The 68,985-nt window shown below is 42.5% G+C and overlaps 10 protein-coding genes across 11 annotated transcripts in view; 1 reads left to right on the top strand and 9 right to left on the bottom strand.

Moving 5' to 3' along the window:
• Window positions 1–1,329, bottom strand: part of LOC101160577 (solute carrier organic anion transporter family member 2B1) — a 30,316-nt gene extending 28,987 nt beyond the window's left edge. The window contains exon 1 of one of the 2 annotated variants that reach the window (XM_011483840.3): window positions 975–1,329. The gene's annotated coding sequence lies outside the window, so the exon portion shown is untranslated. The remainder of the gene's footprint in view (window positions 1–974) is intronic. The other variant, XM_011483841.3, reaches the window with a different exon arrangement.
• On the bottom strand, window positions 151–4,801 carry LOC101160339 (olfactory receptor 52N2). The gene is made up of 2 exons (XM_011483883.3): window positions 3,907–4,801; window positions 151–600 (listed from the first exon to the last, which is right to left on the bottom strand). Exons 1-2 carry the CDS (start codon window positions 4,799–4,801, stop codon window positions 566–568), a joined length of 930 nt encoding a protein of 309 aa, XP_011482185.2. The 3' UTR covers window positions 151–565.
• Window positions 4,802–9,588: 4,787 nt separating this feature from the next.
• On the bottom strand, window positions 9,589–10,923 carry LOC101160093 (olfactory receptor 52N2). The gene has a single exon (XM_004076747.3). The coding sequence runs from the start codon at window positions 10,921–10,923 to the stop codon at window positions 9,976–9,978; it is 948 nt and encodes a 315-aa protein (XP_004076795.1). The 3' UTR covers window positions 9,589–9,975.
• A 4,899-nt stretch (window positions 10,924–15,822) lies between these two features.
• On the bottom strand, window positions 15,823–18,524 carry LOC101159845 (olfactory receptor 52D1-like). The gene has a single exon (XM_004076746.2). The coding sequence runs from the start codon at window positions 18,143–18,145 to the stop codon at window positions 17,198–17,200; it is 948 nt and encodes a 315-aa protein (XP_004076794.1). The 5' UTR covers window positions 18,146–18,524; the 3' UTR covers window positions 15,823–17,197.
• Window positions 18,525–20,814: 2,290 nt separating this feature from the next.
• Window positions 20,815–23,031, top strand: LOC101159606 (putative gustatory receptor clone PTE03). The gene is made up of 2 exons (XM_004076745.4): window positions 20,815–21,027; window positions 21,612–23,031. Exon 2 carries the CDS (start codon window positions 21,630–21,632, stop codon window positions 22,566–22,568), a length of 939 nt encoding a protein of 312 aa, XP_004076793.1. The 5' UTR covers window positions 20,815–21,027; window positions 21,612–21,629; the 3' UTR covers window positions 22,569–23,031.
• A 4,017-nt stretch (window positions 23,032–27,048) lies between these two features.
• On the bottom strand, window positions 27,049–33,152 carry LOC101159375 (olfactory receptor 1002-like). The gene is made up of 4 exons (XM_020709095.1): window positions 33,062–33,152; window positions 31,351–31,538; window positions 30,618–31,280; window positions 27,049–28,896 (listed from the first exon to the last, which is right to left on the bottom strand). Exons 2-4 carry the CDS (start codon window positions 31,465–31,467, stop codon window positions 28,738–28,740), a joined length of 939 nt encoding a protein of 312 aa, XP_020564754.1. The 5' UTR covers window positions 31,468–31,538; window positions 33,062–33,152; the 3' UTR covers window positions 27,049–28,737.
• Window positions 33,153–42,856: 9,704 nt separating this feature from the next.
• LOC105355679 (olfactory receptor 52E4-like) lies at window positions 42,857–44,331 on the bottom strand. Its single transcript, XM_011483881.3, has 3 exons — window positions 43,857–44,331; window positions 43,360–43,586; window positions 42,857–43,218 (listed from the first exon to the last, which is right to left on the bottom strand). Exons 1-3 carry the CDS (start codon window positions 44,231–44,233, stop codon window positions 42,857–42,859), a joined length of 966 nt encoding a protein of 321 aa, XP_011482183.3. The 5' UTR covers window positions 44,234–44,331.
• Window positions 44,332–46,715: 2,384 nt separating this feature from the next.
• On the bottom strand, window positions 46,716–49,878 carry LOC101159127 (olfactory receptor 2A12-like). The gene is made up of 3 exons (XM_020709199.2): window positions 49,332–49,878; window positions 47,175–47,401; window positions 46,716–47,086 (listed from the first exon to the last, which is right to left on the bottom strand). Exons 1-3 carry the CDS (start codon window positions 49,751–49,753, stop codon window positions 46,716–46,718), a joined length of 1,020 nt encoding a protein of 339 aa, XP_020564858.1. The 5' UTR covers window positions 49,754–49,878.
• Window positions 49,879–53,990: 4,112 nt separating this feature from the next.
• Window positions 53,991–57,568, bottom strand: LOC110016441 (olfactory receptor 2A12-like). The gene is made up of 3 exons (XM_023962795.1): window positions 57,186–57,568; window positions 54,714–54,966; window positions 53,991–54,682 (listed from the first exon to the last, which is right to left on the bottom strand). Exons 1-3 carry the CDS (start codon window positions 57,560–57,562, stop codon window positions 54,290–54,292), a joined length of 1,023 nt encoding a protein of 340 aa, XP_023818563.1. The 5' UTR covers window positions 57,563–57,568; the 3' UTR covers window positions 53,991–54,289.
• Window positions 57,569–62,098: 4,530 nt separating this feature from the next.
• On the bottom strand, window positions 62,099–63,183 carry LOC110016341 (olfactory receptor 52K1-like). Its single transcript, XM_020708615.2, has one exon. The coding sequence runs from the start codon at window positions 63,181–63,183 to the stop codon at window positions 62,233–62,235; it is 951 nt and encodes a 316-aa protein (XP_020564274.1). The 3' UTR covers window positions 62,099–62,232.
• Window positions 63,184–68,985: the final 5,802 nt, after the last annotated feature.

The raw sequence follows: 68,985 nt of genomic DNA, 5'->3' as shown, positions 1-68,985 counted from the left end.
TACAGAGCTGCAGACTGCCGCCCCCCCCAGCAAAGATCTGCTTCATGCACAGCAGCCTCTTTGAGCTGCTGCCTCCCCACACACTTTAGTGCTACACTGAAATGTCACTAGGAGCATAACCCCCCCCCCCCCCCCCCAAGTTGGTAAATTATGAACTACTTTTATTTGGAGGGGGGTATTTAAGTTATGTGAAGGAAGTCGAAGCGCAGAGCAGAACCAGTGCAGAAAAACAAAGAAGGACAGCAAGCAGGAAGGAGGAGTCAGCTGACAGGAGGCTGCTTATCAGCTCATCTTGATTCCTTTGTCCACTCCCTCTTTGATGAAGATAACACCTCAGCTGTGTGTGGGAAGTTTAGATTGATTTAAACCCTTCGGACCCCCCCCCCCCACCATGCACCCATTTTCATCCGACAGCTGGATCTTCATGATCCAGTGAAGATCTCATGTTAGTTTGTGTCCTGCAACATTTTTTTAATTTATAATTTCATGTGGATGTGGGCCTCATGGACGGGCATCAGACCTGGCTGAATCCAGACTCTTCTTCGAGCGGATCTGCTCTCTGGTTTCATTTCAGCTCAGAGCAGAAACGTGCAGAATCCTCTGATTTCTCTGTTTCGCCCCCATGTTCTACTTAGATGAGGCATCTTCTGTAATGAGTTAAATGACTGATGCAGAACTGAAGAACCCTCAAGGTTTCAGAAATGAAGATAACGTGACAGAGAAATGGCAGGAAATGACTGACCCCCCCTGGAATGCCATTTAAACTGCTATCATAACAGACATGTCACTACACATGATCATGTGTCCACACCTCGCTTTACTCTAAACAAACTCCTAAATTCTTTACATTTCTGGTGTTCAGGATTTCAGGTCTTCAAAAAGTGAATCTGAATCTCAAATCCAAGCTCCGCCCCCTCCTCTGTCTCTGATCTTGGAAACAAAAGCTTTAAAAAGTAGGTAAAGACAGACCTCACCTTTAGTGTTGCTGTGATCCCCGGGCCGTCCGTCAGTCTTTTTGCAGGGGGCGGGGGGGTCAGAGTGTTCCAGCGTTGATTTAGCTTTAGTGTGAAATCAGAGCCAGACTGAAGCCAAACTCACGCAGATAAGGCTGAGGTCTGCATGCATGCAGCTGCTTCATGTCCCGTGGAGTGTGGGGGCTGCAGCTCCCCCCAAAACAGAGCAGCTCTGAAGAGCAAATCACCGTGGCTGTGGGGTGGTCTCAGTCCTCAGGCTCCTCGACTCAGGACCTCGGTTTCTGTTCTGTTCTCCAGCCGCTGGCAGTCTAAGCTCAACGTGCTGACAACAACTTGCAGGGAGGAGCTCCTGGAATTTGACCCTGAACAGTTGGGAGGAGTGAAAAGCAATGGAAAAAAGTTCAGACAGGAGGATCAGGCTCATTTGCAAAGGCTCTAACTCAGAAAGAACAAGTTGATCCAGAGTAAAATATGACATGAAAGGCCAATCATCTCAGCTGTGTGACTCACAGTTGGTTTCTTGCGTGCAGTTTTTTTCTTCTCTGATTAAATCTTCTCGCTGTAATTTCAGTATGTGAACACTTTCCTCGCATCACTTCCTGCCCACAAACACTTTTATCCATATTTGTTTGTAAAAAAACAACAACTTCTTTACCTCTTAGTAAAATTTATTTTTGTACAAACGTCTTTAACAAATTATGTTTATTTCAATAACAACTCAAGAAGTAGAAGGTCCATAAAGCAGAAACCTGATAAAGAGTGATACTGAGCCGACCAGCAGGTGGAGCCAGAGGACACTTGAAGAAGCAGCATTAATGAGTTTTTATTTCAGGTCAGAAAATACATTTTCAGAGTTCACTAAAATGAACTGACACAAACTAAAACTTGTGTCAGTTGTACTAAACTGACCAATATTCATAGTCAATAATAGCAATGATTATTATAAAACAATTAATGGTTTTAAAAAAGATTTCTGTTTCAATATCAATAAAGTTCAATATCTACTGTACTATAAACCAGGGGCGTTAAGAAAACAAGACAAATGTTATTCCCTCATAATTACGACTTAATAAGTAGAAAAACTGCAGGAAATTTATGTTGGCCCCAATTTGTGCGGGCAAAATGCACATCGCTGCAGTGCCCACACATATTTTTTTAATTACATGCAAACTGTCCTCTTTGTCCTAGAGCCAGCTCTAGGAGTTGTTTCATTCATGACCATCACATCACTCTTGTTTGCTGTGGTGATGACAGACTGACAGGTGAGGTTAGACAGGGATCTCTGTTAATTATGGTGTTTGCAGATGACATTGTGATCTGCGGTGAGAGCAGAGAGAAGGTGCATGAACACCAAAGGAGGTGGAGGTTTGCTTTGTAAAAGAGAGGAATGAAGGTCGACTGAAAGACAGAGTATCTGTGTGTAAATGACAGTGTCAAGAACTGGTGGTGTAGTTTGAGTTGATTCCATGTAAGTTATTGTGTTTGCACGTTATTTTGTACATGAGAGCTGGACTGAGTGAGTGTGACATCACCCATAGAAAATGACTTACTTCAGTTGCCAACAAAATAAAGTCAGTTCAGTTGCTATTTTTTGGCCGCCACGTTGGAACAGGACGCCATTAGTAAGTTGAATCAACAGTTCCAGCACAACCAGTCTAACCAATCAGGAGTGAGCTTCTTGAGAGGCCAAACCGCTTGAAAGCGGGCAACACAAAATCAAATAAATGTTTTGAATGTTGGACGTGAGATCACCTACTTTTAATGAGGCATTTGATTGGTCAGTTTATAACAAAGAAGATTATCAGGAGAATGTAAAAAAAAAAAAAAGCAGAGCATGTATTGGGGGGTGCTTGTGGCTGGTGGTGGGGTTACAAGTGAACAGACTCACCTGAGCACAGGCTCTGCTTACACCACACAGACACACAATTGTAATTTTGCCGGTATGTTAAATGTGTGACTTGTGTCTTGTTGTGTTTTTTATATTTTTGGCACTGGGTTTGTTTTGGGGTCTCTGGCTTGAACATGACCTTCAGCTCTCTTTGGATTGGTGTGCAGCTGAGTGTAAACGGGATGAGAATCACCTATTCCAAGTTTCTGGTTTACACAGAAAAAACAGAAAGCCCCTTCCAGGATGCTAATAATTCCCTCCCCCAGATGCGAAGGTTAAAGGGTTTATTCTGTTCACAGCAATGAAGGATGGACTGTGAAATTGATGCATCTGCAGAAACATTTGAATTTGTTGTTTTAGAGAAGAAAGCTGAGGATGAAGAAACACCTCTCAGTTTACTGGTCCATCCGTCCCTGCCATGCAGATCACAGAAGCAGAAGTGGACTTCCCCCAAAAAGCACGGAGGCTTCTTTGGAGACAGGAGGAATCGCTTAGATTAGATCTGCTGCTCCTTTACACGAAAAATAGCAACTGAGGAGGTCCAGACCTTAAGGGAAAATACAAGCATTCCAGTTTCAAAGTATGATTTGGAGAAGGATCAGTAGAGAAAAGGGCAGAGGGGGAGTTCCTGACATCCTGCGCAAGAAACAGATACTGGAATAACAAATAATGAACTGAAAACTCAGAATTCTCTGGAAGTTTAATACATAAAAATGATAATAAAAAAGCATCAGACAGAGACAATAAAAGGATTTCAGTAAATTTATCGAATTTATTTTTTTTGAAAGTCTCTTTATGGTGCAAAGATTTTTGCAGCATTGCAAAAATATAAAAAAAAAAAAAAAAAAAAAGAGATTTCATAATATTGGTACAGCCTTTTACCCACTGATACATTGATTAATAGTTTAAGTTGATGGCAGCATGTTCACCCTTTAACAATGATATCACAATCACAACATGTTTATTTCTTAAAACGAGAAAAAAATAGCGAATGCATTGCTGCCACATCAAAATGAGGACAAAGCCCTTTAGAGCGAAAAAAGCGCTGGACCTCCTTTGACTGAAGTCCATAGATGATTGGGTTGAGGCTCCCTGGAATAATGTGGAACAAGATGACAATAAGCTTTCTCTGGTCCGAGTACTCAGGGAAACGATGTAGCACTATATTGAGAAGACCACAGGAAATCATGACCATATAAACGAAAAGGTGAGTGCTGCAGGTCTTCAGGGCTTTTCTGTTCAAAGACTTGTTCTTGCTGGTCAGACAGACCACGCTGATGCTGGTGTAGGTGAGGACCGTGCTTCCGATGGAAGACGAGAACAGGACCACGGTGAAGGTGAGGCCGTAGATGTTGTTGATGACCACGCTCTCACAGGACAGCTTGAACAGCGAGGCGTTGTCACAGAAGGGGTTCTCTATCAGAGTCCTGCATCGGCTCAGCCGGATTGTCAGACCAAGCAGAATGGCCACCAAAACAAAGGCCGACCCCCAAGCAAAAACAGTCAGCTTTAGCACCATCCTGTTGGTCATGATGTTGGTGTAGCGCAGAGGGTTACAGATGGCCACATACCTGTCGAAGGCCATAATCATGAGCACAGTGTTGGAGGTGGTACCAAACATGTGAGCGGTGAAAGCCTGAAGCACACACTCGTAGTAACTGATGAGGCGCTCAGAGGGGGGCTTCAGGATGACCGACAGCAGACGGGGAATCATTATAGAGTTTCCCATCACATCGTTGATTGGCAGGTTGCAGAACAGCAGGTACATGGGCTGATGGAGGTTTCTGTCTATGATTATCAACACTAAAATGCCCACATTGGTCACCATAATAAAAATGTAGGAGAAGAAAAAGATGAGAAAAATGTAATACTTCGAGGTCTCAGTGACCTTGAGGCCCTCCAGCTGGAGGTAAAAGCTGTTGAAGGTGATGTTTTCCATCGATGCAACCCAGGAAGTTCAATAAAGTTGCTGCTAAATCTTAAATGATTTAAGAACGTAAATATACCAGTCAGATAAATTATGAATATGTGTTTAGAGGAGAAAAGGAGGGAAACAGTCACCACAAGTCACAGCTGAGGTTCAGATTAGAAAATGTAACTAAGTAGCATCTTTAAAAAAGAACAGGACCAAAGGAAACACTCTGACGACCCACAAAGAACATGCTGAAGAGAAACTAGACGAGACAACGAGCCTCGTCTCTTTTTATGCACATGGGCAGTGGGTGGGGTCGGGGGGGGGGGGTTGCTACAGAGGGTGAAGCAAAGCAAATAATAAAAAACATTACGTTTTAAAAATCAAAACAAGATTCCAAAAACCAAAACATAAAAATAAGAAATTGACCATTCCCTCGTAATTTTCCAAATACAAGTGCTGAACTTTTTTTTCTTGCCCAAACCGACCCAGGGAGGGATTGAAGTTATGATTAGGGTTAATGTGCATCTTAGCTGCATGCGGCTGACATGAATTTCCATCACTTTTTGCGCTGGTCGCACACAAATACATATTAATAACATCCTTAAAATAAAGACATATTCTGAAAACCAAAGCAAATAACAGAAATTGGAATAAAATGTTAAAAAGTGAAATGAAATAAGAAATTAGAAAAGAAGGGTATTATTGGACATCACTGACTGGATAATGTTTGAGTTTTGAAAAAATAATAAAGCAGAAAGATGTTTTGACTAAACTGTAATGAATAGTTGACCCCCTCCCCCTCCCCCACATTCTTCCCCTCCCCACACACAGAAAATGTAACATATAAAAAATAAAAAAACTAATAAGGGGTTTATCCAAATTTACACTCTGGTTTTCGAAGATATATAACCTCTTTTTGTAATAGTAAAACCAGTCCAACACAAAAGGCCTTCAGCTCTCATCTGTTTGCTCAGTTGAGGGACACAAGTTAGAGAGAAATGAAGGCTTAAAGACCCACTGAAATGTTTTGTGTTTTTAACATCTTCATGTAGCATTTTTCTGATGAGAGGACATAAAGAGCATGTTCCAAATTATTATGCAAATTATATTTTTCTATGATTTTTTTTACGTCATTTAGATATTTTTCCTTTAATTGATCTCACCTTGTAAACTAACTATCACAGGTGTCTGAGACTGATGTCAGTTATCCAAAAGCCCAGAGACGCAATATCGTCGATGAGTTCAATTGAAAAACAAATAATTTAAACTTTTTAACACTTAAATACAAATTACATAATAATTTGGAACGCACCGCAAATATAATATTGACTTTACATTAAGAGAAAATATAGACTTTGCATAAAATAAAAGTTAATATTACCAATAACTGTCATGGCAAGCTAGGCGAGGCAGATCCAAACGCTGGAACCCGGAAGGAAAACACAGGTGAGTATAAGGTGAGTAATAAAGTTTATTTTTGATCCTGTGTGGCTTGGAGTTGTGGCGAAGCGGGATGCTGGATAACGGCTCATGGCGTGACTGGAGATTAGTCCGTGGCTCGTGGTGTGACTGGAGGTTCGACCAAGGCTCGTGGCGTGACTGGAGGTTCGACCAAGGCTCATGGCGTGACTGGAGTTCAGCAGAGACTTGAAGTCAGGAGGACGGAAGACTCAGGTGACCAATCGTGGTAATGATGTCCTTAGAACGAGATTAGGACAAAAGCAAGGATACATGGACTAAGTAAACTTAGCGACCAACTATGCACCATCAGGGGCAACGAACTGGCGATGAATATTGGAACTGGATCTCCTTTTGAAGGCTGGCAGGTGATGAGGTGATGCACTTTGAAAAAGATTTACAGCACGGAGGGGAAAGTTAGGTGTTGCACAACCCCATTTGAATCATTTTTTCCTAACTGTGTTGCTTTTTTTTTAAATTAGGAGGGGGGTAGTGAGCAACACCTCTGGGGGTCTCATTGGCCACCTCTTAAATAGAATTAAAGGATGCAGTGAAGCCTTTGGGAGTGATGGACTGAAATGTGTCTCTGGAGAGACGGCAGCTTGGCCTCTGCCTACCAACTTCATCAAGCTCCGCCCATTTAAAAAAAGAATTTCTGCACGTTTCGCCATTTACTATTTTGTTGTTTCTTTAATGAATAGAAAAAAAACATACATTTTTAATCGTTCTGATAATGGCATTCAAATAAAAAAAGAAAAAATCTGGCAAATCTTGCTCCAAGCTTTTTCTTTCATATCTCTGTTCTGATTTGTGTTATATAATTCTGCACAGACTACAATTAATAATTCCTCCTCTAAGATCAATTTTCAAATGGTTGTTGGTACTTCCATGAATTAAAATGGAAACTATTCATATGTCACTGAGTCCCTGATTGGTCAAAGTTCAACCTTGTTTAACTTTCAATTCTCATTCAATGGCTTGAAGGCGGTGTGAACACAGCTTAAAGCCACCGTTAGCTTAGCCAGTTTTTTTATGACTCATCTTTTTCACAATTCATTTCTGACTCAGCTTTAAAGTGTAAAAATCCAAAGAAAACCATGTAAACATGGAAAAATCCAAATGAGCAATCATCTCATATAACCAGCATCTTTGCATGTTGTCTGCTTAACAGAGCTTCATGCTGCTTTTCTGTATCTTTATTTCTCTTTTGATTTACTAAAAGAAAAGTAAAAGCTTCATCAAAAATCTTCATCAGTGTTTGAAGGCGACCGCTGGTCCATTGGATCCTTGGTTGCTCTGTGGTGCCTCCCAAAATGTTTCCTCCTTTTTTCCTTTAATAATCGCAGCATTAAATCTACACTGAGCAATCCAACATCAATGCTTTTGATTGGAAAAAACAGAGGAAACGCAGAATTTCTCCACAGAGTTGTTCTTCTTTGACCAGAAGATCTTTTCAAAAGCTTTGATGTTGTCTTATCCGACTTGGTTCCATTATATATTACTTGATGCAGTAAAAAGAAAAAGTTAAAGACATCGAGAATACTGCAGAATCAAGATGGTTTGCAAAGTGTGTTGTTGCCGAATTTGGAATTAGATTGGATAAGTGGAAGAAAATCACTGACGGATTTTGTTATAAATTCTTTTTTCAGCCTCATCTTTTTTTTCCAAAGTGAAGCTTAAGGTAATTCTGCACTAACACAAACTGCAGCTGCTCAAGTTATGGACTTTTAAAGTCCCTATACACTTCCAGCATATACAGGAAGTACACCTAAAAAAAACATTCTACATGGAGCAATAACCTGGTGGAACATGGGGGTTTTTTGAGATGTGATTTAAAAGTAAACAATGAGCAGACTAGACTGATATGAAACATTTGATGAGGACTCAGTAAAAAGTAAATAAAGACTTGCAACTGCAGACTTGATCAATGGAATTCTACCTGAACTTGTCAATCAATAGCCTATCGCTTTACCTCAAACTCAATTCTTTGAGTTTGTGATTGGTTTTAAAAATGAAGTTTTCTACCATTTGTACTCTGAAACTCAAACCCATCCATCCATTTTCTTAACCCGCTGTATCCCTTTTGGGGTCTCTAGGCTGCCAGAGCCTAACCTGGCTACTGTTGGGCAAAGGCAGGGAAAACCTTTGCAGATCGCCAACACACAGTCATACACCCATACACACTGACAGCAAAGGGACAATTTAGGGTAACCAACTAACCTATGAAGCATGTTTTTGGGCATGAAAACTGGGAGATCATGCAAACTCCAATCAGAAAGGTCCTAGCTGGAACTTGAACCGGAGTCTCCTCGCTGTGAGGAAAAAGCACTAATCACTGTTCCACTCAAAAAACAAACAGTTACTTTTACAGTTTCGTTTTACTGTGTATACTAGAACTGGTCAGTAATTTCAATTTAGCTTTATCAGCTTCATCTGGAAGGCCAAAGTTTCTTAATTCTGGTGCGGTGAAGGGGGACTCTGCCGTCCCAGGAGCTTTTATTAACCCTCCCTTTATCCCTGTTATCGTCTTCTCATGAACTCCACGAAGCGTCAGCTATTTACCCAAGGGACTAATTAAATTAGAAACTGTTGACAAGTGTCTAGTTGCTGGAAAACGATCTCATTAGGATCAGTTGTTTTCGGATAACAGTAACCAGTATTACTGGTCTCTGTAGTAACTTAAACAACAAAACTGTTGACCATAATGGGGGAACGTTAAATCCCCCAGGCTTCTGGTTTGTCTTTCAGTTATCTGTGTATTATTATTTTGGGGCCAGCCGTTTTTTGCAAAAAAACAAAAAAAAAAATTTTTTTTCATTGTATGTAGTTATTTTTACAGAGAGATCTGAAACAATTTGTTGGCTGAAAATGCAGAAGCTTTTTACTTAACCATTTGAGGCCAGAGCTGTGAGGAAAGGGCTCCAAACACTGCGCCGTGCAGCCCACCTTGTACTTGTGGATCTAAAATACTGGCTTATTTGTTCGATTGTTCAGTTAAGCTACAATAGATCTTTGGAGACTAGACCAGTCCAAACCTAGTCCTCAAGATCTGGTACTGAGGTGTCTCCTCGTTCTGACTGTTTGACACCTCATCCATAACCAGAAAACAAGAAAGCAGGCAGGGTGGTCATCGTGAAAACTGGCATCAAAAGTGGTTACAATCACACACACACACACACTCATGTGCACAAGAGAAATATTTGCTGCAGAAATTACTGTCCACACCACTTAATTCTACCCAGTAATGAATATACAACAAGTTGACAATAAAGTTAAAATGTGCCTCAAAATTGTTTTGGGGCTCTTGTTTTTGACCTTTATTGCAAGTGACTAATACTTGAATTCAACAACTACTAAAACAGGTTAATTTACACTTTAGTCTGCATTTTGTTACACTCTAATTTACAAGTTTATTGTAGAAACACATTTTTTGGTTTAATAAAACCAGACACCAAACGAACACACAAATAAATACAAAAAAGATGGAAAAACAGATTGATTGATTTTTTCCAGATTACAACAGTTTTAGATGAATAACAAAGCAGGATATGTTAGGAGCATATCTTATGCAAAACATGTCAAAGGAATCATTAGAGCCAAAACCGAACTCTACCCATCAAGTACACAAATTCACTTACAAGCAGTAACTGACTCAACCAAGATATGCAACATTTTTTAGCCATGCTTTTCACACATAGAAAAAGTTTTATAGATAACTCAATATTATATATACTTACACATTACCTGAAACGGGACACAACCTTTTTGGACATTAACAACTTTGACAAAAAATGTCGGATTTCTTTGGACTGTACCCCGTAAATGATGGGGTCGAGAGTGCCAGGGAGGATATGAAACATGAAAGCAGTGATGCTCCTGTAATAACTGTACTCAGGGAAGCGATGCAACAAAATGTTGATCATTCCACAGGCAAACATAAGGAAATACGCCACTAAGTGAGTGCTGCAGGTCTTCAGGGCTTTGCTGTTCAAAGACTTGTTCTTGCTGGTCAGACAGACCACGCTGATGCTGGTGTAGGTGAGGACCATGCATCCGATGGAAGAGGTAAGGAGGACCACGGTGAAGGTGAGGCCGTAGATGTTGTTGATGACCACACTCTCACAGGACAGTTTAAACAGTGAGGCGTTGTCACAGTATGAGTTTGAGATCAGAGTCCTGCATCGGTTCAACCGGATTGTCAGACCGAGCAGAATGCTCACCAAAACAAAGGCCACCCCCCAGGCAAAAACAGTCAGCTTCAGCACCATCCTGTTGGTCATGATGTTGGCATATCGCAGAGGGTAACAGATGGCCACATACCTGTCAAAGGCCATAATCATGAGCACAGTGTGGGAGGTGGTACCAAACATGTGAGAGGTGAAAGCCTGAAGCACACACTCGTAGTAACTGATGAGGCGCTCAGAAGGGGGCTTCAGGATGTCTGACAGCAGACGGGGAATCATGTATGTGTTACCAATCACATCGCTGACCGACAGGTTGCAAAACAGCAGGTACATGGGCTGATGGAGGTTTCTGTCTATGATTATCAACACTAAAATGCCAACATTGGTAAGCATGATGAGCAGGTATATAAATAGAAAAAGGAAAAAGACTGGATACTTGGATGCCTCTGAGACATTCAGGCTCTCGAGCTGCAGGTAATAGCTGTTCAATGTGTAGTTTTCCATTGACCTATAGGACAGAGAGATTTTTGGTTCGTGAAACATTAAACATATTAGAGACCGATATCATATAAAAAACTTAGAGGATAAATATTTGTTGATGACATCCTTTTCTGTCTGTTATTTTTACCTAGTTTGTCTTTTCCTCGCCTTCATTCCAAACAGCGAAAAGTCTGTCAGCAGACCCAACCTCTTCTGCGTATTTATGAAGACATGGATCAATCTCAAAGGACAAATAATGTAACTTGTAGCCATAGAAACAGTCAACAAACCTTTGGACTAAAATAGTCAAGTTTCCTCATGAAAAACTACAAAGAAAGTTTAGAGTTCACAATCATTCAAAATAAAAATAGGGATAATGCTAGTATGAGCATCCAAGATGTTTGTGTAGTGTAATCATGTGATGATCACTAATGACAACCGGATTAATGGAACATCCATGCACCCCGTTCCTAAAACTGCTGGTGAGATAAAACCTGTCCAGTCTAGCGAGGCTTAAATTCCCACCCACAATTCTGGCCCATGTGTACTGTCTGGTTTGGGGATTATTTAGCCCCCAAACATCAACCAAAGGATAGTCAGAAACAATCTTTTATAAAAACGAAGAAGACTGGAAGAAGACCTGTTCTATCTAAAGTAAAAATCCAATGTCCAAAACAAATCTGTACAGCTACTCATGATTCACTCAGATTTTTCTGTTGAAGGACATCAAGGAGATCAGTGGGAGAGTTTCCTGCTAAATCCTCCATGGAGTACATTACAGTCAGCTCTGTTTTTAACTGAGAAAGATCAAAAAGTGCTCTGCGGCTCTGTGTCAAACTGGAAAAGGCTGCAGGTGACTTCCTGAAACTTCTGTCCAATCAGAAGGTCTGAATACTGTGACGCTTTCTAAGCCTGCTAGAAGGCTTAGAAGGCCCTGCTGACACCAACTCAAAATTTGATTGGATGAAGGAAATAAATGCCCGACATTGATTTCGCATTAGGAGGCTTTCCTCCTTTCCTGGGGAACTCCTGGGTGGTTATGAGGTGCTGTTTGGGGCTTTGGGCACTCTTTTGGGGTGGGGGTGGGGCGCTGGCTGCTCTCCTGGTTGGGCTGGAGGTTGCACTCTCTGTCACCCCCCATGCCTCCCTGCTCTCTGGCTTTGGGGGCCCCCGTGGTGGTCCTGCGGGCCCTGGCCTGGGTGGTGGATGTGATCACCCTGAGGGCGGTTGTTCTCTATCTGCTGCCGTGCGGGTGTTGGGGGGTTCTGGCTGCTGAAGGGGGCGGGGGTCTTGGTGTGGGGATGGCTGGGCACTCTCCCTCCTTCTTTTTACATTCCATCATCCATTTTAGAAGAACATAAACACTCACTTGAGCACAGGTGTTAGCTCACCTTTGCACAAATAGTTTGCGTGATTGAATGAAATGTTTCCCACTAGTTGGTTTGAATGCATAGGTATGCGTGTGTGAACATTATTTGTATTGTGTACATGTTGACATGTGAATGTCTTTGGAGCCAACAGGTATGTTTGTGGCATTTGGGTGTGTGTGTGGACAGGCCCCGCCTTTATAGACTTGTAGTACACCTGAACCTCACTTTAATGAGTATAACCATCCAGCAACTTGTTACTTTATGCTGCTTCATGGTGTTACACCCCCCCCCCTTCTATAATCACCCTCCTATCCTCCCCTCTCTAACATCACTCTCTCTTCTTTCCTCCTTTCCTTTCCGTCCTGTCCAACACAAAATATTTTCAAATATGATTAAAATGAATAAAGTTTGTCCTAAAAAAAAAGTACCATTAGGAAACCAAAACACACGTGTTGGGGATATCCCAAGAAAGTTTTGAAATCATTATGGGACGGCCACACGACCTATGGCTTTGCGGCCGTTTTGTGGCGAACTCTGAGAATTGACGAATTTTGTGTTTTGCCGCAATATGGGAAAACGTGCTTTTCACGAAATTGCACACACTTGCTGCCAGCTCCAGTCTACGAACACCACGGCAGTTTCCTTGACCTTTAACCTTTGGAAAAGGCCGCCAATCCTGCACTTTGAAAAAAGCCCTTTTAGCACCAGATTCGATTGAATATTCATCCTGGTTTTTTTAAGAGATCGTCTTGTAACTTCTTAGGCATCCATAGCAAAGTACTGTGGACAAAATGTTGGAATTAGAAGTTGTAGACTTTAAACGGCGTGTCCGTGGCTAATTCCCAACCGTTAGGATCTTAGCTAGCTCACAAATGTTTATTGGAATGTCTTGAAAGTGAAATACGTGATTTCCTGGCCCACTCTGAACAAAACAATGTAACCTACAACAAGATCGATAAAGGAAGATGGGCGTTGTAAACAAAAAAACGTTGCCAAAAGAGGTGCTGACTCAGCAAAAATCAAAAAGTTTGGAATTTTCTTTTTTGAGAATTAACTAACGAAACCTATATATCCTTGTCGGTGATATCCAGGGGAAATTTGAGATCATCACAGGATGGCGACACGACCTACGGTTTGGTGGCCATTTTGTGCCAAAATCTGCGATTAAGCCATTTTCACGTTTTTCTACAACAAAGGAAAGAAATTTTTTTTCAAGCAATTTTCACAAATATTACAAACGTGGTGTGCTGCAAGCTGAAGTCTACCACCAAAAAATATCCGTTGCTAAGGACATCCAAAAGTTTACTTCTTCCGTTTCGTCTGAAACTGATGTCGATCTGTTTGTTATCCCCAGGTGGCCAAAATCTAAAATGGTTGCTATGGAGAAAAAATCAACAGAAAAGCCACCATTTTGAAAAAGTGTATTTTCTAACTTATTACATGTAGCTCTTGCCAATGGAGCAATGTGTTTTTCTGAGTCAGTTCATCATGCTGATCGCAATGCTAGCACTTTTAGCCACATTAGCATAACTAGCATAGTTAGCATAATTAGCATCTTAAGCAATGTGTTTTTCTGAGTCAATTGTTGATGCTGATCGCAATGCTAGCACTTTTAGCCTCATTAGCATAAACAGCAAAGTTAGCATAATAGCATCTTACACAATGTTGTTTTCTGAGTCAGTTGATGATGCTGATTATGATGCTGGCACTTTTAGCAAAATAAGCACAACCAGAATATTTACCATATGTAGCTTTGCCTAGCCTTGATCAAAGGTGGGCGCTGAGGGCGGCAGTGCTGCATAGAGGTGGGCAGCGAGGGCGGAGGCGGTGCTCAGAGGCGGGCAGCGGGTACGGCAAGCGCCTGCAGGCCATACAACGCCACATGCGGCTTTAATTTTTTTTTCCTACTGTTTAATAGTTCACATCCGCCTACAGTAGGAGGAGGCTTGGTGTGAAATGTCAAAGCGGCGTAAATCTGGTGAATCTTGCTCCAGGCTTTTCTTTTATGGCTCTATTCTGATATCTGAAGGACTCTGTGTCATAGAATTCCAGCCAGGCTCAAACCGGAATTATTAATTTCTCTTTCATGATCAATTGTCAAACTGTTGGTACCTCTGTGAGTTAAAAGAGACGCCGTCAATTCATCACAAGTAAATCTGAGTCCCTGATTGGTCAAAGTTTAAACCGGTCTAACTTTGAATGCTCATTCAATGGCCGCAAGTTTTATAGGAAGAGCTCAAAACTGGTCATTAAACTTGACCACAAGTACAGATGTCCTGATCCTGAAGGCCCTGAATGTAACTCTAAGGAGTTTGATCACAGTATTTCTTATTCAGCAGATCTGATCCAAACCCTCTCAGGATAACCATACCACCAAGATTCCAGTCACTCTCGAGTTTTCTTTTGTATTTTTTATGAGAAATCAAGAAGAACTCTTCAATGTCCTCCTCTTCCTCAAGTAATCCTACAGGCATCTTATAAGCACTTGCGTATTATGTGAACACCCAATGCATGTAGTATTGCGCTTTGGAGTGTGGAGCCAGTGGGCACAAATCACCAATGACTGGAGTGCTGCCTAAAGGGCATGTTCAGGTTGATTTACTACAGCCACCTTAATGAATTTCATCATCCTCAGTGTATAAAAAAAGGTGTTTATGTTCTACATTGTCAGGTCATCTGTTGTGTTGAAGTTTATTTATTAAAGGTTTAAGTATCTGCCACCAAGCCTGGTCCTCTGCATTTTGGGTCCTATATGATCAGCACGTAAGCCCATAAAAATAGTTTGTGAAGACACAATGTTGACTGATTTGCACCATGTTTTTAACAGTTTGCTAACTACCTTGATCAGTGGTTTAATTACATGACATACTGTAGACTGAAAATAAGAAATCATATTTTTGTGAGACTTAACAGTGTCACAAGTGTTTAGTTACAGGTAACACAGTTTTTGTCTTTAGAGAAAAGCACAAGGATTGTTCCTGTTAAACTGTTGCTTTGATGTACTTTTTAGTCAACTAATAAATTAAGCAACAGTCATGGTAAGTGTAGGGAGACGTTACAAATGTTTATCCATTAGGGTTCCGGGAAAACAAAGATGAAAACTTTAAAGCCAGCTGTGAAGAGGAGGTCTGAAGGTTTTAAGCACTTTCTTCAATTAAAATTTAAGCCCATCGAGACGACTGGTGATGTGAATTTGGGCTATACAAATAAAATTGAAGTGAATTGTAAATCTTCAACAGTTCAACACCAGGTCTGGAATTGGTGGAAGATCCCCTAATGCCAAGAAAGCTAATCTGATAATGGGGGGGGGGGGGGGGGGGGGGGCAGTTATGCTGCAGGGTGCAATAGAAGTGCGTGTTTAGTCTTGATGAATATGCGGTATGAGTGTTTCTGGCCAAAAACACAAACAGCCCGGAGGAGAAAATGCAGAATAACAAAGCTGACAGAACATGATTTACATGACTGCAGCATGTGTTGTGTGTCCACGTTCAGAGCATGTGGAGGGCAGCAGCACACTGACACAACTTTATGCACAAATGTCTTCAGCCAGTGATAGAAGAGATAGATAAGAGTTTATTGCCATTTGTACTTTTCAGAACAAGTACATTGAAATTTTTTCCTGGAAGCGCTCAAGTCTAAAGGAATTACAGAAAACAACAAAACAAAATTTGAACAAGGATCATAATTAAAACAAGAAAAAAGAATTTAGAAGAAGTGAAAAAAGGAATGAATTGCAGTAAGAGGCATTATGAAATCATAACCACACATTGTTGCATTATTGTCCCAACTTTTTATAATCGCACAATGTATTATTGTTATGTCACGTTTTGTGACATATTGTAATTTTTCATTGTTCTCATTGCACTCAGTGTCCCGGCAGATCAACAACAGTTTTGGTTTGTGCGGATGAACAGTTTACATAAACTCTATAAACAAATTGTGTGGCAGGGAGAATTATTTCCTTCACTGTGTTGTGTGGTCCAGTCTTCCTTTTCTTCCCTCCCATGAAAGACATAGCATCTTCCCATGGACACCCTTTACCATGCATGGAGTCTGTACCAGCTCCACCTAGTTTAAAGTGTTCTGAATCCAAAAGTGAGGTAGTGCTGCCACCACATGAATGATTATGCTGGTTGGAAGCAAACTGAGCTGAGGCAGGTAACATGGTGGCAGGTGTGTTCTCCATGTTACTGATGAATGCACAAAAGTGTTAAGCAGCTTTGTTGGGAAAAAGCTGACATTCTCTGAGGAGGAACACACCGCCATCTACCACTGAAAACAAACAGCAAATAGCCTACAGGGTTTCCCTACTGTTTGTACAGCCAAGTCTGCAACAGACAACACACTGGCCCACAAGCCACATATAATGACAAAGTCTAGTGTGTCCTCTGCTGTGTGATATGCTAACTGTTACTCTGTGCTAGTGAGCACTTCAGAGACCTCTCCAGTAAAACTGTAAGCATGTGTAGATTAAATAACAGGATACAATAATCATGTTATTTGTTCTGTAAAATAAAGGTCTGGATCATTAGAATTTTGGAGCTGGAGGAACATACCACCTCGCTTCCCTACAGCCAGATTCCAAAACCCTCGATTAAACATTTTTAACGACAATTTTTTTATTTCCTCTGTTTGAAATCTCTATTTTTTTTTACCTTGGAGACAACCACCAACCTCAGTGATGCTGTTTTTTTTACTGTGCTGAACAAACACTTGATTTAATATGAACTACAGTTTGGCCTCCATGTTTCATTCTTCTCTGAAGCACAGTTTCTGAAGAAAGCACAAATTTCCTAGCCTGAATGATAAAATCCTGCATAGATTCTGAGTGCTGTATCCATACAAAGGCTTTTTGTCAAACTTCAAACAGCAGGTTGTTCAGAGTTCGTTCTTCCTTCTGAGGTTTTATCCCTCCTGTCCTACTTCTGTCATTTCACATCAATTGCAAAAACCTTCTTGTTGAAGGCGGCAAAAACCTTCTGCCGGATCTCTTTGATCTGCAGCCCATAGATGACGATGTTCAGAGCGGGCAGCGCCACGTGGCCCAGCACCGACGCAACCTTCCTGTGCTGAGAAAGCTGCGGAAAGCGATGCATGATGACGATGATGAAGCCAGACACCAGCAGCATCAGGTACACCGCCAGATGGGTGGAGCAGGTCTGCAGAGCTTTGCTGTTCAGCGCCTTGTTTCTGCTGCTCAGACACACTGCGATGATCTTCAGGTAGGTGAGGGCGACGCTGACCATTGAGGAGCCCAGCAGCAGCACGGTGTACACCAGGCCGTACACGTTGTTGATGAGGACACTCTCGCAGGAGAGGCTGAACAATGACGCGTTGTCACAGACTAAATTGAACACAATCTGCCTGCAGCGGGACAGGCGCACGCTCAGACCCACCAGAATCCCCACCAACACGCAGGCCGACCCCCAAGCAGCCCAGGACAGGCTCGCCACCATCTGGTGCGTCATGACAGCAGCATACCGCAGTGGGTTGCAAATGGCCATGTAGCGATCAATGGCCATGATCACAAGCACAGTGTGGGAGACGCTGGCGTGGAGGTGGACGCAGAAGGCCTGAGCGGCACACGCCCAGTAATGGATATACCGCTCTGAGCTGGACAGGAGCAGGTCTTTGAGAAGGTGTGGCAATATGATGGTGGCTCCAAAAGCATCGTTCACAGTCATGTTACAGAGGAGCAGATACATGGGCTGATGGAGGCTGCTGTTGCAGAGGATCAACACCACCATGCCTATATTGGAGACCATTATAAAGATGTAGAAAAGGAAGAGGAGGATGAAGACAGGGAGTGAAGACAGAGGAGTCACATTCAGGGCCTCCAGGATCAGGACTTCTGTACTTGTGGTCCAGTTCTCCATCTTTCTTCTGTTGGCTCAAAGAGTTTGCTGGTCTGACAGCAGGTGAGTCACAGCTTTGAAAAGATTCTTTTCCATGTTTACTCTTAGTCGCAATTTAAGTCCTTCTGCATCTTCTGCAGTCTCTCATCAGACAGACGATCACATTTCACTCATCAGAGGGACAGAAACTGACATGAGAACCTTCAAATATTAAAGAAACGTCAGCCTCTTCACCAGACGTCGGCCTGGAAAAAAATGAAGAAAAGAAAGTAAAAACATAATCAGGTCTCTAGAAACGGGATGATATACAGATCCACTTTATTGGATTTGTTCCAAATGTGAAACAAAACCAAACATCTCCTGCAGATTGTCAGTGAAGCTTCTCATTCCTCCTGCAGAAGGCAGCAGCTGTGCCTCTGTCAGTTCAGGCTCATGCAGCAGCCCCTTTTATCTTCAGGAGCACTGACTGAAAAACCACCTCACTTCCTCAACCGTTGCCAGGCAACCAGTTCTCCTCTTGTTTCTTCAATATTTAGCAGATTTTTCAAAAAAATATCCTAAAACTTTAAGAACGGACTCTGGCTTTCTGCACTTTCTCTGTTTTTTTTTTGCTTTATATAAATTACATTTTAAAGATTTTGAACGTTTGCTGTTTTTAGGAACCCAAAACAATGGCATTATTTTTTCAAAGGTTTCTTATGACAGACGAGTCAACACAGTCTGCAGGCTGATCCGGTAAAAATCTCCTGATCAAAAAAGTGCAGTGTCATTTAAACAAAGGTAAGCGAATGATTCCTGTAGAAAGTGTTTGTGTACACACTACAAGGCTATGCTACAGCCGCTATGCTAAAAAGATAACCGATCACAAGGACCAGGGGGGCGGGGCATTACTTAAAAAATGATTTCAGTGTGTGATGCCAAATTCCTGTACTTACCCCACACCAAGTCAACTACTGTAGCTCTATTAAATTCTTAAATGTCTATGAAGCTTTGTGACATTTAAGTATTTTGCTGATTATTTTTTCAGTGAAACAAAATATTTCTTTCTGTAAATTTGTATATATCTCTAGAATATATTGTTGTTCACAGAGCTTTATTGTGGCTGGACTTTGTCTTACATAAACTAAGTTCACAAAATGTTTAAAAAAAACAGTTTTTTCAAGCACTGGCGAGGAACGACAAAGCGAAAATTCAAGAAAAAATATGTTAAAATCATCATTTTAATAGATTATTCCCTAACAATAACAGTATGTTGACTAAATGTTAGACACATAGAGTTACATGAAAGGTCACTTGACCTGCTCAGAGAGGCTTTTCCTGCTTAAATTCTAGTGACATCTGGAAGGCTGTGATTGGAAGGAATGGCTTTCCTGATCTGAGTGTTCCATTATTGGACTTGTGTGCTCGTCAGGGTTAATGGAGGACACACACCATGCTCAAACTCAAGGCTGTCCATCGGTGCACTGCAGTTGTTTCAGGTAACATTCAACACAAGCGAGGGCGACCTGAACACTGAGCGTTTGCTGGGAACGTCTTCATGACTCCCCGCTGTCAGAGATCTTCTGCTTCCACACCGGATGAAGCTGTTTGTTCTAATCACACAAACACTCTTCTTAATGTTGACTTTAAAAACGACATGACCGTGATGATTTTTGAACGTCATCTTGTTGTTCAACATCTACAGAGCCAGTAGAACAGTGTGACCATTCAATATCCAAAAACAAATCTTAGAAAGCGAAGGAGACTTCAGGAGGAAGTTTAAAATTAAATTTATTAGAACTACAAAGAAAGGTTTCTGTGTCGGTGTGTGGCACTAAACTTTGGAACAGCCAAAGGCAGGAGCTCAAACAATGTTCAAATATTCATATATTCAAGACAATGTACAGAGACACTTTGGTTTCCCACTATGGAGATGAAAAACTTAAGGGGTTTGTGGGATTTTAATGAATTGGAACCCCAATTTATAGAAAAATAAACAAATAAATACTTGAAAATAATTAAATGGTGGGCCCTGGATCTATATACTATAAAAGTTTTGCTAATGGAATAATGGAAATATACACTTTTGTCATGATACTCTAATCTTTTTCAAAAGTTTTTGTAACTGCTCAAAACTCCAAGAGCTGTTCAGAGTCTCATGACCACGGGACTGCCATAGGTCACATGACCTGGTTCACTGTCATACAAAAGCAGGAAAATAAAATGGATTTTTTAAAACCTGTTTTTTACTTATCATTTTCACTCCAGAATCTACTCTCACATTTGCATCAGCTTTACTGGAGCTAGAATTTCTTTAGCTGTATAATAATATGTAAAATCTGCATTACTGAAAATCACAAACTTATTTTTGTCTGTTACTCTAAAAATATGCTATGTTGAATCTGACTGCTCTAAGGTGCCAAAACCAAACATATTTGTGTTTAATGCATGAAATGTATCCTATATTAATGATCACTGATCAGATACAGTTTTAATAGTTAAAGTGTGGATGACAAAGAGCCTTTGTCATGCACACACTCTCTCATACATGTACACACAAACTGACAGAGAGTTGTGCAGGAGTTGTAGAAAAACATAACAGTGATGTCATTTCAAACAGAGCAAAGACGCACCCCTCCTTCATGAAGTGTGTGCGTCCCGATCATGAATCTCCCAGAACAGGTCCTGATAGGGTAACAAATCCGAGCAGCAAACACCCACACCTTTAAAAAGCTTCTGCAGCACACGCGGTGCCTCACACAGCTGAGCCGTGTTAGTTCTGACACACTGCAGCTCAACCGAGTGTGTTGGTTCTGCCCTGCAGCTAGTCTGTGTTGGTTCTGACCCGTTGCAGCTCAGCTGTGTTGGAACATGAAGGGATGATCTTCAGCTGGTGTTCCTGTTGGAGCTCCATGTCTTCAGAGGTGAGGATGGAGCAGCATTTGGAGAATCCTTCATTTGACCTTCTTCTGTCATAGCAGAATGTTGTTCCATATGTTTTACCAGAGCAATGACAGATAATTGCACAGTTTTTTCTGGACTTTTTTTTTTACAATAACAATATTTATGATCATGAAATTAAAAAGACGTTCATGAAAATTCTAGAAAGGCAGCAAAGTGAGAAAATATTGGGATAAAATAACCTTTTCTGTGATGGAAAGCTTTTGGTATTCCTGCTTATAAACATGTCTGATAAAGGCTTCAAAGAAATTCAATTATTTAGGACAAACGTGCATTCATACTTAGTAGTTGTATTAAATGGTAGACCTGTAGCAAGATTTTTTTTAATATTCAGATTCACTGTGAAGAACAACCTCAAAGTCAAAGCACAAAAACCTTTGATATATCATGAAAAGACATGTTACAGCTGAACTTTCTTAAAGTTTGTTTTAGAGAAAGAAAGAAATTTGGATTAGTTTTCTAAAACGCAGCTGTCATTCACTTTAAGACACCTGTGCACGGGATCGTCTGTCTGAATTCACCTGCATGAATGCTCTCCTCTTTCCAGATTCCTTAAACCTTCTCTATGGAGAACCAGAGTTCAGCGACAGACATTTTGCTCATTGAGGGCTTAAACGTGACCGCTCAGAGCTCCATCCCTGTCTTCATCCTTCTCCTGCTCATCTATGTCTTCATCATGCTGTCCAACATCAGCCTGGTGGTGCTGATCAGCGTGGAGAGGAGCCTCCACCAGCCCATGTACCTGCTCTTCTGCAACATGGGCATCAACGACGTCTTTGGCGCCTCCATCATTGTTCCCCACCTGCTCAGCAACCACTTCAAGCCCAGCTCAGAGCGCATCATTCATTACGCCGCCTGCGCCTTGCAGGCTTTCTGTGGCCACGTGCACGCCACCATGACCCACACCGTGCTCATGATCATGGCCTTTGACCGCTATGTGGCCGTCTGCAGACCTCTGCAGTACTCGTCCATCATGAGCGCCAGGATGGTGGTGAATCTGTCGGTGTCGGCCTGGGGGGTCTCTGTGGTCATGGTCCTGATCCTGGTGGGCCTCAGTGTGCGCCTGTCGCGCTGTAGAAGGGTCATTTTTAACCCGTTCTGTGACAACCCCTCACTCTTTAAGCTGTCCTGCGAGAACGTCTTCATCAACAACCTGTACGGCCTGGCGTTCACCGCCGTGCTGCTCAGCTCCTCGCTCGGCAGCTTGACGCTCACCTACCTGAGGATCATTGTGGTCTGCCTAAAAAACCCGGCCAAGACGGTGAACATCCGGGCGCTCCAGACCTGCGCCACACACCTCACTTTATATGTCATCATGATGGTGTCAGGCATGATCATCATCATCCTGCATCGTTTTCCAGAGCTATCCGAGCACAGAAAGCTTGCCTCCATCATGTTCCACGTCGTTCCTCCTGCCATGAACGGCATCATCTATGGACTCCAGATCAAAGCCGTCAGGCAGAAAATCACTGCCGTGTTCACCAGGAGTCATCAGCACATGTGATGGAGCAAAGGCCAGGTTCTTGCCTCAATAGAGTTTCACACAGAGAATATTTATGCTGTTTCAACATTTTCTTTATTTGAACAAATAAGGTGGACTTCTCTTTAGAGGAAATTAATCAGGGATGAAAGAACAACTGTTTTCGGATCTCACATCAGAAGACTTGACCTTTTAACCCTTTTACACTGGAGATGTCGCCAGCGAGATCTAAATAACACACACTCTTTGACCAATCAGGACTGTTCGACCGTTTACAGGATCAATAAAAATCAGCTTATTCTGACATGGAGAAAAGTGGCTTTAATGACATTTAAATGTAACTTTAAACTTTTATATTTATAAAGTAGAATAAAAATTCATGTTAGGACCCTGCAACAGACTGGTGATGTGTTCATGATGTACCCTGCCTTCAGCCAACAATAGCAGGGATAGGCTCCAGCAATCCTGTAACCCAATAAAGGATTTAGCGAGTTTTTTTTTTTTTTTTTTTTTTTTTTTTTTTTAACTTGTCCTGTCCAACAGCTGGGCAGACAGATGAGAGCTGAGGGCCTCTTGTGTTGGACAGATTTTACTTTAACAAGAGGGGTTATTAATCTTCAGACAAACCAAAGGTATGTCTGGATAAACCCCTTTTGTAATTGAGGCCAAACTTTATTAATTTCAATCATGTCTGAAAATCTTTGGTGTTGGACCGGACGGAAAAGGAAAGAGGGGAAGAAGAGAGAGGGACGATAGAGAGAGGGGGGGTAGGGGGTGATAATAGGAGGGGAAGGGGGATAAGACCATGAAGCAGCATAAAGCAACAAGTTTACTGGTTGTTAATCATTATGGTAACGTTCAAATGTAGTACAATAAGGGCGGAGCCTGTCCACACACACACTCAAATGTTATAAACACACCTGCTAGCTGCAAAAAATGTCCACCTGTCGACATATATACAAAACAGATAGTGTTCACACGCATACTTATGCCTTAAAACCAACTAGTGTGAAATATTTCAGTCATTCAGTCATGCAAACTGTAAGTGCAAAGGTGAGCTAACACCTGTGCTCAGGTGAGTGTTTATGTTCTTCTAAAATGGATGGTGGAACGTGGAAAGAAGGAGGGAGAGTGCCCAGCCATCCCCACCCCAAGACCCCCACCGCAGCAGCAGCGGCAGCCGGAATCCCCCCAACGCCACACGGGAACCGGCAGGGAACAACCGCCGCCCGGGCGACCAAGCCCGCCACCCAGGCCAGGGCCAGCAGGACCGCCGCAAGGCCCCCAGAGCCAGAGAGCAGGGAAGCACGGAGGGAGAGAGAGCGCCGCCCCAGCCCAACCAGGAGAGCAGCCCCCCCGCCGCGCCGGGAGAACCCAACGCAGGGCCCCACCGGAGACGGACGCCCACAGCCCCAGACGAGCACCCCACCACCACCCAGGAGTTCCGGGCATCCCCCCGCCCCAACCCCAGGTACGAGCCAGGACCCCCCAAGGGAGACCCGCTCCGCGCTCCAGGCAGCCATCCGCCCGGCCCGCGGCTGGTCCAGGGAGGAGCGGGGCAGGGGCCCGCCGCCCCCGCCCAAGAGGGGGGGAACCCCGGGGAAAAAAAGAGGGCCCACAAGGGGTGTTGTAAATATGGCCCGACCAGGCTCGGCCACAGTTGGAAATATGGCGGGGCCCAGCGCCCAGGAGCAAGGACCAGAACCCACCCCCCAGGGACACGAACACTCCCGGCTCAGATGTAATGTGAACCCCCCCGCCGCGCGGAGAGAGCACCGCCGGGCCCAGGAAGCCGGCACCCCGGGGACACGGCCGCCGTTGCAAAGGGGCCCGTACCCCCCACCAGGGAAGAGGCAGGGGACAGATGGCCCTAGGTCCCACCTTCCTTGCAAAATGTGTGTGCGTGTATGTGTGTTTGAGAGGGTGTGTGTGTGCATGTGTGTGTGTTTATGTTGGAATGTATATATTGAGGGGGGAGGGGTGTGTGTGCTAAGGGGGGTGCAGTTAAAATTGGCGGGTAGGGCACTGAGGGGACATCTCCTGATTACTCACAGTGACGTCCCCTCACCCTCCCCACCAAGGGACCCTAAATGTCTAAGGTGTGGTTAAAATTGGCGGGTAGGGTGCCAGGAGGACATCCGCTGCTTGCTGGCAGTGATGTCCAAGCACCCCCCCTACCAAGGGCCCTACATGTCTAAGGTGCAAATAAAACCGAAAGAGGGGGGGCCCACTCCATACGGCAACCATGGGAGGGGGGCCACTGCCTAGTAAACCCCCCCCCCCAAGGCTCATCGCAGGCTAAGCCCCCCACCCCCTCACCCTATTATGAGGTTATATGAGGAAGGGGGTAAGTTGGGGACAGCTGGTAGACTGTCCCCCGGTGGTCAGACAGCTGCCCCCCCCCCCCCCCAGCAAGGGGGCCAGGCCCACCCAGCCCAGGGGCCCCACCCCCGGAGGCGCCGACACCCCAGGCCCAGCACCACCCCCCCCCACACAGAGAGAGAGGAGCCAGAAAGCGTCGGCCCCCCCCAGGAGCAAGCCCAGGCCCCCACCCCCAAACGCCGGCCCTGGAAGAGCTCTGGTCAGGCCTCGACGGGACCGAGGCAGCCGACCGGCCGGGGAAACCGCCGATGGCCTCAGCGGAGACCCCGACCCGTCAACCCCCCCTGCCCCGTACCAATAGTGCCCCCCCCCTCCCCCAGAATGCCCCCCCACAAGGCAGGGCCGACAAGACCCCCCACCCCACCACCCCCCAGACCCCGCAGCCAAAGCGGATGACACCCAGAGCGACCGGGGGCCCCAAGAGGGCTGTCCCGTCCCGCCCCAGAGCCAGGGAAGGGCCGATCCCAGCCCCAGGTGTAGGTGGGAAGCCCATCCAGCGCCGCTGGGCCCCCCCCCGAGCAGCGCCCCCCGCCAACCCCCCCCAGCACAGGCAAAGGGACCACCCCCCCAAGCCAAGCCAGACCACCACCCCACCCCCCCACCACGCACCCCCACACCCAAGCCCAGAGGACCACGCAGCGCCCCAGCCCGCCCAACCCAGGCGCCGGACCCGACCCCCCGACCAACGGAGCCCCCACCACCCCCCGCCAGGCACCGGAGGCCCCGACCCCCACCCCAGCCCACGGCAGAAGGGCAAGGAGCGGCGACGACCAGGCCCCCCCCACCCCCTAAGTCACGGAGTTAGCTATGGGAGACCAGAGAGACTGAGTTCTTTCAAAGTTACTTGAACCTTGGGCTGACATTTTTTCCAAGCTGATATGATCAAGCAGCAGATTTCTGTGTTGACTTATATTTATATTTTTCTTGCTTTTCCAATTTATTAAAATAGTTTTTTTAGCAATGCAAAGAGTTATGAAAATGATAGAGCCTAATCCTCCTTCTACATCGATGGCACTCATGTCACCAAGCACACAAAGTGACGGTGAAGCTGTGATTGAAACCTTAAGCCAGACTGATAGATCGGCACATACCTGCTGCCAGAGAGCCTGGACAGGCGTGCAGAACCACAGTGCATGCATGTAATTGTCGGGTAGATTACTGTCACAGTGCTGACAAATGTCTGAGTTACTGAGACCCATCTTGAACATCCTCTGTCCAGTGTAGTAAATTCTGTGAAGAGTTTTGAAATGGATTAGCTGCAGATTTGGACTTTTTGTCAGTTTAAAGGTGTTTAGACAAAGTTCTGACCAAAAGCTTTCATCTGTGCTGATGCTCAAATCCGCATCCCATTTTGTTGTCGGAAGTGAAATATTATTATCTAAATTACATAAAAGTTTGTATATTTTGGAGAGAGTTTTATTCATTGTGAAATTGATCAGAGTGGTAACTACATCTGGTAGCTTTAAATCGTTGTCTCTGTATTTAAACTTTTTAGTAATAATTGATTTAAGTTGCTGATATTCCAAGAAGTTATATATTCCATGTTTGTCTTGAAGTTCCTGGGGAGTTATGAATCTTCTATCAATAATTATGTGCTCTAGTTGTTTTATGCCCCCTGCTTGCCAAGCTGGGAAGTGGATAATCTTTTTGTTTATGAGGATGTCTGGGTTGTTCCAGATGGGTGTCATTTTGCACGGTTGAATTGATGATTTTGATATTTTGAGAAATTCCCACCAGGCTGTTAAGGTGGCATTTATATTGGTACTTTTGAAACAATCCTGTCTTTTAACTATTTGGCTGATAAATGGAAGATCTGACAGGTTGATCTTTCCACATAACGCCTGTTCCAAGTCTAACCATGAGTTGGTTTCTGGATTATTTTTTAACCATTTTAAGATGTATTGTAGTCTATTTGCAAGAAAGTAATTGTGGAAATTAGGTAATTCTAATCCTCCACAGCTTTTTGCAGATTTTAAAGTTTTTAGACTAATTCTTGCAGGTTTATTGTTCCATAGAAAGCTTGATATGGATGAGTCTAATGTTTTGAACCATTTTAATGGCGGTTGTGTGGGAATCATTGAGAATAGATAATTAACTTTGGGTAAGATAGGATTTAGCGAGTTTGAAAGATCAGTGGATCAATTTATATTAAGTATTTATTTTTAATTGTAATCTCTACATTCATTTTTATGTAATTACAATTAATTCCCATGTTTCCCCTGTCAAACACACCCCTGGAACAATTTGCATTCGAGGCCCCACAGTATTAGAAAGTAAACAGTAAAACAGTGACGCAGTTCCTTTCAAGCATAAAACACTATTTTAACTAAAAAGACTGCAGACAGATCAGTCCACGCCATGACTGACGATTTACCAGCAGGTTTTGATCAGCTGAACACAAAGATCTGCTGGCTTGTGTTTGCATAAAAGCTCATTTTGATGAGGGGCGAATTGATTTTTTTTTTAAAAACATATTAAAGTAGCTTAAGAGGGCCTCTGAGCAGTGAGTAGTACAGAGCAGGGGTGATGGGATCTCATTTGTAAGCATTTGCTGAGAAATCCACAGCTGCATTTTGGACAAACTGCAGACAACTGCTTGATTCATTCCCACTTAGAGATTATTCATATTTTCCGTGTGAACTAATAAGTGTGTGAATGGGTTTTTCCAGGTGACTGGGAATTAGGAAGAGCTTGACTCTGGTTAAATGGCTACAATTGGAAAAAACTAGCCTCAACAACATGTACACGTTTTTAAAAGGTTGTGTTGAAGGTTGACCCTCAACCAAAGTTCTTCAGATGTAGTACTTTAAGGGTCCAATGGCTGAAGACCAGGAGTACATTCACAGAACCTGAGGGCCACACACCATGACTTATTTTCCTTTCAACAGAAATTCCGTGACCACCAGAGCTTCATCTCATCTGAACATTTCTGAAGTTAATCCAGAGAAAGGGAGGTCATTTGCACACAGGCAGGTAGAGACGTTAGATACAGGGACAGAAACTCATGGCCTAAGATTGACCCTTGTGGAACCCTAAAGGTCAGAGGTGCAGAAGAAGATCTGACAGATCATAACAGACATGATTCTATCTGATAAGATGTCCTAGTGGACCACAATCAACTTGAATCTGACCTAATGAGACAAATGTGTCGGCAAGATAGAATGGTCCTCATTATCAAAGGCTGCAGTTGGTTCCAGACATCTGTGGCCGTGCAGGACATCAGCTGAGTCACACGATAAGACACATGTATATATGTACAAGGGAGGAAACAAGTATTTGATCCCTTACTTGTTTTGTAGGTTTGCCCACTTAAAAAGAAATTGTCAGTTTGCCATCCTAATGGTCGATTCATTTAAATAGTGACAGATTGAAAATGACAAAAAATCAAAAAATGGAAAACTCAAATACTTATCTCCCTAAATTTAAAACAAGTCCATGTATATAAATTCTTTAACATGGATTTCAATCCTGTACAGATTTGATTTGGAAAAACATTTTGCCAAGAGGAAGACAAGCAAACACAAAGAACCCTTTTAAGCTGCTGATCAAAAATAATTAAAGAGATTCAGAACTTTTGTCCTGAGGGATCCAGAACTCCTTGAACCAGTTCAGAACAGCATCAACCTGATGCAGTCAAACAGACACAGAAGTACAATCTGAGAGACATGACAGATACAGACAGAGCTTCAGAAGTGGATCATAGATCAAGAGAAACTCAATTTGATGGTGGAACTGTTCAATGTGTCCGTGGATGGAGGTTGATGCATTTGTAGGATGATCTGAACTCTTGATAGTTCTGGTTGGATGGTTGTTATGTACTGATGGCCTTTACAGTAGACGTGGCAGCAGGTCTGAAGGAGGCCAGAGTCTTCCTGATGGCTATCCTCAGCTCCTTGTTCCTCAGACTGTAGATCATGGGGTTGAGGAATGGGGTCAGCGCGGAGTACAGCACAGACACAATGATGCGCACCTGAAAAAGTAAGAGCAGCTGTCATCTGACCGTTCTTCCATCTCACCGCTGTGAGGATGCAGAGATTCAGGGATGGGGTGAAGTATCCACCAAAGACTCAGAGCTGCAGCCATCTATAAATATGACCCACAGCAACTGTGAAAACCATGTTTTCCTCTGTGGTAATAAAGAAACCTTCTTTAATGTACTGACTGTTTTCTCCCCAAAGGACAGACTCGCTAGTGAAAAGATCAAGGCTTACTGATCAACTTGGAAAGGTTATCACTTTTTCTTTTTTGTGTAAAAAAACTTGAGTTTGTTATCTTGAAAACCAGCTTCAGCTGCAAAACGAATAGATTGTGTAAAATAATTTTTTTTGGGTAACAATAGATGTGGAGTAACTATTGATGGCAAAGTTAAAATTACTTATTTTCGGCATTAAAGGGTTATTTTAAGGCACAACATCAATGAATGGTCTATTTTTGAAATTACTGTGTGTCAAATGGTGCACTTAACCATAAGGCACATTGAGTGAGTTTAAAGAGTCAGAGATAAGTTTGACTTTCAGTAAACTTCATTAACTGTGCTCACAGTAACTCTCAACCTTGTTTGCAACACAACAAAGCATCCGCTAAAACAATCATTACTTGTGACTACTCTGACTCCCAGCCTTGTTAGCCCAGTAAACCCAGCCTTGTTAGCGTATTCACAATAACCCCCTAACCAAACATTTTGACCAGAATTTATCAATATGTAAGACATAGGCCTGCTGTTGCATTTTTTTGAAAAATAAAAAAAGGCTTTTAAGTGTGACATAGTGTGGAAAGTAAGTCAACTTCCCTTTTTTTTAAAGACCCACTCTGATCACCTTTTGATTTGTTTTCAAAGTGTTCCCAGATGTCTGGTAATTATGATTAAACTGTTTTTGCCACAATCTAAAAACCTGTGTCGTTTTATTGGATACACTTTCTGTGGAGTGGGAGGAGTTAATTAGAAATCTGACTCTGAGTTGTGGGCGGGTCTGTTGGCATGGAAGCAACCATCCACTGATTTCCCATCATTCCTGCTATAATCTCTCTCTCGCTAGTTTCACAACCCCAAGCTAACATTGGCAATGCAACAAAAATGGTGAAAAATATTGAATCTATCCAGCTGTTCAGTTTTGATCCAGACTCCAGCTCAGACGAGGAAAAAAAAAAGACGTACATGGATCTATTTGTCTGCAAGTGGTTGAATCAGAATGGAGCGGAACACAGAGAGTTGGTCCGACCATTTCAGTTGTTGCATCACAACTTTGATCTTTTTCAAACTGCAGGTTTTTATCTGCTCCTGACTCATTACGATTTGACTAAAGAAATCCTCAGAAACACAGTTCTAATGTTAAATTCTTCTATATATTTCTTACGTCATCAGAAAAATGCTACAAGAACATGTTAAAAGCACAGAAAACACCATTTTTGTTGGTGTAGGTCTTTAAAGGCAATCTTACTCGTTTGAAGTTTACAAAAGATCATAGAAAATGAAGTTTGAAAATAATATTCAGACAGCGACTGGTTGCAGCCCTAAACTGTATGCAGTCTTTTCTTTTTGCCTAACATTTTTGTGTTCAGCGCTCCAAAATGTAAATTTAATCACAAAGGAATTATATTATATTAATTTATGCCTTTGTCGCGTTTTAATATGTGGACCCCGGTGCAGTGGTTAGATTGCTCTGTATTTTTCAAGTGAGCTGCATGTCATACCTCTGATGAAAAGTTTCCCACTCGATATGAAATGTAGACAAAGGAGGCGGCGCTGTACGAGATGGAGACCACAGTCAGGTGTGCGGCACATGTGCTGAAGGCCTTCAGCCTCTCGGGGACGCCCATCTGGTACATTGAGGTGGCGATTAGGAAGTACGAGGTGAGAATGAGGACCCCTGTGGTGAGCAGCGCAACCATGGCAAAGGACAGGGACAGGACATTGTCAATGGAGGTGTCGGCGCACGCCAGGGTTCTGACAGACGACAGGTCACACCAGCTGTGCCGGACCATGTTGGGGCCGCAGTAAGGCCGCAGGAAGGCCAGTACTGTAGGCGGCAGTGTGCAGAGCAAGCCGAAGCACCAGGCTCCTGTGACCAGCAGCATCCGCACTGACCGGGTCATGATGGCGGTGTAGCGCAGGGGGTTGCAGACGGCCAAGTAGCGGTCATAAGCCATGACGGTGAGGATGGCACGTCCCGTCACAGCAAGTTGAGTGAAGAAGTACATCTGTAGGAAGCAGCCCGGGATGGAGATGGTCAGTTGGTCTATGAGGAAACCAGCCAGCATGTTGGGGATGGTGGTTGTGGTATAGACCAGGTCCACAAAAGACAGGTTTTGGAGAAAGAAGTACATGGGGGAGGTGAGCCTGGGGTCAGAGAGCGTCTGCAGAAGGAAGACGACAGAATCAAGACCTGTGCTTCAGGCTAAACACGAGTTAACATCTGCCTCGTACCACAAAGATGATCATGCTGTTTCCCCCCAGGATAACCAGGTATCCCAGCAGTAGGATGACAAAAAGGACCACCCTCTTCTCGCCAATGCTGGCAAGTCCCTGGATGATGAAGAACATGGGGGTACCAAGCTCCCATGTCTCGTTCACAAACACTGACCTCTGATTTAAAGAAACAGAGGCTCCTGCACCTGAAAAGAAGGGAGAGACGGTTAAAATCCCTGCTTTGTGGATGACAAGGATGTGTGAAGGTTTGGGTTCTGGTAATCCACTGATGCAAATAAGCCCCCCTGCTGTGACCACACAGGTCAACTCCTGTATGGTCTCACATTTCTCTCCTCAGAGAATTCCTTCATCCAACACAAGAGTAGAAAATTCGAAATTTGTTTTTCATTTTCAGACAGGAATGAATTGCATATTTGTCGCTGAAGTGTCAAAATCTGCTTGTCTGTGAAACTCAGAGCCTTGAGAATCCAGATTCAGTTGGAACAGAGGCGATGCACCTAGACCAGTCTAAAAAATTAAACCAAACAATCAAAGTCCAGGGAAAACAAAACAAGACGTAAAAAACAGTCACTTTTACTCTCTCATGTGCTTTGATTAAATTAAATATTTGACATGTCTTCTGTTTGTGTTTAAGCGCAGAATTTTGAGCAGGAGCTTGTCTGTAAAATGTAAAACTGGACTAAAGAAAGTCCAGAAACCATTGCGGTACGGACCAGGTTTGTAGGACTTCACTCTGATCATTGAGCATCTGACTTGTAGGAACTGGATCCACCTGGGAACATGGATCCGGTTCAGTCATTTCTAAATGAGAGAGGAAGATTTGTGTCTCCTGATATTTATGAACACATGACTATTGTTGATTCTGATGATTATTGTCATCGTCTTCGGAGTCTTAACTTTTATTTTGGGACGAAAAATGTTTGTTCTAAGACATTTTTTATGAATTTAAAAATAAGAATGTAAAAAAAAAATCATTTGTCAAAAGCCAAAAAACAAGCCTCTAAGGCTTTGAAAAAATGCTTTGTAGTTTTAAAATGACAAAAACTGCAAAGAAAAATTACAGAAAAAACACTGAACCAGTAAAAAACAACATAAAAGAAATCAAGACAGAAAAAACAATATGTTCTTTTCTGGATTGTTTTTTTTATTTATTTACAAAGTAATTTTTAGGTCTGCTGCAGATTTTAAGTCACTTACTTTCAGGAGCATCAAATCCTGTATTTAATGCTTGGGATGGAAACCTGATAGAAGGGGACTTGCAAAGAATGATACTAAAAATGTGTGGAGTTATGTAGCTATATAAACAATCCGACATTTAGGCTTTTTTATTTCTTGTAAAAAAATGTGAGATGAATTCATTGCCATTAGATTTTGATTTGTTTGTCACTTCAGTCACTTTCATTGTTACAAAAACTTGTTAGCTTTTATCAATGTTGTCAAATTTAGGACGAGCAGAGAAGTAAAGAGACTCACAGACCTTCAAGCATCAGCAGCTCCATGTCTCTTCAGCTCATGGATGAATGCTATTTCCTGAAACCAAACCTCGAGGCTAAAGAGGCTTCGTGAGAAACCCCGCAAACACCAATAAACCTTTCTGCAAAAGAAGAACTCCTCCGCTCTACGCTTTTTATAACCTGACGCTCTTACAATAAATCTGTTTATCCTGCTTCTAATGAGACACCCAGAAACCCTCATCAGACCCACTTACATCAGACAGGCACAGAAAATCCAAATTAACGACATGAAGAGCAAAAACACTGAAGGGACTTCTTTTAGCTTCCTTTGTGGCTTTCAAGCAAGAAAACAGGCAGATAATGAAGCGTTCCCATGGAAACCAGCAACTGTTTAAGCTCCTCATTAAAGTTCAATAGTGCACGTGTGCATCCTGAGGAAACAAACAAAAGTAGAATAAATCATTCTAAGATTGCAGCACACTATAGGTGATGCCTTCAGCTCATCAAAACCATGCAGAACAAGAACAGGGTGCCAGGAGGTTGCAGGACACTGAACCACTGCTCCTTTAATACTGTTGGAAGTTACAATGTAAGCAGTCCCACAAAGACTGAAATAGTCTGAACGAATTGAGGAAAAGCAGAAATGAACCATATTATTGAAGTTTTTCTGGAGCATAATTAAAAATAAAAGTCAATACCAGAAATTCTTTTTCATTTTCAAAATGAAGCTGCATTTGTTGACTCAAAATTAAAAAGAAAAAGCAGGGTGAATGTGAAAATGAAAATGCAATCCCCTCTATGCATTTTCGCTTTAATTATGTCACAGAATGAGTGATGTTAAAGAAGAAAATGGAAAAGCATATTGAAGGAGTGATATTTTATTTTATTTTTGAGTCATTTGATGCAGTTAAATTGTGAAAATGAAAAAGCATTTCTGTTAATCCATTTTAATGATCAAATTAGATATTTCTAAACTAATTTTGCTACACATTTACTAGAGAACATTTTGAAAATGAAATGTCAAATACCATGTTCTTTGTTGTTTCTCTTTTGGCTTTTCCCATCAGGGGTCGCCACAACGAATGAGTTGCATGGTAAACTTGGCAATGTTTTACACCGGATGCCCTTCCTGACGCAACCCTCTCAAAGCAACTGGGTTTGGGACAGGCACAGAAGTAGAGAAGGGAACAGGGAGCAGCCTGGAGTCGAACCCTGGTTTCACGGATGGAAGGTGCCGCAAACCAGCATGAGCCAAACCGGCTCCTAAATACCATGTTCTTTATCATTTTAATTAAGTGACAGAATAAGCGGTGTTGAAGTAGAAAAGGAAAACGCGGTTTTGCGGATTGCTTTTTCTTTTTCATTTTGAGTCAACAAATACAGTTTCATTTTCAAAATGAAAAAGCATTTCTGGTATTGACTTTTATTTTTAATTATGCTCCAAAAAAACTTCCATATCATATTTCATTGCTAGAGCTTTCATTGCCAGATTACGGACGGATCACAGGAGGCATACAAAAACAGCTAAACTAAGGTAAGTGTCATGACTTGCAAGGCAAGATAGACCCAGGCGCTGGAACACGGAAGGAAAACACAGGTGAGTAAGATGGTAAGTAATTGAGTTTTATTTTTGGCGTGGCTTGGAGTCGTGGCGTGGCTGGAGGTCTTGTCGTGGCAAGGACTCGTGGCGTGGCTGGAGGTCTTGGCGTAGCTTGGAGTTCCCAGGATTTTCAGTAAGGATAAGGCTGCTCTTGGAGAAGTGTGACTCAGGTGAACACTCGTGGTTTGAACTCCTGTAGGCGAGGCATAAAACAAAATTAGCGAAGAGCAAAAACACATGAGCAAAGATTAAGCTCTAGTGACCAGACCAAGTACCGTCAAACAAATCCAGCCAGTAGCGCCACTCCTCCAATCCGAGCTTGATTGCCAGCAGTTCACGATTTCCAACGTCTTAGTTTTTTTCAGCGGGATAAAGTTTTCGTGACAAGAAGGCACAAGGTTTGAGCTTGCCCGAAGATTCCTCTTTTTGAGAGAGGACAGCTCCCACACCAGAATCAGAGGCGTGCACTTTCACGATAAACTCCGTGTGTGCTCCGGTTGAATGAGAATGGGGGCTGTGACGAAGAGTTTCTTGAGATTCACAAAAGCAGTCTGAGCTTCAGGATTCCAATTGTAAGGCTTGTTGGTAGATGTGAGTTTGGTTAAGGGGACAGCGATACTGCTGTAGTTCCTAATTAAACGGCGGTAAAAGTTTGCGAACCCCAAAAACTGTTGGAGTTTTTAACGGGGATCAGGGGGTTCCCAGTTGACGACTGCTTAAATTTTAGAAGGATCGGTCGGATACGGCCAGCCTCAATGATGTAATACAGGAATTGAAACATGGAAACATGAAATTAACACTTTTCGGACTTAACAAAGAGTTGGTTTTCCAAAAGTCTCACAAGAACTAGAAGGACGTGGTTCTCGTGTTGAGCAGGGTTCTGGGAGTAAATGAGAATATCGTTGACGTAAACAAATAAAAAAACCATTGAGAAAGTCTCTTAGAACGTCCTTAACCAGTCTTTGAAAGGCATTGGTTAAACCGAAGGGCATCACCGGGTATTCATAATGGCCTGGGGGTGTGTTGGAGGCCGTTTTCCACTCGTCACCTTCCTTAATGCCAATGAGGTGGTAGGCCTTTAGCAGGGCCAATTTTAAGAAGATGCGGCCATCCTGGACAGAATTTAAACGGAACTAATGAGAGGGAGAGAATATTTGTCCTTGATGGTTATTTGATTTAACTTACGGTAGTCTATACAAGTGCAAATCTAGCCACAGGGGTTGCAAGCCAGTTGCCTCTGTGCCAGTCCCAAGCCCGGATAAATAGAGAGGGTTGCGTCAGGAAGGGCATCCGGCGTAAAAATCGCCAAAATAACCATGCGAATCATCCACAACACTTTAGACATACCGGATCGGTCGAGGCCCGGGTTAACAACGACCGCCACCGATGCTGTTAACCTACAGGGTGACGGTGGAAATTTGACTACTGTTGGTGGAAGAAAGAGGGGAGGCAGAAGGGTCCGTGGCCAGAGAGAGAAGGGAAAAGGCAGGAACATAGGTTTGAGAATAGGGACTCTTAACGTTGGCACAATGACAGGGAAAGGCAGAGAGCCGGCAGACATGATGGAGAGAAGGAAGGTAGATGTACTGTGTGTGCAGGAGACAAGGTGGAAGGGCAGCAAGGCACGTAGTATTGGAGGAGGATACAAACTGTTCTATCATGGTGTTGATAGGAAAAGAAACGGGGTAGGTGTGATTCTGAAGGGGCAGTTTGTAAACAGCGTTCTAGAGGTGAAAAGAGTCTCAGACAGGATGATGAGCCTAAAGTTAGAAATTGAAGGGGTGATGGTGAATGTAGTCAGTGGGTATGCGCCACAGGTTGGCTGTGAGTTAGAAGTGAAGGAGAGATTCTGGAGTGAGTTGGATGAGGTCATAGAGAGTATCCCCAGAGGAGAGAGAGTTGTTATTGGAGCAGACTTTAATGGGCATATTGGTGAGGGCAACAGAGGTGATGAGGAGGTGATGGGCAGGTTTGGTGTGAAGGAAAGGAATCTGGAGGGACAGATGGTGGTGGACTTTGCGAAGAGGATGGAAATGGCTGTAGTCAACACTTACTTCCAGAAGAAAGAGGAACATAGAGTGACATACAGAAGTGGAGGTAGGAGTACTCAGGTGGACTACATCCTATGTAGACGAGGTCATTTGAGAGAGATTAATGACTGCAAAGTGATGGTAGGAGAGAGTGTAGCCAGACAGCACCGCATGGTGGTGTGTAAGATGACTCTGGAGGTCAGGAAGAAGAAGAGAGGGAAAACAGATAAGAAGACCCAGTGGTGGAAGCTACAGAATGAAGAAACTTGTGAGGAATTTAGGCAGAAGTTGAGACAGGTCCTGGGTGGTTAGGATGAGCTTCCAGATGACTGGGAAACTACAGCAGAGATTATCAGGGAAACAAGTAGGAAGGTGCTAGGTGTGTCATCTGGAAAGAGGAAAGACGGTAAAGACACTTGGTGGTGGAATGAGGAAGTACAGGACTGCGTCCAGAGGAAGAGATTGGCTAAAAGGAAGTGGGATGTAGAAAGGACTGAGGAAGGTAGACAGGAGTACAAGGAAGCGCAGCGTAGAGTGAAGAGAGAGGTGGCAAAGGCCAAACAGAAAGCTTACGATGAGCTATATGACAGGCTAGACACAAAGGAAGGAGAGAAGGACTTGTACAGGCTAGCCAGACAGAGAGACAGAGATGGGAAGGACGTGCAACAGATAAGGGTGATTAAGGACAGAGATGGAAAGGTGCTAACAACCCAGGAGAGTGTACAGAAAAGATGGAAGGAGTATTTTGAGGAGCTGATGAACGTGGAAAATGACAGGGAAAGAAGGGAGGAAGATGTGGTTGTTGTGGAGCAGGAAGTAGCAGAGATTGGAAAGGATGAGGTTAGGAAGGCTCTGAAAAGGATGAAGAGCGGAAAGGCCGTTGGTCCTGATGACGTACCTGTGGAAGTATGGAAGTGCTTAGGAGAGACAGCAGTGCAATTTCTAACGAGGTTGTTCAATAGGATTTTAGAGAGTGAGAAGATGCCTGAGGAATGGAGGAGAAGCGTTCTGGTCCCGATCTTTAAGAACAAGGGTGACACGCAGAACTGCAGCAACTATAGAGGAATAAAGTTGATGAGCCACACAATGAAGCTGTGGGAAAGAGTAGTGGAAGCCAGGCTTAGGAAGAAGGTGGAGATTTGTGAGCAGCAGTATGGTTTCATGCCCCGTAAGAGCACCACTGATGCCATTTTTGCTTTGAGAATGTTGATGGAAAAGTACAGAGAAGGTCAGAAGGAGCTGCATTGTGTGTTTGTAGATTTAGAGAAGGCGTATGACAGGGTGCCGAGGGAGGAGCTGTGGTACTGTATGAGGTCGTCTGGAGTGGCAGAGAAGTTTGTCAGAGTAGTTCAGGACATGTATGAGAGAAGTATGACGGTGGTGAGATGTGCTGTAGGTCAGACAGAGGAGTTCAAGGTGGAGGTGGGACTACACCAAGGATCAGCTTTGAGTCCTTTTTTGTTTGCTATGCTGATGGACAGGCTGACAGACGGGGTAAGACAGGAATCTCCCTGGACAATGATGTTTGCGGATGACATTGTAATTTGCAGTGAGAGTAGAGAGCAGGTGGAGGAACAGCTAGAGAGGTGGAGGTTTGCTCTGGAAAGATGAGGCACGAAGGTCAGTCGTAGTAAGACAGAATACATGTGTCTGAACGAGAGGGATCAAGGTAGAAGCGTTAGGTTACAGGGGGCTGAGGTGAAGAAGGTGCAGGAGTTTAAGTACTTGGGGTCAACAGTTCAGTGTGATGGGGAGTGTGGAGAAGAGGTGAAGAGGCGAGTGCAGGCAGGTTGGAGCGGGTGGAGGAAAGTGTCAGGAGTGTTGTGTGACAGAAGAGTGCCAGCAAGACTCAAAGGAAAGGTGTACAAGACAGTGGTGCGACCAGCTCTGCTCTATGGGTTAGAGACGGTAGCAGTGAGACAGAGACAAGAGGCTGAGATGGAGGTAGCGGAGATGAAGATGTTGAGGTTCTCCTTAGGAGTGACCAGGTTAGACAGGATAAGGAACGAGTACATCAGAGGGACGGCACATGTTGCCTGTGTTAGCGACAAAGTCAGAGAAGCCAGACTGAGATGGTTTGGACATGTTCAGAGGAGGGATAGTGGATATATTGGTAGAAGGATGTTGGAGATGGAGCTGCCTGGCAGGAGGGCAAGAGGACGGCCAAAGAGGAGATACATGGATGTCTTAACAGAGGACATGAAGTTGGCTAATGTTAGGGTAGAAGATGTTCATGATAGAGTGAGGTGGAAAAGGATGATTCGCTGTGGCGACCCCTGATGGGAAAAGCCGAAAGAGAAAGAAGAGTCTATACAAGTGCATAAGGATTTATCCTTCTTCTCAACAAAAAACCCCCCGGCACCCACCGGTGAAGCCTCCTGAATATAGCTTTCCATGGCTGCTTTCTCGGGACCAGATAAGTTGAACAATCTACTTTTAGGTAGGGTAGCACCACTCAGAAAGTTTATGGAGCAATCGTTGGGTCGAAGGGGAGGCAAAGCGCTAGCTTTAACCTAGACGCGACTGGTACTAGGTACAGGTGGTGAAACAGACGGGATGGCCGACTGGAGACAATTGACCATACAGAAGGCACTCCAATTAGTTACACAATGGTGAGTCCAATTAAAATGAGGGTTGTGTAACTTAAGCCAGGAGAATCCCAACCCGAAAGGAAAACACAGGTAAGTAAGATGGTAAGTAATTGAGTTTTATTTTTGGCGTGGCTTGGAATTTTGGCATGGCTGGAGGTCTTGGCGTAGCTTGGAGTTCCCAGGATTTTCAGTGAGGATAAGGCTGCTCTTGGAGAAGTGCGACTCAGGTGAACACTCATGGTTTGAAGTCCTGTAGGCGAAGCGTAAAACAAAATCAGCGAAGAGCAAAAACAGATTAAACTCTAGTGACCAGACTAAGCACCATCAGCGGAAACGAACTGGCGATGAATGCTGGAACTGGATCTGCTTATAAAGGCTAGTCTTTTAAAAAATGTTTTAAACTGACAGCAAGTGTCTCGATTAGGTAGTCTTGATGCAAACAACAACCTACAAAGACATTTTAACAGAAAAAGATCTGGTTTTGTTTCTTTTTACGATAACGGCTCTCTCCGTGCTGCCGACAGACACAGTGAACACTGCTGCAGGGGAAGAGTATTTCATGCCTTAAGACCCGATCCTTTTTTATTTCTCTTCTCAGGATTTGAGTTAAGCAGAATTAACTACTATGGTAATAAAACCTAAAATGTCATATCCGTGCAAATGGACACCTGGTCTTGAAAAAAACAACCAAAGCTAATGAATAGTTACACTGACATAAGCTATTCCTTAATATTCATCGTTATGATACAAGAAAGAAATCTAAAGGAAAATGATTATTAATTTTTCAAAATGTTTAATTGTGATGTGAATTGCATCTAAACAAAAATATTCGTTGGTTCTGAAGATCCTAAAACTGCATTCACCAAACCTTTCTCACATGACTAATTACCAACTTCTAGTCCTAGTTAATATTTGCATTCCTTTTACTTGCTTTTCAAAGCTACACAAGTGCTCTGTTTAAGTGTTAATTGATAAAAGAACATTAATAAATGAAAGTTAGAAAAGAAAACCTGGATTATTATTATTATTAATTTTTTTCATTTTTTTATGTGTTACAAAAGTTGGGACTTCATATCAGCAGGTACGCAAAATCAAATGTCTCAAAATTGGATCAGGCCCAAAAAAACCTGTTTGGAACATCCCTGGTTACAACTCCACAGCCTACCTGAGTTTTGTTGCTGACCATGTTTTTCCCATTATGACCACAGTGTACCATCTCCTGATGGCCACTTCCAGCAGGATAAGGCTCCATGTCATAAAGCTGGAATCATCTCAGACTGGTTTCTTCAACATGGCAATGAGTTCACTGTACTCAAATGGTCTCCACAGTGACCAGATCTCAACCCAATAGATCACCTTTGGGATGTGATGGAACAGGAGATTGGCATCATGGGTTCAGCTGACAAATCTGCATCAACAGTGTGATGCTGTCATGTCAATATAGACCAAACTCTGAGGAATGTTTAAAGAACCTTGTTGAATCTATGCCACCAAGGCTTAAAGCATTTCTGAAGGCAAAAGGTGGTCCACCATCTATTACTAGCAAGGTCGACCTATTAGAGTGGTCAGCCAGTGAGTGTAGGCTGTATCCTGCATTTGTGCTAAAGTAGTTTGGATAGGCTCCAGCAGTCGTCATGAGCCTGCACTCGAGGAAACAGAAACAGAAGATAAACAACATTGTCATTTTTACTGTTTCACTGATAATTGTGGACAGTATCATGTAGCGCAATGAGTAATAACAGCAGTTTTACAGCTGATGGAATTAGGTTTATTTGTTCTGAGACCAAAGTTGATCAAGTCCTGAGAGTTTACAGTCTTCAAGAAGTAAAGATTGTATGAAGTAAAACGATGCAACGTATGAATGAATGTAAAATGCAGCGTGTTTTTAAAAAGAACGTATTATACAATGTTAGACTCCACAGACATTACTGGTGACATTCAGGTTTTAGCAGCAGGTCACTCCTTTCTCACTTCCTCAAATGCCTAAGGGAGTCAAAGCAGCAAAGGGGTTCAAGTATTTGTGGTGAAAAACCAAAAGTCAAGGAGGGATTCCTAAGACAAAATAAAATGGAGTGAATGGTTATTGAAATCTGATTTGATCGTGAGGTAAACATGGATAAGAACTAAACGTAATCAGGGATTAGAGACTGATAGACCAAACACAGAAGCTGGCTGACGGTTATGCACTGAGGAGATGAAGCAGAAAAGGGAGGAACAAACATAACATTCTCGTTCATCAGCTTAGTGAACTTTAACTTGGTCTGTTTTTGTTTTATTTGGTTTTCCTTATGTCAAATTACTGCAGTGGCAGTCACACGCGCGTTGGGTCTCCTGAAAGAGCTGGCAGCACAGGTAATTGGGGGATCCAATACCCTTTACCTGCTCTGGTTGAGATAGGGTTGAGCACGGGTTTATCTTTTACCTACGTGCCCTTTCATCTGGCAGTTTTGTTGTTTCACCCTAAGTTATTTCATCCTGTTGTGTTTACTTCTATTTTTGCACCATGAGTGTGGGTAGGGGAGAGGATGATGACACATGTGCGATGTACAACGTTATGCATTCCAAAATAAAAGCTCAAAGTTCCTCTTTTCATGTCTCTCTGCTGCATCTATCAAAGTGTTACTACATTATACACATTGTTTGTATAGATACAGCAAATATGGCCATGTTTTCTATCTAATTTCAATTTTCCATGTTGATTTTTCATTTTAATTTTGACTGTTTGTCATAGTTGGTTTAATTGATCCTTAAGTGGGGAAATCTAGGGATTACATTTAAAAATGCCCCAAAATACGGTGACCCTATGCCACAAATTGGTTGTTAGTAAGGTGCAAGTTCTGGCGTCTTACTGACCATGTGGGAATGCTGCATGCACGGGGTGTATAGGTGATACATAAGATGCTTGTTAGATTTCCACACAAACTACAATTTGGTTGTCTGAATTCCTCTCTTATCAACACATCAGGCTTCCTGCGTAGTGCATTAGGTTTGAAGAGGGTTCCAAAAAATGATTAAAATCAATCCAACTCGCCTGCGTTTCCCCCACTTCCCCTTACTTACCTTTATGTGTTGTATAACTGTTTACTATAAACTGTTGCCAGCAGCATGCCTGCAGCAAGAAATGTGCATGAACTTTTTCGCTGTTGTTTAAATTATCTGAACATACATGTAAAACTGATAAAACCAGGAACAATTTCAGTGGGGTAACAGGATGCCCCGTACATTTTTGCCCATTTTCTCACCCACAGACAGCCCAGATCACCAGCAGGCAGTTTTGACCAAGGCATAAATCTGTGAGTTCAACACATGAAAAAAGTGTTTTATCTGCCTTAATCCTCACATTGGTTTTATCACGTAACAATTATGACTTAAAACCTGACAATTGTCTTTTGTAGGAGTGTTTGTAGTGCTCCCGTTTCCACGTTCCATGAATGTTTTACATTCATTCTGACAGTTTGTAACATCAGACCTCTCACTCTCACTATGAGACATGCTGCTCTTCTGCTTTTCAAAGGGTTTATTCCTGCTCTGCAGTTGATTTGTCACTCTTTAGTCTATCCAGCAGAAGGCCCAACTTTAACATCCAGGGTACTTTTAATTCTTCTTGCTGATGGGCATACCTGATAAAGGTATTTGGCTGCAGATGGTACAGTAAAATCTGAAAAACAAGCAGGACACTGCCCCTCAGAGCCTTGGATTGAACGCCACTGGCTCTGTCCCTTCATTCTTTCTTGGGGGTTTTGCAGTCTGTTGTAGGAAAGGTTTCTGATTGATCTCCAGCTGCCCTTGTGTGAGAAGATGCCCCAGAAATGGGTTCTTCAGCTTTTGTTAGACTCTGGTGAAAATCGGAATGATGCTGGTGCGCAGATCTTTGATGACCAGTCCGTAGATGACCGGGTTAATTGCGGGGGGTATGATAATAAGTAGAATACTGAAGAACTTGATGAGGTTTGGGTGGACAGAGGGGAACCTGTAACTCACAATTATGATAAAGGACGCTATCTCAAAGAGTGTGTAGATAACGAGGTGGGGGGCACAGGTCTGGAAGGCTTTGCTGCGCACCAGTGCAGAACCAACGGAGCGCTTGCTGTCTGTTCTGCACTGTTTGTAGGAATCCGTCAGGATTCTGATGTAGGAGAAAGCAATGATGATGAAGACCACCGAGCTCACAGACCAGGTCATGCACAGACCTGTGTCAGAAATCAGGAAAGAATTAAGGCAATCTTTTTCTCATTTGACAAACAACAGTTCAAGAAAATGAGATGAGTCAATATTAATGATGTAAAACCACAAATATCCTTAAAGGAACTCTGTTCTAAAACAGCACTGACCGTAGATGTTGTTGGTTGGGGTGGGGGAGCACGCCAGGTTGAGGATGCCTCTGTTGCTGCAGTAGACATGTCGAATGATGTGACCACACAAAGGGGCGTTCATATGGAAGGAAAAGAGCACGGCGATCAGCACCAGCGCCACGATCCAGGCCAGAGCACAGCAGAAGTGCAGCCGGGCTGATGTCATGATGGTGTGATACCTGAGCGGCTCACACACAGCAACGTACCTACAAACACACCACTGTGTTGAGGGGAAAATCCCAAATATGGTCTATGTTGATATAAAAAATAACTAAAAATTTAACTATAAAAGGGGTTATAAGTCAGATGACAATTTTGAGGAAATTGTTTTATTTAAAAACCCCAAAAATATTTGAACCCTTCAAGATAAAGAATAATCTTCTCTGAAAGAAGTTGGTTCAAACACAAAACTGCAAAAAGGCAAAACTGAGGTTCAGATCAGGTTCAAGAAAATGTGTAAAAACCCTCAGTGTCACCTGTCATAAGCCATCGCACCCAGGATGGTCTGCATGGCCACGCCATAGACATGGACGCAGAAGGCCTGGCTGATGGCTGCCAGGTAAACGATCTTCTTCTGACCCATCAGAAAGTCCATCATGAGGTGAGGCAGCACCGCCGTGGCTCCCATCAGATCACACACCACCAGGTGACAGATCATCACAAACATGGGTCTGTGCAGCTTCTTGTCCAGGACGATGACACACACCACCACCCCGTTACCCAGCAGCACCAGCATGTAGAATAGCAGAGCCAGGAGGAAGAAGAAAGGCCCGGAGCCTGGAAGAATATCAAAGCCCTCGATTTCAAAGACAATGGGCTGTTGGAGAGGAACCAGCATGGTTTGGTTGTTCATCTCGTGTTGTAGAGCTCTGTGGAGAAAAGTGGACATATGAGAGCTCCCCCAGAACAGAGATGACAACGAAGGCTATTCAGCAACCAGAAACACTACAGTTAGTCTCAGGTAAACATGTGAGCTCCTTGTGTAAAATGCAAAAACAATGCAGCTGAATTTAGAAATGTGTCAGTGTTCAGTCATTACTACACAAGAGAAGAGAAGGTGTGGAGAAGGAAAGGAAGCCGTTATGCCCTTCTCCTGTCTGCGTGAACACGCTGCTCTGACCCGTTTGATCTAACATGCTCTCCTTTATGCAGCTTCATTGTGTCTTTGGCGTCTGTCAGCTGCACCTTGGAGATAGCAGTCCCATGCTGCCGGCAGCCTGAAGCACGTCATCAACTCCTGAACCCAGTTCAGCCTCCAACACATTTCTAACAGCGATTTTGTGGTCTGACAGAGGAGCTTCTCTAAGCGACGGGCATTTCTGGACTGAAAGCGTTTGATGCTAAGTCGAAAATGGGGCTGTCCCATAATTACCCTATGTTGGCTCTATTACCCCAGGCTTTGTTTTAATGGTAAGGTCGAAAATGGATTTAGTGATGTCATTTGACATTAAAACATTTGCAGTCTTTCCATCCTGTGATGGATGATTGTCACAGATTGGTGTAATGTTGAAAAGAAGCAAGAAGAACTTTTCCTGCAAACTGCATGAACATAAAGTGGCAAGAGATAGTTTTTAGTCAACCACCAACTATGCCAGTTCTCCCACTTAAAAAGATAAGAGAAGCCTGTAATTTTCATCATGGGTTTACTTCAACTATGAGAGACAAAATGAGACAAAATATCCAGAAAATCACATTGTCTGATTTTTAAAGAATTTATTTGTAAATTATAGTGGAAAATAAGTATTTGGTCAATAACAAAAGTTCATCTCAGTGCTTTGTTATATACCCTTTTTTGGGAATGTCAGCAGTCAAATGTTTTCTGTAAGTCTTTACAATGTTTTAAAAAACTGTTGCTGGAATTTTGGCCCAATTCTTTCGGCCCACAGATTTTTTTTCTATCCAAGCCCTGAGCCGGCCCCCTTTGAATTGTCGGCCTGGGCAACCCTCAGTACTGCCCGTACCTAAAACCAGTACTGTGTACAAGTTACCATGGTGGAACACAAGCTCCCTGCTTCACTCCATTCTGATGCATCCCTTTGAGACAAACAGAGATCCATGAACGTCTTTGTTTTCCTCATTAAAGCTGGAATCTGGGTCAGAACTGCACGGATGGTTAGCTCAAACATTGCTCGCCATTTTTGTTGTACCAGTAATATTATGTTACGGTGTGAGGTGGTGTAAGCTAGCGGGAGAGCGTGTAAACAGACGGATGATGAGAAGGGGGCGGGGTTGCTCTGCACCAACACTCCCACCCACAATTTAGAGGTGAGTTCCTGATGAACTACTGTTGTGGTCATTATCATAGCACCCGCCCAACACAGAGCAGCATGGTCCCATCGAACACAGATTAATTTAAATCCTAAAAAAGGAAAAAGACCCTTGTTTTAAGTAAAATTATTGTGTTTTCCTGTCTGGCAAGATAAATAATTTTTTTCAAAAAACATTTCAATAGAACAGTTGAACAATTGAACAATTTATAAATGATAGTTCATGCATTTTACTTCAGATCTGACATGAAGCTGCTGAAAAGACAGAATGAGGCAGAAAAACAACAGAGCTTTTTGTTATGTTAATATAAACAATAGAATATTTGTTTTATGAATGCATGTTTACGTTTTTGGAAGGATTTTTACTGTTGGTGTTTTTGGAGTCGTCTCAGGTGATAATTGATTTGGTTCTTAATTTTTTATTTAATACTTGTGAATTTTACATTCCCACGAACAGGTTTTCAAAAATCAAACTTCTCTTTATTATGTTTCACAACATTAACTTTTATTTTATCTCACCTAAATTCATGAAAAGTAAAAATACAAGAACAGTTTCTACTTTGGTTCACAATAGGTTAATAAGTTAAGCTAGAACTTATAATATTTGATTTTTTGTGGGGGTTTCTTCACTTTCCCTTTTTATTTTTCTTAATATTTGAACCAAACATCAGTGGTTGTTAGTAAAGCTCAATAGAAATCCATTATTTCAGATTTTTCTCTGACTGACTGCAAACAAACAAAAACAAACTTTTTCCCCAATGTGTGAAATCGGAAAAACATACTTAATTCTGGTATGTACCACCTCATGGGTCTTTAACAAAGATACAATTTTTAGACATTTAGTTGTCAGAAGAAAAAAGAAATGTGAGAACCGTAGAATATAATTTTTGTAACTCTTTGTTCACAAACTCACTAAATAAAAAGCAATTACAGATACATTTGTCTTTATCAGGTTTATCTTCTTACATTATAGTAACCATAGCAGACTGTAACCAGACCTCTCTGCGAGGGTTCAATGCTTTATACATCACAACATTTGAAGCTTCTTATCTAATTTTAGGTCCACAATCATGATGTTCTAAAACCAAGCTGTTTTTTCTTGACCCATCCAAAGAAGTTCTGGATGATGCTGGTGCGCAGCTCTTTGCTGACCAAGCCATAGATGATGGGGTTGACAGCTGGAGGAAAGATGGTGATCATGATGCTACAGAACTTCCACATGTTTTTGGCGGTGGGGAACCTGAGGCTCACAATAACAATAAGTAGAGCTATCTGATAGAGGATGTATACCATGAGGTGGGACGAGCAGGTTTGAAAGGCCTTGCTTCGCACACTGCTGTCTGTTCTGCCTTGTTTCAAAGTAACAGTCAGGATTTTGATGTAGGAAAAAGCGATGATGACGAAGACTGCCGTGCTCAAAGACCAGGTCATGGAAAGTCCTGGAAATAATTGAAAGCTCATTAGTCAAGGATTGCAAACAAGAACCCGATGCTCTGATGCTAAGAGAGACGCACACGTCGCACAGACCGTAGACATTGTTGTCGGGGGTGGGGATGCAGGCCAGGTTCAGAATGCCGCGGTTGCTGCAGTACACATGCTGAATGGTTTTGCCGCACAGCGGCACGTTTAGGTGAAAGGAGAAGAGGATGGCAATGAGCACGAAGGCGACCAACCAGGCCAGAGCACAACAGAGATGCATCCGTGTCGACGTCATGATGGTCTGATATCTGAGCGGCTCGCACACAGCGACATACCTGCCAACAAACAGCATGTATGAATGAGAGCTTCCTGTAGGAAGACAACTCCGGTATGAGGTTGATTAGAACGAGCTACCTCAACCCAAAAGTCCAACTGAAAAACTCCAGTGTCCTGGTTCAATCCTTGACATTCTTGCAACTACCACAACCTTTTATCACAATTTACACAATTAATGTAATGCTAGTGGATTTTGTTGAGGAGAGAGGAGGCTTTGGACTATTGTGCATCATTTTATGTTACTTTTGTGTTTCATTTTCAAATCTACTTTTCTCCGTCTTACTTAGCTGATTCACCCTGTCAAAAAGTTTAAGTACGTCAAAGAGCATGTGTTATTTCAGACTTCTGGTGTTGAAGGGTTGATCTGAGAGTTACAGGTAATCGTCCACCTCTCACCGGGCATCTTGAGAACAGCAAAAAAAAGACTTTCTTTAGAACATTGTTTTGGTTTGAGAATCCAACTACTTCAGCCCCTTTCGACCTCAAACAATACGTTTTCTCACTAGAGAAGAGTCACTTCATCTCTCAATTAGGGCTGTCAGGAGATTCATTTTTGTGTGTGATTTATTCATGCGACCAGTAATTAATTCATCAAATTAATCTATTTTTAAGCTTAACTACTTTTAACATAATACTTGCTGTAAAAAGCCTCATTCTGAGATATTTGTGGCATTGTGTCACAAAAAAAATGGCTTTATGAAGTTTTCCTGATATAACACCACTAACGGGGAGTTTTCTCGGTCTCGAACAATTGAAAAATAAAAATAAAACACAAAACAAAACATCAGGTCCAGAAAGCTTAAATTTGACCCCTAAAAAACAGCAGAAACAATTTTCTGAGCAAACCAAAAAATACTGACCAAAAAAACCAAAATCAGTACGATAATATATGTAGACATATTTTATTCCACAGTTTATTGTCCCATACAATCAGTTCTCAATGAACCCCATTACTTCATGATAAAGAACACCTTGTCAGACTTTATCCTTTACATAGATGGATAATAGCCGTGGATTAGTTCTGTGAAGACATTCATTCTTATTTACTTGTTTGTTTGTACACATATTTAATTTACACTTGATTATCTTGAAGAAAGACCATGAAGCAGCATAAAGCAACATGTTTACTGGTTGTTTATCATTACGGTAAGGTTCAAATGTAGTACAAAAAGGGCGGGGCCTGTCCACACACACACTCAAATGTTATCAACACACCTGCTGGCTGAAAGAAAGAAAAAAAACGTCCACATGTCAACATGTACACAAAACAGATAGTGTTCACACACGCATACTTATGCCTTTAAACCAACTAGTGTGAAATATTTCAGTCATTCAATCATGCAAACTGTTAGTGCAAAGGTGAGCTAACACCTGTGCTCAGGTGAGTGTTTATGGTTTTCTAAAATGGACGGTGGAACGTGACAAGAAGGAAGGAGAGTGCCCAGCCATCCCCACACCAAGATACCCGCCGCATCAGCAGCGGCAGCCGGAACCCCCAACGCCACACGGCAACAGGCAGGGAACAACTGCCACCCGGGCGACCCAGCCCGCCACCAGGGCCAGCAGGACCGCCGCGAGGCCCCCAGAGCCAGAGAGCCGGGAGGCACGGGGGGAAAGAGAGCGCCGCCCCAGCCCAACCAGGAGGGCAGCCCCGAATTATAACTTCCAAATGCAGAGTATAAGGGCACGAAAAGAGAATAAACATCAAAACTACAAACACACTTTTGATGTGGCTTTACTAAGCTCAACGTTCAAAAGTTAAAAATGACTTACAAGTAGACATTCTCAAAGTTTTCCTGATAAATCTCACTTTGGGGGTGTCAGAAACTGATGAAGAGCATGAGACAGAAAAGCAGAGCTCTGTTCGTGTTAGTATGAGAACAGCAACAGATGAGATGCATCTGGGAGGAGTTCACCTGAGGAGCTTACCTATCATAAGCCATCGCACCCAGGATGGTCTGCACGGCCACGCCGTAGAAGTGGATGCAGAAGGCCTGGCTGATGGCTGCTGGGTAAATGATCTTCTTCTGACCCATCAGAAAATCCATCATGAGGTGAGGCAGCACCGCCGTGGCTCCCATCAGATCACACACCACCAGGTGACAGATCATCACAAACATGGGTCTGTGCAGCTTCTTGTCCAGGATGATGACACACGCCACCACCCCGTTACCCAGCAGCACCAGCATGTAGACCAGCAGAGCCAGGAGGAAGAAGAAAGGCCCGGAGCCTGGAAGAATATCAAAGCCCTCGATTTCAAAGACAATGGGCTGTTGGAGAGGAACCAGCATGGTTTGGTTGTTCATCCAGGGTAGCAGAGCTCTGTGGAGGACAGGCAGACACATAAACATGCAGCAGCAGGTCACCTGAAAGAGCAAACGGAGCAGCTCCTTCCATGCATAGAAAAACACAGTACCTCCAGGACATACAGCAGGACGTCAATGAGGCTGAAGCAAATAGTCTCATCCAGTTGTTTGCAGCTGAAGGTGAAGATCACATCATTGAACTCATCTAGACGGTGTCTTGGTGGTGCGGGCCCTCTGCAACGGGGGCCGCGTTCCTGGGCACGGCGGTCCTTTCTCCACGCAGGGAGAGGGAACCCTGAGCTCTGTGGCAAGAGTCATTGTGGTGTGGGTTGTGGTCCGTGCCCTCGAGCCCCGGCCTTCTCCAAAATTCCAACTGTGATTGAGCCTGGTTGGGTCTTGTTTACAACACTCTTTATGGGCCCCCACTTCTCTTGGACACCCCCCCCCCCCCATTCTCCCCTGTCTAACATCCTTTTTTCTTCTTCCCTCCTGAAAACCATGGAAGACCAACCGACATTGTGTCTGACTGGGGCCTACAGTTCATCTCGCAGTTATGGAAGGCTTTCTGCTCTGCCCTAGGAGCCACCATCAGCCTCTCTTTGGGCTATCATCCACAATGTAACGGTCAAGCAGGCTAATCAGGAGTTGGAGGCGGCGCTCGGTTGCTTAGATGTTCATAACACCTCGGACTGGTCTACTTACCTGGTGTGGATAGAGTACGCCCACAACTCTCACCCCTAATCTGCCACAGGTATCTCTCCATTCGAGGCCTCCCTTGGGTACCTACCACCTTTGTTTCCGTCGCAGGAAGTCGATTTGGTGATGCCCTCGGTCCAACAGCACCTCCAGCGATGCAGGCGCAGCTGGAGTCAGACCAGGGTGGCTGTCCTCCGCACTAAGGAGAACAACTACCACCCTATGTCAAATTGACACAGGGTGGTAGGACCCACGTACTAACCCGGTCAAAGGGTCTGGCTCTCGTCCAGGAACATACCCATCCAGTCCACCTTTCGGAAACTCGCCCCCCGGTTCATGGGACCGTATGAAATCAACAAGGTCATAAATCCCTCCTGTGTCTGTCTCCGTTTGCCTGCGGCCCTCAAGATCCATCCTTCATTTCACGTTTCCCATATTAAACCTGTCCAGGAGATGCCGCTTTGTCCGCCTTCCATTGCCCCACCTCACACCCGTATCATTGATGGCGCCCCCGCCTTCACTGTTAGTCGGGTTTTGGACGTCCATTGTCAGGGTCACCAGTTCCTTGTGGATTGGGAGGGTTATGGACCTGAGGAACGTTCGTGGATCTCCCGTTCTCTCATCCTCGACCCTCCTTTATTGACGACTTCTACCGGGTCCATGCTGTCATGGTACCTCCGGGAGTCCTCTCCTCCCCCCTCCCTTCTCGGCTCTTCCTCCACAGATTGGACCCAGCTGTCCGCACTTCCCTCATCAACCCTCCAGTATTTAAGATGACCTTGTTCCAGTATTCATCGCCAGTTCGTTGCCGACTATGGTGCAGTACCTGGTCTCTTGTGTATATTTGTTTACCAAGTTATTCTCTCGTTTTATCAAGTCAAGTAACCAAACTATCATTCCTGTCATCAGAAACTTCATCCACCACAAGTGCCGACCTGGGTACATTATCAAGCTCCTGACTATTAAATGCACCTCGCCTTCCAGACCTTCAGCCACGCCATCTCTCCACGACACGCTACGCCTCGCCTCGTTACCTGCTAACTCCATCTCACCTGCCTCTTCACAACAGTGTTTGCAACACGCAAAGGAGTACCTTTTGGTCCACTCCTCGTCTCCACTGTCTCCACAGATCTCCTCGTCAACACCCAAGAACAAAATAAAACTCTTTCTCAGCCAAGTCCTCATGCGTGATCATTCCGGGTTCCAGCGACTGGGTCTATTCTAGTCATAACCTATCATGACACCTTCCCCCTAATTAATGAATCCATACTAATGATAATAAATACCTCTCTGGAAACAGGTTATGTGTCACAGTCCTTTAAATGTGCACTTGTTAAACCTCTTCTGGTGCTCTGTCTGATCAGATAGTCTCCCTGGATGGCATAAGTATAGCCTCCAATTCCACAGTTAGAAACCTAGAGGTTTTATTTGACCAGGATTTATCATTTACAGTAAGGCTCACATATCTCAGGTGTGTAAAACTGCATTTTTTTCACCTGCAGAATATGGCTAAGATCCGAAATATACTTTCTAAAAGTGATGCTGAAAAACTCATCCATGCAGTAATCCATCTAGGCTGGATTACTGTAATTCTTTGTTAGCAGCATGTCCTTAGAGTTCCTTAAGAAGTCAGACCACGTTTTTCGCAAAATGCAGGACTGCTTGTGATTCCTAGAATTAGTAAAAGTACAGTTGGAGGTAGAGCGTTTAGTCACCAAGTCCCTGTTTTATGGAATAAGCTTCCAGCTCATGTAAGAGAGGCAGACACAGTTTCTACATTCAAAGTTAGACGGAAAACATTCCTCTTTGGACAGGCTTATTGTCAGACTAGCTAGTATTCAGAGAATATTTACCGTACTGTTCATTTGTTTTAATTAACAGTAACAGGAACAATAAAGTTGTTATCAGGCTGCTAGAAGTTTGAAGCTGGGGAAACTATGGTGCACTGGGTGTCACGGTTTTAGGTTTCTTTGCCTTTATGTTCTAGTTGTTTTATGTTCGGGCCTGTTTGAGTTACTTCTTGTTTTATTTTGTAGCATTTCCTGTTTTGTTGCTGTCTCAAGTTTTACCTTTCCCCATCAGTCCTGAGTGTTTCCACCTGTGTCTTGTTCCCTTGTATGTATTTAAGTCTTGTCTTTCCCTTCCTCCTGTGCTGGTCCATATTCTCCTCTTCCCCAGTTTTGCGTGTTAAGTGTTTCGAGTTTCGAGTTGTGGTTTGCCTGCTTTTGCAGTGGTTTTTGGTTTCCTTAGTTTAGTTATTAAAGCTCCTGTTTCCCTGCAACCTCCTGCCTCCTCTCCTCTCTGCACCTGGGTACTCCCTCATCCTCTCCCCGTAACACTGGGGTTCTGTCCTCTATTCTCGCCTACTTCTACTCTCCTTCTTTCGTACATTCTTGATCATTTATTATCATTTAGTTCTCCATGCCTCTGTTTGGTGCAGTGCGATTCATGTACTGTCCCTCTTTCCAGTGCTTCCAGACTCCAGTTGTCTCATCCGTGCTCCTTTAATTGACTGTGTGCCTTGTTTCTGGCTTGCCTCTACTACTGCTCCTGCACCTACACCTGGTTGTGGATCCTGTCTCCGGCTCGTCTTGCACCCACAGCCGTCCCCCAACTTCATCTGAAAGAAGATCATTTGCTGGACTTTAAATATGTAGTTGTAGGGTTAGATAACTTAATTCTTCTCTATGAGTTCTGGTACATCGCCTGTGCATCCTGGGGAAGGAATCCCTCCTTCATGTGGGCACCCTTGAGGTTTCTTCATTTTTTTCCGGAATCCGTTTTTTTTAGGAGTTTTTCCTCACCATGAAGGGGGGTCTAAGAGCAGGGATGCCAGTTTAGTTAAGTCTACTTAGTTAAAGTTTAGTATTATCTTATTGAATTCTATGCATTTATGATCCTTTTTTATTGTATGTTTACCTTACAATTACCTGTACGAAGCCCATTGAGACGACTGTTGTTGTAAATTTTGGGCTATACAAATAAAATTGAATTGAATTGAGTTGAACCTGCTGAATCCTCTTTGAGGTGACAGGGTTGCTGCAGCCAAACCCAGCTACCGTTAAGGGAAGGCAGGGTATAGCCTAGAGGTGAGAAAACTACAGCATATAGGATTTTTACTCTTACTTTTACCTTGGTTTTGGAGTCTTCTCAGGAGCAATTTGATTGCTTAATGTATTATTTTATTCCTTTTAAATGTTATATTCACACAAACAGGTTTTCAAAAATCAAACTTCTCCTTATTATGTTTCACAAGATGAACTATAATTTTTAATCTCATCTCATAAAAATACAAGAACAATTTCTGCTTTTGTACATGATAGAGTAATAAGTTCAGATAGAACTTATTACATTTGGTTTTTAGGTGGGTTTTTTTTCCCTTTCCCTTTTTTATTGTTCTTAATATTTGAACAAAACATCAGTGGTTGTTAGTAAAGCTCAATAGGAATCCATTATTACAGTTTTTTTCTGACTACATACAAGCAAAAACTAACTTTTTACCCCATGTGTAAAATCGGAAAAACATTCCTTAATTCTGGTACAGTATGTACCACCTCATGGGTCTTTAACAGAGATACAATTTGGTAGACATTTAGACATTTAGTTGTCAGAAGAAAAGCAATTTGAGAATTTTAGAATATAATTTTTGTAACTCTTTGTTCACAAACTCAGAAAGCCGCTCCTACACATCTTTAGGTGCTTCATCTGTAATTAATGCTTAGTTTTAGGAGCAATAAAAAGCAATTACAGATACATTTGCCTTCATCAGGTTTATCCTCTTACATTATAGTAACCATAGCAGACTGTAACCAGACTTCTCTGCGAGGGTTCAATGCTTTATACATCACAACATTTGAAGCTTCTTCACTAATTTTAGGTCCACAATTATGATGTTCTAAAACCAAGCTGTTTTTTCTTGACCCATCCAAAGAAGTTCTGGATGATGCTGGTGCGCAGCTCTTTGCTGACCAAGCCATAGATGATGGGGTTGACAGCTGGAGGAAAGATGGTGATCATGATGCTACAGAACTTCCACATGTTTTTGGCGGTGGGGAACCTGAGGCTCACAATAACAATAAGTAGAGCTATCTGATAGAGGATGTATACCATGAGGTGGGACGAGCAGGTTTGAAAGGCCTTGCTTCGCACACTGCTGTCCGTTCTGCCTTGTTTCAAAGTAACAGTCAGGATTTTGATGTAAGAAAAAGCGATGATGACGAAGACTGCCGTGCTCAAAGACCAGGTCATGGAAAGTCCTGGAAATAATTGAAAGCTCATTAGTCAATTATTGCAAACAAGAACCCGATGCTCTGATGCTAAGAGAGACGCACAGACCGTAGAGGTTGTTGTCGGGGGTGGGGATGCAGGCCAGGTTCAGAATGCCGCGGTTGCTGCAGTACACATGCTGAATGGTTTTGCCGCACAGCGGCACGTTTAGGTGAAAGGAGAAGAGGATGGCAATGAGCACGAAGGCGACCAACCAGGCCAGAGCACAACAGAGATGCATCCGTGTCGACGTCATGATGGTCTGATACCTGAGCGGCTCGCACACAGCAACATACCTGCCAACAAACAGCATGTATGAATGATAGCTTCCTGTAGGAAGACAACTCCGGTATGAGGTTGATTAGAACGAGCTACCTCAACCCAAAAGTCCAACTGAAGTCCAACACAACACAGAACAAAAAACAGAAAAAACTCTTTAAACAAAACATTGTCTTGTTTTGAGATCCCAGCTAAACTAAAACTACTTCAGCCCCTTTCAACCTCACTTCATCTCTTAACTAGTGCTGCCAGGAGATTCATTTTTGTGCGTGATTATTTAATCGTAACTAGTAATTAATTCATTGAAGAAATAATTTTTGGAGCAATCCAAAAAATGCTGACCACAAACTTCTGATCAGTACCATAATATATGTAGACATATTTTATTCCACAGTTTATTGTCCCATACAATCAGTTCTCTATGAACCCCATTCTTTCATGATAAGGAACACCTCGTCAGACATTATCCTTCACATAGATAGATAATAGCTATGGATTAGTTCAGTGAAGATGTTCGTGGACACAGCGTTACACAGACACAAAGACCTGAGAGCAATGTTACAGGCATTTCCAGCTGAGTTCAAATAAAACGTTCATGCAAGTAAACAGTTAGACCTTTGTTTCTTATATTTGATAACATGACAATCATTATAGATTAAAAATGAGACTAACACAATAAAAAATGTATATTGCGCTAATTTTTCTGTGATAAATTAATCACGATTAACATGATAATTTGACACCCCTAATCTCAACAGCCAGTTTTGGCATCTGGGGATCTTTCATTGATGTGTTTTTTAATTTATTGATTGATGGATCGATTGACATTATTAATTTATTCAACTGTTATTAATCAAGGCAGGAAAGATTAAGGACAACATTCTCATTTAAAACTGTGGCTTAGAGAAAGGCAAGGCCTTTTGAGAAAGGTGACCTGAACATCGAGGCCTGAGACTCGAACGCAGCTGAACCCCACAGACTCCCCTAAAGGTGGTGAACCCACAGGAGGGCAAACTTTTATTTAGTATGAGCAAAAATAGTAAAGTGATTTAAAAATTGTATTATTCTGGGTAAAAGGCATGATAAATAGTAGATTGTGAATAACTTCACTTATATATATTAAATAACATATGTAACGAATAATCGATTAATCAATTTATGTAACCAGATTGAGCTGTCTGAAGCTAGTTGTTAATCGAATCAAATTAAGTTGACTTAACCCATTTTAAAATCATCTCAAAATGAAATAAATAAATTAGAACAATATTGGAAATTGCCATTTCGATTGAGACATGGTAGGTTTATTTTACTAAAATGTAAAATAACTAGATACATCAAGGCAGACAACACATCTGTGATGTCATCAAAAACTGATCAACCATCATTTCAGTCCAATGTGTGGAAATACTTTGAATTTAGAAAGTCATGTGACCATACAGTGTGCTAGAATATTCTAAGAATGTTCCCTTTGGATTCTTTGGATGTGGAAAAACAACAGTGGGCTGAACTTTAGGAAACCAAAATGTGAATGGATTTGACATTCATTGTTGTTCACTTGTTTGTTTGGACACATATTTTATTTACACTTGATTATCTTGAAGAAATACAAGGAATCTGGAAAACTTCACTGTTTCTACCAGCTATTTTTCTCTGAGTCACACTGGTGGAAGTTTTAGCTGAAGGAGTTCACCTAAAAAATGTAATGTATTCAAAAGATAAACACAAGTGCAGGAATTTGATTCTTTTTGAAATAACACAAGTCTGAATGATCTCTGTGGCCAAACGTTTTCTGATGTTCTTTGCTCTCAAAAAGCTCAATGTTTTGAAGAATCTGAATCCATGACCTAAACAAGACAAAATTTAGCAAAACAATTTGAATCACAACTTGAAAATAGAAAAACAACCCATATTTAATTCTTACCAGATGTGATATTCCTGTATCCTAATTATAACTTCCAAATGCAGATTTCTGAGTATGAGGTCATAAGAATGGAATGAATATCACAACTACAAACACACTTTTGATGTGGCCAAATTAAGCTCCATGTTTAAAAGTCAAAAATTACTTAAAAGTAGACATTCTTCATTTTTTCCTGATAAATTTAAAAATGATTGAGGCATTCTTACTCTGGGGGTGTTAGAAACTGATGAGGCACAAAGCAAAGCTCTCTTCGTGTTAGCATGAGAACAGAGGCAGATGAGCTGCATCTGGGAGGAGTTCACCTGAGGAGCTTACCTGTCATAAGCCATCGCACCCAGGATGGTCTGCACAGCCGTGCCGTAGACGTGGATGCAGAAGGCCTGGCTGATGGCTGCTGGGTAAATGATCTTCTTCTGACCCATCAGAAAATCCATCATGAGGTGAGGCAGCACCGCCGTGGCTCCCATCAGATCACACACCACCAGGTGACAGATCATCACAAACATGGGTCTGTGCAGCTTCTTGTCCAGGACGATGACACACGCCACCACCCCGTTACCCAGCAGCACCAGCATGTAGACCAGCAGAGCCAGGAGGAAGAAGAAAGGCCCGGAGCCTGGAAGAATATCAAAGCCCTCGATTTCAAAGACAATGGGCTGTTGGAGAGGAACCAGCATGGTTTGGTTGTTCATCCAGGGTAGCAGAGATCTGTGGAGGACAGGCAGACACATAAACATGTAGCAGCAGGTCACCTGAAAGAGCAAACAGAGCAGCTCCTTCCATGCACAGAAAAACACAGTACATCCAGGACATACAGCAGGACGTCAATGAGGCTAAAGCAACAGGCTGAAGCAACGGCTCTCATCCAGTTGTTTACAGCTAAAGGTGAAGATCACAGCATTGAACTCATCTGGATGGAGTCTCTGCTGTCAGATCAATGTCTGTTGACCCTCACTTCATGCCCTTTTACCCCCTTGTCATGCAAGCTCCACCCTCAACCCAAAGGAAAAGGAACCACATATACCTTCATGTCTTAACACAAACACACACACGTCTGTTTCACATAAACTCTGTGAATGCAGACATAACAATGTGTATGTCACGCAAACCTGTCCCACACAGACACAGTAAAGGTTTGAAGACATTTGAGAGCATCGACCATTTAAAATTCTTCATAGAACTAAGAAAGTGAAACCTCTATTAGTCATTGAGTTAACCTGAATAGTTTATTTCAAACACTGATGTGAAGATCAGAGCTTGTCAGGGTATACCTGTGTGAAAGAATTTGTTCCATTCTTTTGCTCTACTTGATGAAATAGAAAAGTTAAACATTCTTTGCAATCTGAAGCACTGTTCTCTCTAAGCTGCGCGCCTGAGCAATTGGATACTGCTGACACGGTCTCCGCGCACAGAAAATCACAAAAAAATCGAACCTGAATTGAAAATAGAATTAACACATCGAAATTCCTTTTGCGCTATTTTTCAATGTGAGTCAGTGTGTGTGACCAGTGACCGACTGCTCCAAACACTGATGCGGTTCACATACGTAATGACGCAGCTAATCAACGTCATTGACAGGCTCCTTACATGCCACGACCAGTGCTTTGCAGGGAAGATCCGTTTGCATTGACCATTTATTACGATGGTAAAATGAACGGGCAGTGGCACGTCCTCTTACCAAGCCAAAGTAAAAAAGACATGTGATTCTTTTAAGAGAGAATGGCTGTCAGAGTATGTGCAAACAGAAGGAAAATCTGTGAAACTGGGTGAATCTTTTTCATACATATGTCTTGCTCTGCAGAACATGCTGCAAAATAGCAAGCGAGTTTTAGGCGGGGAAAGTGTGGACGACATGGAAGCTAGACTACCTCACTCCAGTAGGAGGACCTTCATACCCATTTTGAAAAGAGACAGGGGTTTTCGACTGGGACAATCTGTGCACTTAAATTAAAGTCTTATTACAGAAACGTAAATGTGATAATGAATCTTTTAATAAACATTAACTTGGATCGATGCAATGCCAGCATGACCTTAGTGCGCAGGTCTGATGTTGCTCATAGTGGTCCATCGGACTGCTCACGGAGTTTGTGTGTTTGCTCAGACTTGTGAAAATTTAGAGCAGGGGTGGGCAAACTACGGCCCACGGGCTGGATCCGGCCCACCTCCATGATTGGTCTGGCCCATTGAACAATATCAGAGACCCATAGTCTTTTTATATATCTGGCCACACGATCAAGACCCGCATAGAACATGACATTTTATTCCACTATTCTGCAGTCTGTGCTCCAGCCTGAAACCCTCTAAAATTCTTGTCAAATAGAACAGAAGACAGTCTTTCCTTTCTATGTTGCAGTTCATCTTTCCCAGTTTAGCGCATTCTTTTAGAGCAATTATGCTTCTTTTTTTAGACAGTGTACCCTGTTCTTTGTCCTGATTGGCTGGAGATCCCGTCAATCAATCTCCTCCGTGCTGTGTCTCCTGTACAGAAATGCGGAGCTGTTCAGATCTACATCTGTGATCGATCAGATCTTTGTTTTCTTTCTAAGATCCTGGACCTAATTTCTATTAAGTTTTGAGAATTTAAACAAGAGAAAAGGGTGAAAATGTTCATGTCTGTCTGAGAAAAGTGAATAAAGTGTGGAGTGAGGAGTTTTACTGCCATAAAGTTAAACTTCTGTAATCAGACTCCGTGGATTTCACAGATCACGGTTATTTTTAGAGCGTAACTCCTGCAATAAACAAGGGAACTCTGTACTGGTGAAAAAATAACGCATGCATAGCTGCAACAGAAGACATGGAAATTTGCTTTTTTTCATTGTTGCTGGATGAGAAACAGATGTGCAGAACACAGCTGCTCAGTTTTAGTGCAAACTGAGACGTGGGGAGCTGCAGCCCTCAAAGTCTCAGCGGGACAAAGACGGGAGAGGATCCACTATTTATGTTTTTTTCTTTTTATTGTATCAGTATATTTTTTCATGACTTTTTGTCTTTGAAAATCACAGAGTTATACGATCAGTTTTTCATTTCGTATAGAGTGTAATTTATTTTATTAAGAGGATCATGAATTATTAAAACTTTATTACAGGGCTTTAGAATAAAAGAAAGACAAAAGAAGTTTAAAGTTTTAAAGAAAAAGACTTATTGTGGCCCTCACAAGAACCATTTCAGGGACCCCGCTTTAGCCTCCAAGGTAGGAAGATTTGTTGTTTTTCATTCTTACGATCATTCTAACACCACATGAACGCAGAATTTCTCTAAGTTTTCACGAGGTGCAATTGGCTCTAAAATGTGGACAAAAGTTTTAACCTAAAAACTCTAAAATGCTCTGTTTTAAAATATAGTTTTCAATCCAAACGTTTTCATCCAGATTCCATGTCATTTCTTTCTCACTCCACACATCTGCTCCTGGTGCGGCCCTTCTATCCAATTTTAGAACCCAATGTGACCTGACTGAATTATATGACACCAAATCCTTTACATATCGAATTGGAACTTTGAAAGAAAGAGGCTGGAGCAAGACTTGATGCACAAAGCCCCTTCCAACTGGTGACTCTCCTTGCGACGGGGCTGAGGGGGGGGGGTGCTGTTGCCTCACCAATTGGGGGTCAGTCTGCCAGCTGTCCCTAACCTCCCCTTCTCCTTCAACCACTTATTAGGGTGATGAGGAGGGTGGTCAGCCTGCGATGCACTTTGGGGGGGAGCTACTTGGCAGGGCCCCCCTCCCATGGTTGCTGCATGGACTTGGGCCCCTCCCCTCTCGGTAATAATTGCACCTCAGACATGTAGAGACATGTACTGGAGCATGGGCCGGGTCTCCCATGCGGGGCCCTGGTTTGTGCCTGGGGTTGGGGAGGGGGGATGCCCGGGATACTCTTGGGTGGTATTTGGCGGCTCGTCTGGGTCTGGGGGTCTGTTTGTGTCGCTGTCCCAACATTTATAGACCTGACTGTAGCTTGAAAATGTTGGTCCGCCTAATAATGTGGAATGTCCTTCTTTAATAGTTTTGCCTTCACCTTGTAAACTAATAATCACAAGTGTTTGAGATTGATGTCAGTGATCCAAAGAGCTCCAAGACACAATACCAACCATGATTTTAATTTAAAAAACCTTTTTACTTAAATACAATTAGCTCTGTAACACACTGTAAGTGTTGTATGTAACAGGCCCTAAGGTAGTAAACCCAATTCATGATTCCTCCTTCAAAGTATTTCACTATCCATTTGATGTTTCTGATGTTGGTGTGCTCCGAACACTCATTGTGTTCTTTTAAAAAGATTTCATCTTGATTTCTTCTGCCCAATATTTATCCTGCAGTGTTGTAGAACATCCAGACGCTCTGTTCTCTTTTCCGCATGGTGTTAGGGTTGTTGTTGGCAATGTTCAAGTCTGGACTAGGAACATTTATTTTGAAATAAGCCTAAGACATCTGAAAGGTCTTTTCTCTACTCTTTTCTCTTTATCCATCCATTTATTTTCTAAATCTCGAAGGTGAAAGCGAAGACATGCAAAACCAGAATCTTGTACATTTTTTTTAACCAGTTATCTTATTTATTTTATTTTTTACAAATCAGTTTATGGTAACTCCTGGTTTTGTGGCTGCAGAACAAATCCTCATCATCAACCCTCTACCTCAGTGCTTGAAAGTGTTTTTTTTAGTTTTTTTTTAACTTGAGTTCTCTTTTTTTCCCATATTTTCAAATATTGTTGCTTCTGAAGTCTGGATGTTTGTTCTGATGCAGTTTGGTGAACTTCAGTTGTTTTTCATCCTTTGTTTTTGTTGGTCTTTCAACTGTTATGAACTTCAAGAGATCCAAAATGAGGCCTGCAGAGTCTGAGAAGAAACTTATCCCCTCTGATCCTGATGTGAACATGATGGAGAATCCTTCCTGTATCGTGTCTCTTGACATGGTTTTTAAAAATGTGTCCCCATGTTGATGCAATAATGTAACAAAAACAATCTGCAGCCGTTTTCTCTTTAATCTGTTGATTAAAGTTGGAGTTTTTTAACAGTTGCAATGTAACAAATAAATGATTTCAGTCTTGTTTGAGGAGATTATCAGCTGATATACTGTAGTTTTCCTTACAGAGCAGAACATTTTTAAACCGTAAAAATTTTTTTTGTAACCAAGAATAAGCAGAAATCCAGACGTATCTGTGTTTACATCTAGAAAGTTTGGTCTTTCATTCATTCACAATTTCTATTTATTACAGTTATACTTCATTTTATAGCAAAAATAATCATTTTGACTTAGGCTTTATTGCCTTTTCACTGCTTTGATCGATAAAAACTATTTGAAAATAAACATATTGTAAAAATAAATAAAATTTTACTTATTACATTTATAACAGTTTGATTTAACACTCAAATGGGATTTTTCTTCAACCTTTTTCTGGAACAGCATTTTTCAGATAGGAACTTTTGGATCTCTCTGGACTGCACCCCATAGATGATGGGGTTTAAGCTGGGGGGTATCATAACGAAGAGGATGGCACTGAGTTTTCTGTATTCTGAGTACTGGGGGAAACGGTGCAGAACAACAATTGAAACGCCACTGAATGACATGATCAAATACACCACTAAGTGAGTGCTGCAGGTCTGTAGGGCCTTGTTGTTTAAACTCTTGCTCTTGCTGGTCAGACAGACCGCCGTGATCTTACTGTAGGTGAGGACTATGCTGCCGATGGATGAGGTTAGGAGGACCACGGTGAAGGCGAGGCCGTAGATGTTGTTGATGACAGAGCTCTCACAGGACAGCTTGAACAGCGAAGCATTGTCACAGAATGGGTTCTCTATCAGAGTACGGCATCGGTTGAGCCGAATGGTCAGACCGAGCAGAACCGCTACCCAGACAAAGGGGACCCCCCACGCAAAGACCGTCAGCTTGATGATCATCCTGCTGGTCATGATGTTGGCGTATCGCAGAGGGTTACAGATGGCCACATACCTGTCGAAGGCCATGACCATGAGGACGGTGTGGGAGGTGGTGCCAAACATGTGAGTGGTAAAAGCCTGAACCACACACTCGTAATAACTGATGAGGCGCTCAGAGGGGGGCACCAACATGTCTGAGAGCAGCCGGGGCAAAATGTGAGTACACCCAACAATATCACTGACTGGCAGGTTACAAAACAACAAGTACATGGGTTGATGGAGGCTCTTGTCAATGGCAATAATAGCCAAGATGCCTAAGTTCAGTATCATGATGACAATATAGGAGAAGAAGAAGAGGAAGAAGGCATATTCTGTTGACTCCTTTGTCACCTTGAAGCCTTCTACCTGCAGAACGATGCTGTTGTAGGTAATGTTTTCCATCAGACTGAAAGAAAAAAACAACAGAACTGATTAAAAAATTTGCAAATGCATTTGTCAAATCTCTAACCACATTCAGAGCTTGTCATTGTTCAAAGCGCTAAATAACAAACCTAGTGCTGCTGCAGGTGAGCAGGTACTGTTCTGCACCAGTGAGACTCGTATCTTTTGTAGATGTGGTTTCACCATCAGGGTTACCCTGACATCCTGGATGATGCAATGTCAAAACACCCAAGAGGTCACTCTCAAACTTTCATCCAAACACAAATGAATGTTTTTAAAGTTTGAGCTTCACAGCAAACATAACATTTTAGAGACAGGATCCTTTATTCTTCAGAAAATGTCCTCTGCTTTTGTAACTGCTTCCTCCTCATGTGCCATCATTCTCTTTGAGGTATCAAAAGTATCTCAGGTACCTTGAGTGAGTGAAAAAAAACATTTGTTGAACAAATGTTGCTGCAAAGTCAGCACAACCTTTACTGTGACCCCTAAAGACAAGAATCCCTGTATTGTGTCATTTGTGCATTGTGCAATGTGTGGTTTGTGTGTCTGAAGACTCAGAAACTGTGTTTTCTGAGAGCTTCTGTGATTCATTGATCCTGCTGTGCTTAAAGAGCAGAGGGTCGCTGATCTTCACTCTGACATGAGCAGGATGTGACCTAATTAACCAACCCTCCATTACCACATCCATGTTTTTGTATTTCCCTCCTACTGTGAATGCTCCTTCATGTTCTCCCATATGTTCCACCAAAAATCCTCCTTCGTGGATTCCTTTATGCTCTTTTATGTCATCCTTCATGTTCTCATTCATGTGTCCCATTGCAGTTTTCTACCGCTTTTCCTTCATGCTTACTTTAATGTTCCCCTTCTTTGTTCTCCTACATGTTCTCTTGTATGTTCTCCTTTGTTATTCTTCATGGTATTTTTCACATTCTCCTGCATATTTTTCTTGTCCGTCGTGTTTTTCTACGTGTTGTTCAGCCTTTTTTTTCGTCATGTTTTTCTTCATGTTGACCTTAATGATCTTCTTCATGTTCTCCTTCATGTTCTTCTTAGTGTTTTACTAATTTCCTCCTTCTAGACATTTCCCTTCAAATTTATTTACAATGTTCTTATTTATTTCCTGTCTTCTTATTGTCGTACATGTTCTCTTTTAATGTGTACATGTTCTTTTTCACATTCTCCTTTATGTTCTCGTGATATTCTGTGACTACCTGTAAAATGTTGGGGGGGTTTTCTCCTTCATATACTTCATTTTTTCTGTTGCTATTTGTCCTGATAGGCTGGACTGTGGTGTAACGGTTTTCACCACCGCCTCCCAGTGAGAACGCCATGGTTCAAATCCTGGCTGGGTTCTTTCTGCCTGGAGTTTGATTGTTCTCCTCGTTCATAAGTGAGTGTTCTCTTGGTACTGTGGTTTCCTCCAATACAAAAACATTGCTAGATATGTGAATTGATATTATTTAGTGCCCCTAGGTGTGAATGTGTGGTTGTGTGACAGACCGGTGACTATCTGGGATGTACCCCTCCTTCACATGAATTAGGTTAAAGGTAGAAGATTCTCCTCCTTTTCTCCTTGATTTCTGTCCACATATTCCCTTACATGTTCATGCATTCTTCCAATTGTTCTCCCTCTTAATTGGTTGTGTTTTCCTTCATGATGTCCTCTATGTTCCTTTTTGTCTGTGACATTCTTACATAAAATTTTCCTTTAGGTTTTTTTTAATTACAAATTGTTTTCATTCATGCTCCTACTAATACTCCTTTATTTTCTCGTACATGTTATCTTGATGTTCTCTTTCATGTGCCCCCACTTTTTATTCAGACTCTACTGTGTCCTACCACATCTTCTCTTTTATGCTGCCCTTTTTGTACTTTTTATGCTTTCCTTTTTTGTTTTCCTTTGTGTTCTACGTGTTCTCCAACTTCTCCTTTATGGGATCTGTCCTTCCAGAGAGAGGGTAATGAGGTCATCTGAGGTTGCTCTGGGTCGCTGATGTGAAGTGTCCTGGGGCCTCTGAGCTCCCAGGAGCTTCGGTGACCAGCAGGCTAACAGAATTAAAATGTGTTGTGTAACCTTCAAGGAGTGTTGGACAGGGATGTCCTCAGTCTCTAAGGAGGCTGCTTGGTGCTCTCTGAGCCTCCGTCCAGTTCCAGTTCATCCTGAATTCTTCAAGGCTGTAAAGGTGAGGAAATTACGACGGAGTATTAGGGCCACCAAAAAAAAAAAAAAAAAAAGCCACCAAAAAAAAAAAAAAGTAAATTTACGAGTTTTTATCTCGTAAATTTAGGCGATAAAAACTTGTAAATTTAGGAGATAAAAAGTCGTAAATTTACGAGTTTTTATCTCGTAAATTTAGGCGATAAAAAGTCGTAAATTTATGAGAAAAAAACTCGTAATTTTAGGAGATTACAGTGGAAGTGAATATGCATAGCAGCAGGTGAACGCTGTGCAGCAGCAGAGCAGACCGACTAAACTTTGTTGAACAGGTGAGCTGAATGTTTATTGATAATGTTCCAAATGTCTGGAAGCTTATTTGTTTGATTTACGATTCATTAAAGTTTTATTTATTGATGGTTGGTTTGCAGGATCACTGCAGCCCGATGAAGCCATCGGGTGTCCCCGCAGCTGTCCGCTTGAATCCTTTCTTCCTCCACCAAAGACAAGATCTTTACGTCTGTGTGACGCTTCCGTCACACAAAAGGAGGAGCACTTTTTTTTGGCATTTTCAATGTTCTAAAGCTAATATAGAAGACAATTTTCATTCCTCTTTATTGTTTTATGCTGAAACAGGACATTTCATCTGCAGGAGGAGGCGTATGTAACACTGTTTACTTCCGCATTGGTGTTCGGATGACAGCTTCATGACGTAATCAGACAGATGAACTTCAGGATATGTGAATGAAAAGGAGAATAAAGGCTGCAGCGATCATCTGCACCCAAACGTGTCTCTGAGCTCCTTATTTTACATATGAAACTCCGCTTTACTGACACTGAACCCCGGAAAGATGGCTACATTGACAATAATCTGATTTTGAGTCGCCAAAAGGTTCAGAATCTCTTTGTTTTAAACCTATAATAATACGGAAATGAAGCTTCACAAAAGGCTCCACATACTTAACCTACAAGCTACGTTCCGATAAACGGACAACTTCGGTGTTTTTTCCTTAATCTACGACTTTTTTCTCGTAAATTTATGAGATAAAAAGTCGTAAATTTACGAGTTTTTAATCTCCTAAATTTACGACTTAAAATCTCATAATTTAACTTTTTTTTTTTTTTTTTTTTTTGTGGCCCTAATACTCCGTCGTAGGAAATGATATGGATATGGAGAGAAATTAGACTCAGTCGGATTTGTGCGTGCGTAATTCTTGATTTGTGCGTAAATTAAGATTTGTGTATGCATATTCTTGCTTTGTGCGTGTGTAAATTAGGATTTGTGCATAAATTTGGATTTGTGCGTGATTTGTTACTCACATAATACATTTTGTGTATAAGTTAAAAAAATATATAAAATGAAAAAAATACAAAATGCAATTTACGTATGCACAAATTAAGATTACAACAGCTTGAAACTACTTACACACACAAATCTTTAAAAAACACGCACGAATCCCTTGTCATGTAGACACGAAGACAAAGTTACGCACGGATTTACCGTGAGACTGTTTTCACGTCTCACAAATTCGTCCGTAAGTGCTGTGTTTAAATACCAGTGGAATGCTCGGTCATTAGAATTTTCCTATCAGCCTTCCCTTCTAAATGTATCCAGACAATGACTCAATCAGTACATGAAGACAGTAGATGTTAGTGTTGAACATAGAGGCTACTTACTCCGTTTTACTCACTTTCATTTTATATTTTTTTAACTAATACACAAAACGTATTATGTGAGTAACAAATCACGCACAAATCCTAATTTACGCACAAAGCAAGAATATGCATACACAAATCCTAATTTACGCACAAATCAAGAATTACGCACGCACAAATCCGACTGAGTCTAATTTCTCTCCATATCAGGAGTTTATACTCTGGAATCTTAAAACTAAACAACATGACAGCAGATCTTCCAAAGTCTGTGGTAAGGACTAAGACCTGACAAATAATTGCTGCATCAGGCCTAAGGGAAATGAAACATAAATGAAAGTGTCTGAAAAGTTTTCATTTCCGACTTACATCATGAGTTGTAGAAGTTTCCTACTGTGAGCCAAAACAAAAGATACAGAGACTGTGATTGTCACACTAAGCTCCTCTCTGCTTTGACACTCAGGTAAGAGTCTGCAGACCCCAGGAGTTTTCATTACAACCTCCTTATTCCCAGTCCTCCTAAAAGGCAACCATCTATATCCTCACGGACTAATTACCATCAGAAACTGTTGATCAGTGTTTGTCAGGAGAATCCCTTAATGGTAGCCACATCTGAAAGAAATTACCACTTCTTAGCCGCTGCTGGAACAACAGAGATGCACAGTGATGAAACAAAGGTCCTTGTGAGGGGGCAGCACCGTCCCCTGAGCTTCCAGAACATGAGGATTCCAAACACCATGTTGAAAAGCTCATACACTTTAGCTGTTTATGCTTATGCTCCAGAGTTTCTACACTTTTATAAAAAACTTCTCTGCACCATTATAACTATAAACACCTTAGAAAAAAGAGGCTTTTTCACTAGATTTAAAAAAAAAAAAGAAATGGGTCTGAATTGTATTCATAGTCCACTGTAAACAGTCACATGTGGTAGGTACTGGTGGTGTAGAACCCAAAGCATTGAGGCCATAGTCTACTTGGTAAGCCTATACAAAGAAAATGTTCTTTAAAAATTTTTCTCACAGGTATGCTTCAGGCGATGGGCCATAGTGAAAACATATACAAAACTCAAAGGAAGGTAAGGATGAAGTAGATGAGATGCAGGCACATTGTATACATTTTTTTTAACCTCCAAATCCTGAGGACTGCGTGAGGAGCCCATTAATGATGTTCACATGATAAGTCTTTGCACTCTGGCTGACTGATAGAAATGAGGAAAATAGGAAAATCAGAGCATAGTTTGTGTGGACATTCTATGTGGCTCGTCAGTAAGGAGTCCGTACTCACACCTTACCAAAGAGAGGCGTAAGGACATGTATGACAACGTCACCTGTACTTCATGAGTGCGTTTAAGGCTACGTTCACACTGCAGGCTGAAATGACCCAATTCCGATTTTTTTGCCCCTATGCGACCTAGATCTGATCTTTTCATGACAGTCTGAATGAAACAGATCCGATATTTTCAAATGTGACCCCGGCCACTTGGGTATGTGGTCCTGAATCCGATACGTATCCGATCTTTTGAAATGCGACCGCCGTCTGACTGGCCAGGCAACATGAATCTGACCCGTACGTCATTGATACGCGACAAACGTCATAATTCTGCGTTGAAGTGGGTGGGAATGAGAACATAAACATCAACCATGGCGGACAATGCTGCTGAGACCAGTCAGTGGAAGGGAAGCGAGGCCACCGATTTGATTTTAATATTTGGGGTGACAGCTCTATTAAGGCAAAATTCGAGGGCTCTTATCGCAACCGTGCGGTTTTTGAAAAAATTGCCAGGGAAATGGCCGAGCGTGGTGTTGAACGTTTCCCTCCATGACTTTTTCCTTTCCGACCGTGGTCAGAAGCGCGGGGGAGTTCCGGGTTAGCATGGCGCTGTGACGCGGACCGGCTCGAGACCTGGTGGAAAATAAGATGATTTAATCCTGGGAAACTAAAACAACAAACAAGCCAGCGGAATATCTTTTTCTCTCTTTTTCTTCTTTTTTGGG

This window comes from Oryzias latipes, chromosome 14 (assembly GCF_002234675.1).
Source record: "Oryzias latipes chromosome 14, ASM223467v1".
Taxonomy (NCBI): domain Eukaryota; kingdom Metazoa; phylum Chordata; class Actinopteri; order Beloniformes; family Adrianichthyidae; genus Oryzias; species Oryzias latipes.
Note: the sequence above shows the minus strand (reverse complement) of the source record. Positions and strands in the feature narration are given on the sequence as shown.

Bases quoted from the DNA above. Each gene is read 5' to 3' on its own strand.
- LOC101160339 (XM_011483883.3), bottom strand. From the start codon at position 4,801: ATGGAAAACATCACCTTCAACAGCTTTTACCTCCAGCTGGAGGGCCTC. The intron at 601-3,906 runs GCTTTTTTCGCT...CAGAGAAATCAG, and splicing joins TCAGTCAAAGGAGGTCCAGC to AGGATTCTGCACGTTTCTGC.
- LOC101160093 (XM_004076747.3), bottom strand. From the start codon at position 10,923: ATGGAAAACTACACATTGAACAGCTATTACCTGCAGCTCGAGAGCCTG.
- LOC101159845 (XM_004076746.2), bottom strand. From the start codon at position 18,145: ATGGAGAACTGGACCACAAGTACAGAAGTCCTGATCCTGGAGGCCCTG.
- LOC101159606 (XM_004076745.4), top strand. From the start codon at position 21,630: ATGGAGAACCAGAGTTCAGCGACAGACATTTTGCTCATTGAGGGCTTA.
- LOC101159375 (XM_020709095.1), bottom strand. From the start codon at position 31,467: ATGTTCTTCATCATCCAGGGACTTGCCAGCATTGGCGAGAAGAGGGTG. The intron at 31,281-31,350 runs GTACGAGGCAGA...TTCCTTCTGCAG, and splicing joins ACAGCATGATCATCTTTGTG to ACGCTCTCTGACCCCAGGCT. The intron at 28,897-30,617 runs GTATGACATGCA...TTACTTTTTCAG, and splicing joins TGGGAAACTTTTCATCAGAG to GTGCGCATCATTGTGTCTGT.
- LOC105355679 (XM_011483881.3), bottom strand. From the start codon at position 44,233: ATGAACAACCAAACCATGCTGGTTCCTCTCCAACAGCCCATTGTCTTT. The intron at 43,587-43,856 runs GTGACACTGAGG...GTGTGTTTGTAG, and splicing joins GGTGCGATGGCTTATGACAG to GTACGTTGCTGTGTGTGAGC. The intron at 43,219-43,359 runs GTCAGTGCTGTT...TTTCTGACACAG, and splicing joins CCCAACCAACAACATCTACG to GTCTGTGCATGACCTGGTCT.
- LOC101159127 (XM_020709199.2), bottom strand. From the start codon at position 49,753: ATGTTTATGTGTCTGCCTGTCCTCCACAGAGCTCTGCTACCCTGGATG. The intron at 47,402-49,331 runs GTAAGCTCCTCA...GTTTGTTGGCAG, and splicing joins GGTGCGATGGCTTATGATAG to GTATGTCGCTGTGTGCGAGC. The intron at 47,087-47,174 runs GTCTGTGCGACG...AATTATTTCCAG, and splicing joins CCCCGACAACAATGTCTACG to GACTTTCCATGACCTGGTCT.
- LOC110016441 (XM_023962795.1), bottom strand. From the start codon at position 57,562: ATGAACAACCAAACCATGCTGGTTCCTCTCCAACAGCCCATTGTCTTT. The intron at 54,967-57,185 runs GTAAGCTCCTCA...GTTTGTTGGCAG, and splicing joins GGTGCGATGGCTTATGACAG to GTATGTTGCTGTGTGCGAGC. The intron at 54,683-54,713 runs GCATCGGGTTCT...AATAATTGACTA, and splicing joins GCGTCTCTCTTAGCATCAGA to ATGAGCTTTCAATTATTTCC.
- LOC110016341 (XM_020708615.2), bottom strand. From the start codon at position 63,183: ATGGAAAACATTACCTACAACAGCATCGTTCTGCAGGTAGAAGGCTTC.